This window comes from Bufo bufo, chromosome 10, assembly GCF_905171765.1.
Source record: "Bufo bufo chromosome 10, aBufBuf1.1, whole genome shotgun sequence".
NCBI lineage: Eukaryota > Metazoa > Chordata > Amphibia > Anura > Bufonidae > Bufo > Bufo bufo.
Window position 1 is genome coordinate 105027094 of NC_053398.1, and position 60948 is coordinate 105088041.

The following is a 60948-nucleotide window of genomic DNA, read 5'->3' on the forward strand; positions in this document are numbered from 1 at the left end:
AAATTACAACTATAAAAAAAGAAGATTATAGCACTATATTAGCTAAATTGCTCTATATTCATTTTTTTTCGAATATTCGCTATATTGCTATATATTCTTGTTTTAGAATATTACGAATATTCGAAAAAACGAAGTTATAGCGATATAGCGAATATTCTAAAAAAAAAAAACGAATATAGAGCAATTTAGCTAATATAGTGCTATAATCTTCTTTGTCTAATAGTTGTAAGTTGAAAAATTCGTATATTACACGATCATTACCTTGCCGATTTTTCGGGTGAAAAAAAGTAGAATATAACGAATATTCGACGAATATTCGACAAAATATTCGAGAAATATCGCAAATCCGAATATGACCCCTGCCGCTCATCGCTAGTTGTCATCAGCTTTCCTGGACTGAAGAAGAAAGGGTATATACTCCTAGATAACTAGGCAGAGTTAGAATTCAGAAATCATAGAAAACTGTGTGACATACTGTAGCTATGGAAAGTCAGTTTGTGCTTTGCTTACACAGGTTTACCAAAAGAAAGCTTAAAGGGTTTCTGTCACCCCGCAAAACTCATTTTTTTTTTTTTGGATAGTTAGATTCCTCCTAGTGCGATATAGCAGAATATAATGCTCTTACTTACTTTCATGCGGCCGATTCTTTATAAAACGAACTTTTATAATATGTAAATGAGGGCTCTACCAGCAAGTAGGGCGTCTACTTGCTGGTAGCTGCTGCAGAAATCCACCCCCTCGCCGTGTTGATTGACAGGGCCAGCCGTGATCTCCTCCTCCGGCCGGCCCTGTCAGTAATTCAAAAATCGCGCGCCTCGCGTCATTCGGCGCAGGCGCTCTGAGATGAGGAGGCTCGTATCCTCAGCACTCCCTCAGTGCGCCTGCGCCAATGACGTCTTCTCTTTCGGTGATGTCATCGGCGCAGGCGCACTGAGGGAGTGCTGAGGATACTAGCCTCCTCATCTCAGAGCGCCTGCGCCGAATGACGCGAGGCGCGCGATTTTTGAATTACTGACAGGGCCGGCCGGAGGAGGAGCTCACGGCTGGCCCTGTCAATCAACACGGCGAGGGGGCGGATTTCTGCAGCAGCTACCAGCAAGTAGACGCCCTACTTGCTGGTAGAGCCCTCATTTACATATTATAAAAGTTCGTTTTATAAAGAATCGGCCGCATGAAAGTAAGTAAGAGCATTATATTCTGCTATATCGCACTAGGAGGAATCTAACTATCCAAAAAAAAAAAAATGAGTTTTGCGGGGTGACAGAAACCCTTTAAAGGGGTTGTCCAGGACTTTTAAAAACCTGACAGAAGAAAAGGGATGTGATTAAATTACTATAAATATTAATCAATATCTGATCAGTGGAAGTACAACTCCCGCACCCCCACGATCAGCTGTTTGAAGGGGCTGCAGTGGTCAGACAAACACTGCGGTCTCTTAGTACTATACCAAGCACAGCGCCACATATTACATAGTGGCTTTGCTTGGTATTGCAGTTGAGCTGCACAAAAGCAAGCCATGTGACTGATGGACATTACATCACAGACTCTTCAAACAGCTAATTGGCGGTGCCAGAATTGGGGCCTCCACCGATTGGATATTGATAAGTGACCTATAGGTCATCAATATTTAAATCCTGGAAAACCACTTTTGTAGTGCCCTAGAGCAAGGGCATTTTGGACTATGGACATTTGTGGACATTTTGCCCCTATTTCAACTCTGCAAAGCTATCAACTTACTACTTTATTGCACTGCACTGTGATTTATGCTGTTGTGTGCACTTATACTGTTTTATATTGTTGAACTGCATTTACATATTTATTGTAATATATTCTTTCTGTCCATTCGCTCTGTTATTACACTGTATTTGCTCTGCACTGTGGAAAGGTTTAAGGGAACTCTCACTCTAGCGTTTTTCTTTTCCGGCACTGAGTTCCGTCAAAAGGGCTCAATGCCGGAAAAGAACTGATCAGGCCTATCCCCATGCATTCTGAATGGAGAGTAATCCGTTCAGGATGTCTTCAGTTCAGTCATTTTGACTGATCAGGCAAAAGATAAAACCGCAGCATGCTACGGTTTTATCTCCGGTGAAAAAAACTGAAGACTTGCCTGAATGCCGGATCCGGCATTAGTGCCGGATCCAGCATTCAAAATACCAGCAGACCGAAAAATAGGTGAAAAAAATAAATGCCGGATGTTTTGCCGGATGACACCGAAAAGACGGATCCGGCATTTTGATGCATTTTTAAGACTGATCAGGCATACGTTTTGCCGGATCCTGCAGGCAGTTCCGGTGACGGAACTGCCTGCAGGATCGGTCTGCCGCAAGCGTGAAAGTAGCCTAAGGCTCAGCCAGCTAATACTGAAAGACTGGGATTTTTCAGCCTGTGCACTGAGAAGCTAATCTTCCATTGCTGTCCTAAGTGACTATACAGAGCTAAGTTTTGGAGGGGAAAAAAAACAGACAAAGCGAACTTTTGACTGGTTTAGCTCTTTCAAACAGTTGTTTGCGACTGGAAACTGCTTAGTCATTCCCTTTGACTTATACTGAGGTACAATACAAATCTATGGCAGCCATGAACAGCAATATATTTTTTCTGTCAGGCTGTGCTTCTGCAGCTTCACCCATCCCACTAGAAGGTTCTAGATCATTTAGAAACTGTATAAAAGTAGAGCAGTCAGAGCCTCTTGACATCTGCAGATAGGGAACCAGTGTTTAGAAAGTAGGATTGCTCTACTTTTATACAGATTGCATAAGAGACCAAATGTGACAGGGTATGATTAAGCGGGGCAGGAGACTGGCTGTGGGTGACACAGGGTATGATTAAGGGGGGCAGGGGACTGGCTCTGGGTGACACTGGGTATGATTGTACTTGTTTGCACTTAAATTATCTGGAATAAAAAAAACTGTTACAAAGATTGTTTTCATCTTTGTGTATGTTTAGGTGAACGGGGGGCACGGGGGCCACAAGATTAGCTCGCACAGGGCGCCTGAACACCTAAGGCCAGCCCTGCCTAGGCCACCAGCCTTTGACCAGGACACTAGCTTTCAGTGAGAGAAAGAGACAGCTAGTTCAGACCTTTCCTCAGTATGAGACCTTCTTCTGGACGGGAGGAGACTGGAGAAACCAGCTCAGTTCCTTGCCTGTATTGTTTTGCGTTGAGTTCCTTCAGTAAAGGGTAACTGCAGACCCTGACTCTCTGTACTTATTTTCCCATTGGGGTGCCCCACACCTTACCAGAAAGTAGCAACACATGTAACACCTCAATGGTGTCTTTGGGAACCCAGTGGAGCACTGCACTTTAATGAGTTTAGATCTATTGTTCATGCTAAACAAATAACCCAAAGGAACACACACAATGATCTGTCTTGAAATGAAGAAAATATTTGCATAGTAAGAAGATACACATAGTGTAAAACCTGCCACAGTTCTAAGAAGTTGTATTAATTATAGAAGGAAATGAACACATATGGATGATCTTGAGGTTTTGCGTAGAATGTATCACGTGACCCAAACACAGATGACCACTGCAAACATGACTATGACGATTAACAGGTATAGTATGAAGACCAGCCTGTCCACAATCATGGCCGCAATGCACCAATCTGACTTGGTATCAGTCGTATCTCGAGATAGGGTAAGCTCTTTATGGATTTGTAGAATTTCAAAGAGCAGCCTTTTTAGCAATTTTACTTCCAGTGAATCTTTTTCCTTTTGGAGAACCTTCTTCTCCAGGAGGTCAGGAACATTCTCATCCTTCTTTCCATCACTAGTGGCATCTAAGGGGAAAGTTACAATTGGTAAAGAGTTGGGAACTGTAAACACTATAGTCATCTCATGAACCTGTACTCACCATGTTCTTTACCTTTGATAGAAACCATATCTGTTTTGGGGCTCTTTACTTTAAAAAACAGAACACGTGCTAAACGTCTCATGATCCACATTTGTATCCAGGCTGGAGCGCTTGGTTGAGATTCAGACAACATTAACATGTAGGAGGTAGCAACAGAGCCAATCGTACTAAACACCATGACCGCAAGACAAACGCAGCAGAATATTCCTGTATGTGAAACACAGGAAGGCACCAAATGAAAAGATTAAAGAAGACCCAACACTGCTGCTGACGTCTGTTTTAGAAAATAATAGTAGATAGTAGTATTGTAGATTAAATGACAGTTCCTGAGCATGTTCTTAGTCTTTATGTTGTGCCATTTCACTATTAGTCCTACTAGAAACGCTTGAATAAATGTAGATCTGGGTTTTACCAGAACTTCTACACTGTGGAGGGACACATCCACAACTGGTTACAGAATAATAGAGAAATGACACACCACAGACTTATATGAAAAGTTGCTCCGGAATTATTACGTGGGGAAAGCAAGTAGTTTCTACAACAGGAGAAATGACAGGTTATCTTTAAAGAGAGAACACTGGGCGTCATTAAAGAAAAAACACAAAGACTGGATAATAGAAAGAAGGCATCTGATCCTCCCCACCAGGTCCTTCACAAACTAAGCCTCGGTTTGCTCAGTCTGGGAAACACGGCCCATGTATCAGCTGCATCTCCCGTGATTTATGATACATTTAGTTCATATCGGATCACGGATCTTTTGTACTGTACTCACATCAATATATTAGGCAGTCAGTTAGGATCAGGAAAGCCATGGTTAGTCCAGGAGATGCGATAGACACACAGATCATGTTTCCCGGACCGAGCACAGTCAATTAAATCAGACCTTAAAGGTGATAGCCAACCCCCAAAAAAAACCAAATGCCCGGGCCCCTCATACAGATTGTATATACCTCACTCCCTGGCACTCGCATCGCTTTTGATGCCCGCATGGCCGCCACTGCATCTCTCCGTCGCGCGGATCAAAACATCCGGCTACAGGTGTGTGTGTGGAGGGTTTTCAGCCAATAGCAGGCCGCGACAGGAACGAGCGTCCCTACCAACGCGTGTGACGCTAGGGAGGCTTGTTCCCATTATGGCCTGCTATTGGCTGGGTCCCCCTCTCCATTGCTGGATGTTTTGATCCGCGCGATGGGGAGATGCAGCGGCAGCCGTGCGGGCATCAGAAACAACGGGAAGCAAGGTAAGTACAACCTGTGTTTGGGGCTCGGGCATTTGGGAGGGTATTTTTGGGCTTGGATAACCCCTTTAATTATACTTTGAATACAATAAATTCCCGTATATCAGGCCATCTTAAAATAGATATCTATATTAAATGGGAAATTACAGGAATTGGCCACATGTGTTCAGACTTCCCAGACTTTTCCTTCACTGGACACTGAAAGAAACTTGTAATGGTTATCTATCAGACGTCAAGAGAACTTGGTAACTGCTGTATGTTAAAGGGGTTATCACGTAAAAATATTACAATGCAATGAATAGAGCATTTCAAATTAAGTATTATTGGTAGCGCTACTCGCTGTTACTCCTGTGGCCATGATTCTGGTCCACCCACTCCTACATTCAGTAGTGGACCGACATGCGCAGTAACTTGTGCATAACTCCCAACTGTCCCAGTTCCAGCGGGACAGTCACAGATTTCGGCTGTATGTATTTACTGATCTCTACTGTTCCTACGTCTTTAGGACAAAGAGCCATTTGATTGGAATAGTGAAGCAGGGAGCTGTCTGCTGGTCCATGGAGAATGTGCAGGCCTAGGAATCAGCCTGTGCCCTCCTAAACAGTCCAGCAGGCACGTTGTGCGACAACATCATGCTTGCTGGGGAACGCTTTATGTGCTCCAATAATCGGGGAACGCCTAGGTGAGTATTTACAGTTTTTTGATTTTATTTCTTTAATGGAGGTGGCACTACTGAAACTACCCTGTGGGCACTACATGTACAAACCGGATTCAAAAAAAGTTGGGACACTAAACAAATTGTGAATAAAAACTGAATGCAATGATGTGGAGATGGCAAATGTCAATATTTTATTTGTAATAGAACGTAGATGACAGATCAAATGTTTAATCTGAGTAAATGTATCATTTTAAAGGAAAAATAGGTTGATTCCAATTTTCACGATGTCAACAAATCCCCAAAAAGTTGGGACAAGTAGCAATAAGAGGTTGGAAAAAGTAAATTTGAGCATAACGAAGAGCTGGAAGACCAATTAACACTAATTAGGTCAATTGGCAACATGATTGGATATAAAAAGAGTTTCTCAGAGTGGCAGTGTCTCTCAGAAGCCAAGATGGGTAGAGGATCACCAATTCCCACAATGTTGTGCAGAAAGATAGTGGAGCAATATCAGAAAGGTGTTACCCAGCGAAAAATTGCAAAGACTTTGCATCTATCATCATCAACTGTGCATAACAGCATCCGAAGATTCAGAGAATCTGGAACAATCTCTGTGTGTAAGGGTCAAGGCCGTAAAACCATACTGGATGCCCGTGATCTCCGGGCCCTTAAACGACACTGCACCACAAACAGGAATGCTACTGTAAAGGAAATCACAGAATGGGCTCAGGAATACTTCCAGAAACCATTGTCAGTGAACACAATCCACCGTGCCATCCGCCGTTGCCAGCTGAAACTCTACAGTGCAAAGAAGAAGCCATTTCTAAGCAAGATCCATAAGCTCAGGCGTTTTCACTGGGCCAGGGATCATTTAAAATGGAGTGTGGCAAAATGGAAGACTGTTCTGTGGTCAGACGAGTCACGATTCGAAGTTCTTTTTGGAAATCTGGGACGCCATGTCATCCGGACAAAAGAGGACAAGGACAACCCAAGTTGTTATCAACGCTCAGTTCAGAAGCCTGCATCTCTGATGGTATGGGGTTGCATGAGTGCGTGTGGCATGGGCAGCTTGCATGTCTGGAAAGGCACCATCAATGCAGAAAAATATATTCAGGTTCTAGAACAACATATGCTCCCATCCAGACGTCATCTCTTTCAGGGAAGACCCTGCATTTTTCAACAAGATAATGCCAGACCACATTCTGCATCAATCACAACATCATGGCTGCGAAGGAGAAGGATCCGGGTACTGAAATGGCCAGTCTGCAGTCCAGATCTTTCACCTATAGAGAACATTTGGCGCATCATAAAGAGGAAGGTGCAACAAAGAAGGCCCAAGACGATTGAACAGTTAGAGGCCTGTATTAGACAAGAATGGGAGAGCATTCCTATTTCTAAACTTGAGAAACTGGTCTCCTCGGTCCCCAGACGTCTGTTGAGTGTTGTAAGAAGAAGGGGATATGCCACACAGTGGTGAAAATGGCCTTGTCCCAACTTTTTGGGGATTTGTTGACACCATGAAATTCTGATTCAACATATTTTTCCCTTAAAATGGTACATTTTCTCAGTTTAAACTTGTGTTCCGTGATTTATGTTCTATTCTGAATAAAATATTAGAAGTTGGCACCTCCACATCATTGCATTCAGTTTTTATTCACGATTTGTATAGTGTCCCAACTTTTTTGGAATCCGGTTTGTATGTATAACTACTATGAGGGAGCACAATGTGGACATAACTACTGTGTTAGCATAACTGCTGGGAGGGGACACAGTATCGACATACCTACTGTGAGGGTGTACAATATGGGCATATCTACTGTGTGGTGACACAGTGTGGGTATAACTACTGTGAGGGGGCACAATTCTGGCAAAACTACTATGATGGGGCACAATGTGGGCAAGCTACTGTGAGAGGGCATAGTGTGGACATTACTGTGAGGGGGCACTGTGTAGGCATAACTAATGTATGGAGGCACAACGTAGGCATAACTACTGTGAATGGGGCACAATATAGATACAACTTCTGTGTGGAGGCACTAAGGGGACTGAGTGGGATTAGGCTTGTATAGATATGCACTGGGCAAAGTTAGAGGTGTGGCTTAGTACTTTTAAAATTTGGCATTGGCACACTATGCATCCTGCTGCTATTGTACCTCTTTGGGATCTTCAAAAGTTAGGAGGTATGTTGTTTACATTTTGCCCCTATTGCTACTATGCAAAGCCATTGCACTTTGAAGGGTAAATTTGCCTGTGATTTATACTGTTGTGTGAACTTACATTTCATATTGTTGAACGGCATTTATGTGTTTATTGTAATATGTCCTGTTGATTTGCATTGTTATTACACTATAGCTGGACTGCACTGTGGAAATAGTTCATGTATAGCCAGCTAATATTGAGAGACTATGGACTTTTCAGCCGGTGCACTGAGAAGCTAGTGCAGCGTCCCACGTACTGTATGTGTGTAAAAGGGACACTTTAAACATATGCCTATTTAGTTAATGTATTTGCAATGTATGATATTTCCTATTTATCAGGCTGGCATTGTCATTGCATCTATTCGCCCCTTGGTGGTGCTGTCATTACTTAGACAGAACAGAAAGGAAGTAGTCAGTCAGTGTGTGAGAGTCAGAGAGAGAAGAAGGAAGTTAATGGAGGAGAGAAACAGACTTTATCCACGATATAGCTGCAAAATCTGGGTGATTAAAGGCCATAATTATCCTATTTCCCTAGAAGCCTTCGGGGATATAGTGAACCTTAATACTTCAGGAGAGCATCCTGAAAATAATGTTGCAGAGAGTTTGCCTTCCATGAGGGAGAAACGCCCTTGTTGGATAGCTCAAGATAAGTAGAAAACAGTGTATTTTTAGTACCTTAGTGCTATCGAAAGTGGACTTAAAGTAAATCTAATTATTCTTTGCCTGTAAAGCTAAAGTACTAGAGAACTCGCTAACTGACAATTGCCTAAACCTGATAAAAGGAATACTACCGAACCTATTTCTGAGTCATCACTCATGCCATGCAAATGAACTGTATCTGGACTGACTACTTGAAGACAATTGATTCAGTAAACATTCAACTGTTTATTACAACTGACTCCTCATCCTTTCTACTACTCTAAACATTTGCACCTAACGGTGCTGGCATCACGAACAACAACACAGGGGCCCAGCCGCAAAAGCACCTTACACCCATTACCATCAAGGGCATCTCAACTTCGATCTGGCTGGTGTTCCCTGCAATAGAGAGTGCCCCGGAGGATTTAGTGCCGTCTTCCCCTTCACTGCACGCTGGCCCAGGGAGGCTCTGCTAACCGTGAGTACAAACTACTACTACTCCCATCGGCCCACCGTCATCTCACGTGTTGCCCCTGCGGTCCGGTCCGCTGCACTAGTAATTCTCCATTGCTGTCATAAGGGACTATACAGTGCTACATTTCGGAGGGAAAAAAAACAGACACAGCGAACTTCTAACCATCTAATTTAGCTCTTTTAGATGGTTGTTTACATCTGTAAACTGCTTAGTCATGCCCATTGACTTGTACTGAGACAAGTCTATGGCAGCCATGAACTGCAACATTGTTTCTGTTAGGCTGTGATTCTCCAGCTTCACCCCTCCCACTAGAAGATTCTAGATCAGTTAGAAACTGTATAAAAGTAGAGCAGTCAGAGTCCCTAGGGATCTGCAGATAGGGGCCAGTGTTTGAGAGACTCTGCCAGACTACACACATGACCAGAAGTAGATGCTGAGATGGGGATACGATTGAGCCACAGACCCTGTGCCACCAGCCTTTTGGCCAAGGTATCAGCCTTCTGAGAGAAAGAGGGAAAACTAGCTTGGGCCTTTCCTCAGCACAGAAACTTTTTCGGCCAGGGAGGAGACTAGAGAAGCCAGCTGTATTGTTGCCCGTATTGTTTTGTGCTTGAGTTTCTCCAGTAAAGAAGCATACTTTTGACAGTAAACATTGACTTTATGGAATTACTTCCCACTGAGCTGCACCACACCTTACCATCTCCTCCAGAAAGCAGCAGCACATGGTGACACTTCAGTGGTGACCGGGGGATCCAGTGTAGCATTGGGGCTTCCTCAAACTTGGTCACTGCACTTATGGCTCCTTTTCGCCTCTCACTGTTCATTTCCATGGTTACGACCACCCTGCAATTCATTAGCGGTGGTCGCGCTTACACGCTATAGGAAAAAATACCGGCCTCTTTGGTGCCGGTGCTTTTTTATAGTATGGAAGCATGGCCACACTGATGGATTGTAGGGTGGTGGTAACCATGGAAACAAGCAGTGTATAATGTGATGGAAAAATTAATCCAGCCAGCGAAGGATGCAATATGGACAATCACAATACATTAGTAAGTGCCTTGTATTAACTTTCTCTACATAATAAATGCTATTTGTTGAAGTGATAAAACCCCTTTAAGTATTTTGATTTCGGACATGTTTGGCATATTGGGCAGCACAGTGGCTCAGTGGTTAGCACTGTTGCCTTGCAGAGCTGTGGTCCTGGGTTTGAATCTGACCAAGGTCAACATCTGCATAGAGTTTGTATGTTCTAGCCGTGTTTGCGTTCGTTTCCTCCCACACTCCAAAGACATACTGATAGTTAGGTTGGGAGCCCCATTGGGGACAGCTTGATGCTAATGTGTGTAAAGCGCTGCAGAATATGTCAGTGCTATATAAGGGAGTATAATAAATATATATTGTCAGGACCCACCTCTGGGGCCCACTCCTATCTCATGAACATGGCCAGTCAATGTGCTCTTTGGAAAATTGTAACCTCTTCAGCACATGTCTTTTTTTCAACAATGGGACTTTGTGGGGGGCTTCTTGCAGATAGCTTGGCTTCACATAGGCGTCTTCTAATTGTAACAGTACTCACAGGTAACTTTAGACCTTCTTTGATCTTCCTGGAGCTGATTGTTGGCTAAGTGACAGTCCTTGCCATTTTGGCTATTCTTCTATCCATTTGAATGGTAGTTTTTCGCTTTCTCCCACGTCTTTCAGGTTTTGGTTGCCATTTTAAAGCATTTGCGATCATTTTAGCTGAGTAGCCTATAATTTTCTGCACTTCTTTATATGTTTTCCCCTCTCCAATCAACTTTTTATTCAAGGTACGCTGTTCTTCTGAACAATGTCTGGAACGACCCATTATCCTCAGAATTTCAGAGAGAAATACACTGTAACAGCATGTACAACATTTGTTGCCTTCCTTCCTTAAATAAGGGCAACAAATGCCACCTGTTTTTCAAAGAATGAATGACCTCACTAATTGAACTCCACACTGCTATTATTTTGAACATGCCCCTTTCAATGTGATTGAATTACAGAGAATCAGCAGCATGCATGGCATGACTGTTGGATTTCTATTACTCTACTACACCTTCTAGTAAATTATTTGCCATGTAGAAATATAATTTCTACCAAAAACAGTGATTGATCAGGTTAGTGATGTCTGACTGCTATTATATTGAACACAACTGTACATGTAGGAATATAGAAATGAACTTACCTAAAACAGCGGGAGTGTCTGAACTGGGGAGCATGTCATTCAGAATCAACAGAAGCACAGAGAAGCCCAGCACCACTGTAATTTTAAACCCAAGTCTCTCTCCAGTTCCAATATGTATGAACATACTAACAATATCCATAATGACCAAGAAGCAAGCTGGGATGATGAGGTTTATAACGTAGACCACAGAGGATCGCTTTATGTTAATCTGAAGAATAAAATATGAGAACACAAATAAATAAATAAAAAACATACATGGACCACTGTGTAGTACCCCAGACCTGGGGGTTCTACCATTGTATATAGTTTGTATTGTTATGTATTTATTTTATATGTTATGGCCCTATCTACCAGTAAGAAATGGTTGGCAAAGGTTGGCAAGGAACAGGGTCTAACCACCCTGTTCCTCCCCCTTGGTAGGAGTGGACTGTTCCTGCTTCCTACCAGGAGGGGGAGTTCCTGAACAGCCATAAGAAGGAGAGGAAGCACAATGCAGAGCTCATGCTTCTAAAGAGGTTCTCCAGTGAAAATTAACTTGATCAAGTACTAAAGTGAATCTTTGAGAACACAGAAGGCAGCGTGAATAGCTACGACCAGCATTTAAAGACCCTGCTGCAAGGTGAGGGACTATGGCTAAGACACCCATCACCCAGACTACTTTCTAAGGGCTCGGACACATAGCATTCAAATGCAAAACTATAGCAATCTCAGATTTCTGCTGCAGTTTTAATGGTGGATTTTTACCATGGAAAAATCCTCTATGTGACCGTAACGCTAAGCGTAATTTCATAATTGAGGCCCAAATTTACTAATCCTAAAGATGCCATAAGCTTAGACAGGATGTCTAGACCTGCACCAGATTTATCACAGGGGCTCAGGCTGGATGATAATCTAATGCAGGGATAGGCACTTTCCTTCGACTCTATACCAACTTAGTTGGCTTACTTTAAGACAGACTGTTGGGCCAAAATGATGGCGCAATTTTAGCTCACAATGGCGCCCCTTAGGCCTGCCCACTTTCCCATGAAGCTCTACTCTCATTTCACTAAGCCCTTTCCCCTTGTCAAGCATGTTGGAAAAAAGTGTAGAAACCCTATATGTGCCATATTGTGCCAATTTGTGTGAAAGAAGCTTAAAAGGGTTTTTCCTATCATAGAGACATGTAAATATTACTCAAATATCTACAGTATATGTATAGCATGTACCACTAGACATGGGATTGAGGGCAGCTATAAGGTGTACAGAGGTAGCACTTATAAAATGAATCTTTTTTTTAAAGGCTATGTACACCTTTGGAGGCAATTTTTATTTATGATTGTATTTTACTCATTTTTGGCTAAAAATCATATTTCGATTGCCCTTTATTAAAAATATTGAGCCATTTTGTCACAAAGGGTTAACTGTTTTTCTAACTGTGTGACTGATACTTTCACTTTGTGCCAATCATCTAAATAGCCCTTATCTCTAAACTACGAAGAGATTATAAACACTTATTTAAGCCACATTCTTATCAGTAAGGTAAGGATTTAGCTTTAACCCTTAGGCTACCAGCGCCGTACATGTACGGCACTGGTGTGATGTGTAAACATGACGCCCGCTCGCACGTGTAGCGGGCGGCATGGCCGGCAGATCTCTGATGTTTCATACAGCAGAGACCTACGGCTAATTACCGTGACCGGCAATAATGCCGATCGCAGTAATTAAATGCTTTAGATGCCGTGATCAAGTGAGATCACGGCACCTAAATGCGCAAAAATCCAGAAGCTTCCTACCTATGCCCCGTGTGTCCAATCCAGGCATAGGTAGTTGCGCTGAATACTGTAAGCCTTACTGAGTAGGCTAACAGTATTCAAACTGCAATTCCTATTTTGGCTACCAGATGGCAGGCCAGGATAAAAAATGAGCAAAAGAAAGCAAAATAAGCTAATAATAAATACCTGATAAACCAAAATTAAAAATTAAGATTTTTTTTAATAAGCTCATATATGAGGCACATAATGAACACAATTTTTTTTTTTAAATGTAAAAATATATATATAAAATTTATAAAAGTTTAAATCACCCCCCTTTCTGTATAATTAAAAAATAAATACCTAAATAACAATAAATATAAACATCATAGGTATCACCGCGACCAAAAATGCCCATACTATTAAAATAGAAAAAAAAAAATCCAATACGGCGAATGGCGTAACGGAAAAAAGGGTCAAAATGGCCGATTTGCCATTTTTTTCATTGCTTCTCTCATCCAAAATTTTTTAATAAAATGTGATAAAAAAGTCATGCATACTCCAAAATGGTATTAATTCAAAGTACAACTTGTTCTGCAAAGAATGAGCCCCTAAACAGCTCAGTAGACATAAGTATAAAAAAGTTATGGGGGTCAGAATATGGTGATATATATATATAAAAAAAAAAACATTTTTCTCAAAGTTTTAATTTATTTTTACACTATTTAGACATAAAGAACCTATACATATGGGGTATCGTTGTAATCATACTGACCCAAAGAATGAAGGGCATGGGTCAGTTTTGCCGTAAACAAAATGCTGTGGGAACAAAACCCGTAAAACGGTGGAGGGATTGCATTTTTTTTTCCAATTCCACCCCATTCGGAATTTTTTTAACACTTCCCACAACATTTTATGCCATATTTAATATATATTTAATAATTTTTAATAATTTAATAATTATTTAATAATTTTATAATGTCAGAAAGCAGAGATAAGGAGCCCATCTGCTCCCCAGACGACGGAAAAGACAAAAAATCCACAGGCTGCTACTACAGCATCTCAGCTATGTACAGTAAAAAGGATTCCTTATTTTTAATAAAGACCAATTAAAAAATGATTTTTAGCTCAAAATAAGTACAATGCAATAATAAAAAAAAAAATTGCCCCCAAAGGTGTACATAGCCTTTCAGTCTCACCTGGAAGATCACTTTGCTAAACTCTTGTCCTCCAGTCCAATATGTCGTGTTTGATACACTGATGTCCAACAGGCTCCAGTCTCCTTTACTGACAAATACCTTTCGTGTGTTTATGTTCACTTGAGATGAGTTGAGTTTCGGCAACATGATGATGTCTTTAACTGGAAGGGAATGTAACATGAAAATAAAATTAGATGCGGGAGTAAGGGAGGCGATTGCTACAATGGGAATCACAAAGACGAATTTTGAGGTCAGCCTTTGTTTGTAACGGTTTGTATTCAACTCTCAATTAATGGTGTTAATGGTGGAATTCCCCTCTCCCTATTAAGGGCCCATTCATGTGAACCCAGTGAGTTCAACGGGTCTGCGATTCACAAGATACAGCGAAAAATAGGACATGTCCTCTCTTTTACAGCGTGGAAGCATGGAACCTGAAGGCCACGGAAACAGGGGTGTAGCTAAAGGCTCATGGGCCCTGGTGCAAGAGTTTAGCTTTGGGCGCCCACCTTCCCTCAGTGCTTTGTGGCTGGGGCAGAAAAGCACATAGCCTTTATCTGAGGCAAAATTGGAAACAGCACCCCCCACCCCATGCCAAATTCTTGACCTAACACCTTCCCTCCAGTGGCGTCGCCGGGGGGGGGGGGGGCAGAGGGGGCCACGGCCCCCCCTACATCAAGCTGTGCCCCCCCATGTGCCCCCCCAACTAAAATGTCCCCCATTCATTTTGGTACTAGTTGGTCTGTGCTGCGCTGCTGCGCACTGCGTAGGCACTAGGCAGCCCTACCGGACATCTTCTTCACATCTGATGATCTGATCTGACTGAGTCTCGGACTCGGTGCCGTTGCGGTCTCACTCTCTAGTCTCCACCCACCGCCGCCGCGCCGCGTCCCCGGCCCCGCCCCCGGCCCCAGGACCTGACCAGTTGAGTCAGACTCAGTCAGACTCAGTGGCAGTGCTGTGCATAAATCAGCACGCCGCTAGTCGAGACTAGCTGATTCTGATTCATTCAACTACTGGCAGCAGCTGCCTAAAGGGCTTCTGTCACCCCACTAAAGTCATATATTTTTTTTTTTGGCAACTTAAATTCCTTATAATGCGATATATCAATATATAATGCTCTTACTCATTTTGGTTGGGCAGTTTCTTAAAAAAACAGACTTTTATAGTATGTAAATGAGCTCTCTACCAGCAAGTAGGGCGGCTACTTGCTGGTAGCAGCCTCATCCTCCTATCATAAAGACGCCCCCTCCTCATGTTGATTGACAGGGCCAGCGAACGTGCTCGTCCTCTGGCTGGCCCTGTCTGCGTTCAAAATCTGGCGCCTGCGCCGTACCTGTCTTCAGTCGGCATAGGCGCACTGATAGGAGGACGCTCGCTCGGCCGCTCCATCCTCAGTGCGCCTGCGCCTGGTGTAGATGTGACGTCATCGGCGCATTGAGGATGGAGCGGCCGAGCGAGCGTCCTCCTCTCAGTGCGCCTACGCCGACGCGGCTGCTAGGAGGATGCGGCTGCTACCAGCAAGTAACCGCCCTACTTGCTGGTAGAGAGCTCATTTACATATTATAAAAGTCCGTTTTTTGAAGAAACTGCCCAACCAAAATGAGTAAGAGCATTATATATTGATATATCGCATTATAGGGAACTTAAGTTGCAAAAAAAATAAAAATGACTTTAGTGGGGTGACAGAAGCCCTTTAAGCCAGCCAGGCCCAGACTAGAGACTGTGAGACAGACAGTGTGTGGCGTGGCGTGGCCCTACCCTACCGATACCGAACAGACTGGACTGAGACTGACTGAGCCTGACCTAGTGGTGATGGTGTAGCAGGTTAACTTAATAATAATAAGGTACAACTTACAAGTAGTGACTGAGTGGACTGACTAAGTCTCTTTCTATTCTAACTAGAGAGATTAGATCTGACTCTAAATGAGTCTGAGAGGAGAGCTGGCTGGCGGCTGCCCCTGAATCTTCCTGCTTTAAAAGTTAAAGGGGTTCTGCATTTTAATTTAACTGATGATCTATACTCTGGATAGATCATCAGCTTCTGATCGGTGGGGGTCCCGGGTCAGACACCCGGGACCCCCGCCGATCAGCTGCTTGAGAAAGCACCGGCGCTCCAGTAGCGTCGCGGCCTTCTCACTGTTTACCGCCGGCCCAGTGATGTCACGAGTTACGACTAGTATCAACTAGCGTGGGCGGGGCTAAGCTCCATTCAAGTGAACAGAGCTTAGCCGCGCTCAGGCTAGTTGATACTAGTCATGATGTCAGTCACTGGGCCGGCGGTAAACAGTGAGAAGGCCGCGGTGCTGCTCGAGCGCCAGTGCCTTCTCAAACAGCTGATTGGCGGGGGTACCGGGTGTCTGACCCCCGCCGATCAGAAGCTGATGATCTATCCAGAGGATAGATCATCAGTTAAATGAAAGTGCAGAACCCCTTTAAAGTTAATGTCAGTGCAGCCTGGATGATTACAGGGTTTACTACTTTACCGTTTAGAGAAATCATGTTCAAATGTGAGCGGTGGGGAGGGTGATCTGTGGTCTGTGGATGTCATGAGTCATTACACTGTTATAGGGGGGAGGGATCTGTGGATGATACTCTTAAAGTGTTATAGGGAGGGAATCAGGGGTCTGTGGATGTCATGACACTGTTACGGGGGGGGGGGGGGGGGGGGAATCTGTAGATGACACTGTTATAGGGAGGGGGATCTGTAGATGACACGGTTATGGGGGGGGGGGGGGGGAATCTGTACCACTCTGTGGATGACACTGTTAGGCTCCATTCAGACGTCCGTAACAGCGGCAATGTGCGGGTCCGCATTTTTTTTCGGGAACGGAATTGCGGACCCGGAAGTGTGGGTCTGCATTTCCGTATACGGCAGCACATCGTGCTGCCCTATAGAAATAAATGGGTCCGCAATTCCGTTACGCAAATTTCAGATGTGTGAACGGGGCCTTATAGGGAGAGGGATCCCGGTATGACACTGATATGGGGTGGATCTGTGGATGACACATAGCATAAGATGCTATAAACGGTATGTGTCATCCACAGATCCCCAGGCAGCTAGGACATGTTGAAATCTGAATGATTGGGGTTTTTCTTCCCCATTGCGGTTTTAGGTATTGGGTAAAGTATCGCAGCATTTCTAAGCATACTTGTGTAAATGTATCGTTGTTATAGCTGCCCCCCCCCCCCTACTTTTGTCCTGGCCCCCAGTGTGCCCCCCCCCCAAATTTGAAAACTAGAGACGCCACTGCTTCCCTCCAGCCAGAGGTTTCACTTTACCAGGATGCACTTTCTATAATAGTGGTGTCTTCTTAGGCAAAAGGGTCTTTGGTAAGGTAGAGACTGCTACCTCTGTACCCCTTATAACTATGCCCCTGCACAGAGAACTTCTCACCTCTCCTCACTACTTGCATTGCCTTTGCAATTAATTCATTCAACATACCAGAATGTAGATAGGAGCCAAAAGTCAAATTACAGGTCTGTTTGTCAAATGGAAACTTGAAGACATTTAGATCACAGGCACTAACAATTCGTATTGGCTTTGTATCCAAGATTAACCCATTGGAGTGGATAAGGAAGTAGGAAATCACTGGAGACTTATCCTCATTTTCAATCCTGTATAAGACAGAGCAACACATCATTATATACATTTCCCATTTCATCCTATATGGAAAGCAAAAGTCATATACTGGCACAATGTATGAGGGAGGGGTACAGTATGTGCTTACTTGTATACTGTATGTCTACAGAGATGAATGTAGATTGTGTTTCCGCATAGACCACTGACTTGCATAAGTCTAATTATATAAAAAGGGTAGTATGTGGAAACCATAGGATCCAAGGAAGCTGTCTTACATTTAGAAGTGTCGCTGGATACACCGAAGTTATGTAGAAGTCATATTCGAATTCGCGATATTTCGCGAATATTTTGTAGAATATTCGTCGAAACTTCTAAATTTTATTTTTTTTCTTGAAAAAATCGGAAAGGTAATGATTGTGTAATATGCAAATTTTCAGAATTCGAATTTTCATATTCAAATTTTTTATTGAGAATTTTTCAACTTACAACTATTAGACAAAGAAGATTATATCACTATATTAGCTAAATTGCTCTATATTCGATTTTTTCGAATATTCTCTATATGGCTATAACTTAGTTTTTTCGAATATTCGTAATATTCTAAAACAAGAATATATAGCAATATAGCGAATATTAAAAAAAACGAATATAGAGCAAAATTCGCAAACACTACTACTCCTAAAGTCAAGTATATTGCAGCCTTCTTATTGGCCCACAAGCTAGAAGCAGTGAGGGATCATGTGTACTGATAAAAAAAAAAAAATTGAAAAAAAAAATAAAAAATAAATTCGGAAAATAAATTTGAATATTCGAAATTACGAATATATATGACTATATTCGAAATATTCGCGAATTTTCGAAGTGCCTATATTCGCGATAAAAATTTGAAATTCGAATATTCGTGATCAACACTACTCTTCATAACTTCGCCGGAACCGCCGCCAGCTATGGGGCCAGTAATCTGTCCTGACATGTCTACTTTAGTAACTAGTTGCATCCCCCATAAAATCACAACTCCGGATTATCTATCCTTATATGACTTTGTGTTGTGCCATTTGTTTATGATTCCTTCTAGAAGTTATGAATTAATTTTCAGAAGTCTGCAATAAAGGTCCATCTGGGTGTTACTAGTTGGGGGTGTGCCCCTGCTGAGTCTGACACTATCCAGTCAGTGCTGCCAAGTGTCAGACTGTGCAGGGACACATCCCTAACTAATAACACCCATCTGGACCTTCACTACAAAATGCCAGCTACTCATTCATAACTTCTAACAGGAATAACATAGGAATGTACCGTATGCCACAGCTAAGAACAGATATTTCAGAATTGGTATTATATGGGGGATGCAAGTACTTACTAAAACAGACATGTCAGGAGTGAGGGCTCCTCGATATATGCCACTCCTTTGTTAAAGTTCACATCTACTATTTCTTATGTACAAAATTCTGCACCAGTCTCACAATATACTGTATCTGTATAGTAAAACACTGCTTCCCTGGATGGACACATGGCATAAGGCTAGCTGCATGCAGCCATAGCTAGGGGGGCCAGCTGCATATGGATTTGGAAATATAGTAGGAGGAATGCCTAGGAATGGCCGAGAGGCTTCTGGGAAAAAAGGGAAGACCTCCTGTACCTGCGGAAATGCTTGCAAATCTGAGCCGTATGGAGGACGCTTTCTCCCAGAAAGAAGGTCTCCATGCAGAGGTCACAATAACGCCTCAACAAGCATCATAGACACCTGTACAAGCAATTTTTCCCTTTACAAAAGGTGTAATGCGTATTTCTACACACGAGACTTTCTTTGGTCCGGAGTGCTGTATCAGCGCAGCCTGTGTACTCTATTCAGTCTCTGCTCTGCCACCAGCACCATTAACGGTCCATTCACACGTCCGCACAATGGATCCGCATCCGTTGCGCAAAATTGCATTCATTTCAATGGGGCCGCAAAAGATGCGGACAGCACACCGTGTGCTGTCCGCATCTGCACTTCCATTCAGCGGCCCCGCAAAAAAATAGAGCATGTCCTATTCTTGTCCGCAGCCACGGACAAGAATAGGCATTTCTATCACAGTGCAAAATGCGGAACGCACATGGCTGGTGTCCGTGTTTTGTGGATCCGCAATTTGCGGACCGGAAAACAGTTGTGGACGTGTGAATGGACCCTTATCCTGGCACAGGCAGCAGGAACTGAACAGGCCTCATAAGCTGCACTGATACAGCACTTCAGATCACTGATCTCCTGCTGTTCCTGCTGTTAAAGGGGTTGTCTCGTCTTTATATTGATGACCCATCGTCAGGATAGTTCATCAGTATCTGATCAGCAGGGGTCCAACACCCGGCACCCCTGACGATCAGCTGTTTAAAAAGGAGGCGATGCTCTCTACGAGCGCTACTTACTCTTCATTAGGGCTCATTCACACGACCGTGGTTTTAGTCCGCTCTTGAGCCACATTTTTTGCGGCTCGGGTGCGGACCCATTCACTTCAATCCGTTGCTCCGTTCAGTGGTCCCGCAAAAATTATGCGTCATGTCCTAGTCTCGTCCATTTTGCGGACAAGAATAGGCATTTCTATAATGGGCCTCCTGTTCTTTTCCGCATATTTCAGAAGGCACACGGGGGCGGCATCTGTGTTTTGCGGATACGCAATTTGCGGACTGCAAAACACAGCACGGTCGTGTGAATGAGCACTTACACTGCTCCTCGTCCTGAAGTGCAGTGTAATGACAAGTACTTGCTCTATTCAAGTGAATGTCATTACACTATGCCGCTGCTCCATAGAAGATGATGGGTAGTGTAGAGACTATGAAGCGGCACTCACATGGAGCACCGCCTCCGTGTCAAACAGCTAATCAGCGGGGGTGCCGGGTGTCGGACCCCTACCGATCAGATATTGATGACCTATCCTGACGATAGGTCATCAATATAAACGGCAGGACAACCATTTAGCTCTGATGCCAGCCGCTTAACTCCCTAGGCATCTAGGCTGTGAGAGGGAGCGGGCTCCTTCTGACACTATCGACCATGGCAGCCGAGGCCCTAACAAAGGCCACCAGCACTGACATGACTGTATGTCTATTAGACTGGGCCGCAGACACAGCCTAATAGACAGCCTGACACTGGTAGGCCTCTTGCACACGACTGTATGTCTTTTTCAGTATTTTGCGGTCCGCAAAAAACGGATCTGCAAAAAATATGGATGACATCCATGTGCATTCCGTTTTTTTCGGAACGGAACATCTGGCCCCTAATAGAACAGTACTATCCTTGTCCGTTATGCGGACAATAATAGGACATGTTCTATCTTTGAACGGAAATACGGAAAAGGAAGGCATACGGAGTACCTTCGTTTTTTTTTTGCAGATCCATTAAAACGAATGGTTCTGTATATGGTCCGTATATGGAACGCAAAAAACGGAATGTAAGCGAATGTGTGCAAGAGGCCGTACATTGATAGGCTATAATACATTGGTATACAGTATATGTATCCCAAACCATTGTCACTAAAAAGTACAATTCACCCCTCAAAAAATAAGCCCTCATACTGCTACATGGACATAAAAAAAAAAAAGTTAAGGCCGGGAAAAAACCCAAAAAAGCCATCCAGTGTCTTATTTCGCACTCTTCCTTGACTGAAAATACTCCTCAAATGCTAAGAGGAATATTTTTGCCTTTCTGGAAAACATTTAGTGCGACCTCTTACTCCATGAACTATATGTGATGCCAGGATGCTGCACCATAAAACTCAGCCCTGGCGCCAAACATGCATGGAGCGGGCGGGTGTGACAGAAAGGGATTCCCATCAGTCAGAGTCTGTCCTCCAAATAGACCATGGGCGTATTTTTTCTGAAAAACCTTTGACGCTTTGAAGGTATTGATAAAAATAACTGTCATACACTTACATTTCATAGATGTATAGGTCTGGTTGCCAAAACTTTTCACCAGGAATCACCATGTTCTTAATTTTGCAAAAGTCTTCTGGTTCCCACTTTATGAATTCATTTTCCCATTCCTGAATTGAAATGCTTGTCAATAACAGAAATCATAGTTCTAAGCACACAGAAAGTTTTATAATCACAAGAACAAAAAAATTAAAAGGCTTTTCTATTGGATATCTGCAGCGTGTCCAGGAAGGGAGAGGAGTGTAGGATAAGAGTGGTGGTAGCAATGAACGGAAGTAGTAGTTATTCATAGTGGCGGTCCTCACACTTTAGCTTCCTGGGGCCATGTGGTGATGGGAGGAATGTACCCTTTCCTTCCCCAGGGATCACCCTGGATTTAGGTGGAGTCTCCTGTCTGGTGCTGGTTTGGGGTGCCCTTGGAGTTGGTGGAGTATTGCAGCGTGCAAGGGCGGACTCACGGTGGAGAGGTAGCATGTAGTCATGCAAGTGTTGGTGCATGCAAGCATGCGGCTGGTTTTAGTAGGTAACGGATGAAAAGCTTTACTGGCAACTTCAGTAGTTCATAACCAACATTTGAGGTGGTAAAATCGGGGCATATAAGCCCCTTCCCGGAAATGCCCCAAACACACCTAGAAACACCCACTTGTGGGCAGGGTTTGCGTTAGCCACATACATTTTTGGCCCGGGGCAGCACAAATTTACCGGGATTGTCACTGACTGGCAGCTATGCATGTTACAGAGGCAGCTTTCTCAAAGGCTGTGTATAGGGGGTGCAGCTGGTATACAGATCCCCTCTGAGTCCCAAAACTTTTTGGCCAAAGAAGTGCAATTTCTTTCTCTAAATAACTCTGTTTCTCTGCCTACAATGTTCTCAGTAGCTCTGCAATACCCTCTGCAGGATCACTGAAGTAACAGTCTGTCTCTTAAAGAGTCACTGTACGTTAACACAATTTCATTTCTAAATCATTTCATTTAAAAAATATTTCTGCATCCACCTGAAAAAGCTGTCAAGTCATGACCACTAGGGGTCTCACTTCCACCTAAGTTGCATTCCACTGCCTGTTGTCAGGCAGGATTCATCCCTTGTAGCAGAGACTAAGAAAATGGCTGAGAGGAAGTGGGGGCATGTCAGAGCTACCCTAGTTCCTGAGCCTGATAAAACAACTGCTTCTACACGGAGTAGGAGCTTCCTGCTTTTCTATAAGTGTGATTTATCCCTCCTTATCGGTTCTGTGAATCCCCTAGAAAAAGATAAACATAATCGGAAGTAAGGGATGTGAGGTCACCGCATACAGTATTGGCAGAAGGGAGACAGACACTGCTTCTGAGAGAAATTCATCTAGCTGTGCAGCTGAAACATGGAATAATATGGCTAAAAGAGGCTTTATGATTGTACAAAGAACAAAGCTATTATGCAAACTTTTTTATTTAATTTAATTTTTTAATTCAGGTACACTTTAAGTGTGGAAGGGTACCCAAAACTTCTAATCCCACCAAATTGCAGTGAAGTCCATAGCCATAAATGGCACAGTTTGTAGAAATATATGATCTGCAAAATGTTTTAGCTCTAGGTAAGGGACAGTCACCTAGCAATAGCTATTAGGGTTCTCTTTTGCCGTCGTGATAAGAAGCGAGATCTTGCAGGGGAAGTCTTATGAAAGTAAATACTTCCCCCTGGATTTTTTCCAAGAAAGACATGATGGCTAATCCCTTCTCCTGAATCAAAGATCATAGATAGCATTAAAACTAGATTTGAGAGGTTTCAACAGTTTAATAACTGGAACCAGATAGGGCTGTAATAAATTTTGGCTCAGAAAGCAAGAAAGCACAATAATAGTTGTGGGTTTTTTATTTAACATATTTTTAAAGAAATGTTTTCTTGAGCTGATAACACTGACTGAGGTCATGTAATCAGAATGGCCCTATGTATCTGGTACATAGTTATCCTCTACTTCCAAGGTTCTGTTTGAGGTTGACCCTGTTTGTAGTTCCTTTGTGACCTAAACAAACATATACTGTATATATTCAAATAAGCATGCCCTGCTACCAACAAAAAAACCTAAGTGGGTAGGGTATTGGGTGGCTGTCCCTTTCCTAGAACAAAAACTTTTTGCATATCAGTCCTGCCTGAGGCTACTTTCACACTTACGTTTAACTTTTCCGGTAATGAGATCCGGCAGTTCAGTTCAGCAAGCCGTGGTTCTCTTTCCGTCATGGGATGCAGAGCAAAATGAACACAATAGAAAACGGATCCGTCCCCCATTGACTTTCAATGGTGTTTATGCCGGATCTGTCATGGCTATTTTAAAGATAATACAACCAGATCCGTTCATAATGGATGCAGCCGGTTGTATTATCAGTAACGGAAGCGTTTTTTGCTGATCTCTGCCAGATCAGGCAAAAATGCAAGTGTGAAGGAAGCTTGAGTAAGGTCATCAATGTCAGACTGGGGTGCCTAGGACCCACCCGTGGAAATCATTCTAGGGGCCCACTCTACAGCTACCAAAAATAAATATTACTTGTTCATTTTTCGGGCTCAAGCTAATTAATATTTGCAGTTTAGCACACAATACTGTGTGCAAAACAGAACGGTATTGTGCACTGCTCTATATCAGATTGTTCTCATTAAGCAGCTCATTGTAGTTGATAACCGAATCTGTTAAGGTCCCTTTACACAGAGTGACAGAGCAGGAGATTGTTGAGAAGGAAGCGTTCCTTCCCGACAATTGCCTGCTCTTTAACGGAGGAGAACACTGTATTTACATGCAGTGATCTCCATTGTATGGGGAGCAGTGATCCCATGTCATTGTTCTTCCCCATACTGACTACTTGTTTGCCGGCAGCAGATCATGATTATTTACACAGCACAATCTACTAACAGTAAATGTTATTTTTTATGTGCGCACAAACGATCAAATTACAGTACCTGATGAATGAGCGTTTCGTTTGTTCATCAGGTAATCAGCCTACACGGCATTCACCGCAGCCAGTACTTCCAAGAGCTACTAAAGCGAGCAACACGGTAACCTATGTCACAGTGAACTACACTGTGACAATATGTCTATTTTTATTTATTTTTTTAACATAAAAAAGCATTTTTAAATCATGTTTCCATTTCTGACAGCCATATTTTTTTTATTTTTATGCCAATCATCTTGTGTAGGGGATCCTTTTTTGCAGGAAAGTTGACATATTTATTGTTGCATTTTTTGGGTGTATATAATTTTTTGATCATTAAATATTACACTTTTTTGGGGGCAAGGGGACCAAAAAATGTCTGCTTTGTTTTTTATGGCATTCACCTGAGGGGATAGGTCATGTTGTATTTTTATAGAGCAGGTAGTTACAGACGCAGCAATACCTAATGCAGCGTCCCACATATGTATGTAAAAGGGATACTTTAAACATCTGCCTATTTAGTTAAAGCGAACCTTTCACCAGGATTTCACCTAATAAACTATTACCAGTACCTTATAGATTATGCTCATTCTGTTTAAATGCATTCTTGTCCCGCTTTCCTGGGATGTACAGTACAGACCAAAAGTTTGGACACACCTTCTCATTCAAAGAGTTTTCTTTATTTTCATGACTATGAAGGCATCAAAACTATGAATTAACACATGTGGAATTATATACATAACAAACAAGTGTGAAACAACTGAAAATATGTCATATTCTAGGTTCTTCAAAGTAGCCACCTTTTGCTTTGATTACTGCTTTGCACACTCTTGGCATTCTCTTGATGAGCTTCAAGAGGTAGTCCCCTGAAATGGTCTTCCAACAGTCTTGAAGGAGTTCCCAGAGGTGCTTAGCACTTGTTGGCCCTTTTGCCTTCACTCTGCGGTCCAGCTCACCCCAAACCATCTCGATTGGGTTCAGGTCCGGTGACTGTGGAGGCCAGGTCATCTGGGCAGCACCCCATCACTCTCCTTCATGGTCAAATAGCCCTTACTTTCAAGGTTTTCCCAATTTTTCGGCTGACTGACTGACCTTCATTTCTTAAAGTAATGATGGCCACTCGTTTTTCTTTACTTAGCTGCTTTTTTCTTGCCATAATACAAATTCTAACAGTTTATTCAGTAGGACTATCAGCTGTGTATCCACCTGACTTCTCCTCAACGCAACTGATGGTCCCAACCCCATTTATAAGGCAAGAAATTCCACTTATTAAACCTGACAGGGCACACCTGTGAAGTGAAAACCATTTCAGGGGACTACCTCTTGAAGCTCATCAAGAGAATGCCAAGAGTGTGCAAATCAGTAATCAAAGCAAAAGGTGGCTACTTTGAAGAACCTAGAATATGACATATTTTCAGTTGTTTCACACTTGTTTGTTATGTATATAATTCCACATGTGTTAATTCATAGTTTTGATGCCTTCAGTGTGAATCTACAATTTTCATAGTCATGAAAATAAAGAAAACTCTTTGAATGAGAAGGTGTGTCCAAACTTTTGGTCTATACTGTATATTGATGAAAAAAACGACTTATAAAGTCCTTGTCTCCAGCTCCTGCAGTCACGGTGGAAGTCAAGGGGGTAGCCCTTCCCTCACTCCGGGCTGTACCTCCCCTTCCCTAACCCCTCCTCTAACTATTGTAACTGACACCCGGCTCAGTCGCCGGGACCGCGCTTGTACTGGCGGCGCATGCGCCATTGGTCTCAGTAGCAGCGCGATCCCGTCTATCGCGCGGACTGAAGCGCGATCCTGTAAGTGAATTGCGCATGCGCCGTCCGTCCCCGATGCCTCCCTGTCTTCTGTTCTTCAGGTGCGCGCCTGAATAGAAGACAGGGAGGCATCGGGGACGGACGGCGCATGCGCAATTCACTTACAGGATCGCGCTTCAGTCTGCGCGATAGACGGGATCGCGCTGCTACTGAGACCAACGGCGCATGCGCCGCCAGTACAAGCGCGGTCCCGGCGACTGAGCCGGGTGTCAGTTTCACTAGTTAGAGGAGGGATTAGGGCAGGGGAGGTACAGCCCGGAGTGAGGGAAGGGCTACCCCCTTGACTTCCACCGTGACTGCAGGAGCTGGAGACAAGGACTTTATAAGTCGTTTTTTTCATCAATATACATCCCAGGAAAGCGGGACAAGAATGCATTTAAACAGAATGAGCATAATCTATAAGGTACTGGTAATAGTTTATTAGGTGAAATCCTGGTGAAAGGTTCGCTTTAATGCATTTGCAATGTATGGTATTTCCTATTTATCAGGCTGGCATTGTCATTACATCTATTCACCTCTAGGTGGTGCTGTCATTACTTGGACAGAACAGAAAGGAAGTAGTTAGTCAGTGTGTGAGAGTCAGAGAGAGAAGGAAGTTAATGAAGGAGAGAAAGAGGCTTTATCCACGATGTAGCTGCAATATCTTTCCTCCGGGACCTGATCAATCCTGGAGAGGACAAACTAAGAGTAGTTACAGCAGCTTAGCACTGGACAGTAAGTCTACGTCTAAATATAAAGTAAGCCTAGTGTAGGTTAGAGCTGCGTCTGGCATATGGACTTCACAAGCACAAGTGACCAAGAGTAACTTTCCAAGTTCCTGGACACGACTGAATGATTAAAGGCCATAATTATCCTATTTTCAGAAGCCTTCCGGGATATAGTGAATCTGAATACTTCAGGAGAGCATCCTCCAAATAATGTCGCAGAGAGTTTGCCTGCCACGAGGGAGAAACACCCTTATTGAATTAAAGTAAATCTAATTATTCTTCGCCTGTAAAGCTAAAGTGCAAACGAACTGTAGCTGTACTGACTACCTGAAGACAATTGATTCAGTGAACGTTCAACTATTTATTACAACTGACTCCTCATCCTTTCTACTACTCTCAACATTTGCACCTAGCGGTGCTGGCATCACAAACACAGGGGCCCAGCCGCAAAAGCACCTTACACCTATTACCATCAAGGACACTTCAACTTCCATCTGGCTGCTGTTCCCTGCAATAGAGAGTGCCGCGGAGGATTTGGTGCTGTCTTCCTCTTCACTTCCAGGGAGGCTCTGGTAACTGTGAGTACAACTACTACTCCCATTCGGCACACCACCGTAACACTCACTGTCCCCTGTGGCCAGGTCGCTGCACTTATATGTCTATTTCTTATTTCTGTTAAAGGGGTTGTGTCATCTCAGACAATGGTGTGTCCAAACCATATATCCTAGCGATATGCCCCCATTGTTACCATTTTCTGAAAGCCGTATTTTTTTTATGTTTTGGGCGATTGTCTTATGTAGGAGTTTGTTTATTGCAGGATGAGGTGACCGTTTGATTGGTACCATTTTAGAGTACATACAATTTTCATATTGCTTGGCATTAAACTTTTTGTGAGGCAAGTTGACCAAAAAAATGGCTGTTTTGGCACTCTGGGGTGTTACATAAGTAAGGTTACCTAATAAAGCCCTTGGCCAAAATATTTCCAATTAATCTGCGAATTGAGTCTGCTATTTATTTTGAAGTTTGATTATGGAATTGTTCTATATTCAGGGCAGCTCTACTAATAGCCGTTTTGAAGAGGTAATGTAGATGACATTAATTTCTTCCAGTTTTTTGAGGATGATACCTCACATAATAGCAGACCTGCTGCATCTGTTACTTTAAATTGTGCGTTTTAAAGTGGTTTTCCAAGAGTTTATTTTATTTTTTTTACTAAGTAATGAACTGTCCTCTGGATAGATCATCAGTATCTGATCGGTGGGGGTCTGACACCCTGGACCCTTGCTGATCATCTGTTTGAGAAAACAGTGGTATCACAAAGCACAGTGCTGTACATTGTATAGCAGCCGTGCCTGGTATCACAGCTCAGCTCTATTCACTTCAATGGCCATGTGACCAATGAACGCAATGTCAAATAGCCTTGGCAAAGCTGCGAGAAGGCCGTGATGCTACTGCAAGCACTGGTGCCTTCTCAAACAGCTGATCGGTGTTGGACTCCCACAGATCAGATACTGATGAGCTATTCTGAGGACTTATTAAAATATTTTCGGATCTTCCCTTTTTCACTGTTTTTGAGACTTTTCTAAAAGGGAGTGTGGCATAGGCGTGAAGCAAGAAATCTATGGCAGCCCTGAGTTATCGTAGATTTCTGGTTAGGCGCACAGACTGCAGGAAGAGGAGTGCTCCTCGTCATAAATTAGGCGCATCCTCCAGCAGAGAAGAGGATATTAAGACAGGCTCAGAAATCGCCAGTCTTTATAAATCTCCCCCAAATAGTTTAGACGGAGGGGTTTTCCCGACCAAACCGAGTCTCAACATTTTTAACTCACTCCATTTTTACCTTTTTTGAGGAAGCCGTGGAGCGGCTCCAGTGTATTTCAGAATGAGACTAGCAGTATTCATGTTGAAATATGTCCTAAGAGGCAAACTCCTCATTGCCCCTATGTGAAAACTTGCTCAAACCAGCTTTATTTGTAAGAGCAGGTGTCTACTCCATTGTGCTCTTTTATATACATATTTCTCCTCAATGGTTGTCTCAGAATTCTGTTATAATTGATGAAATTCTGGAACTCTCCTTGTTGTGAATTATAACTTCATAATATACATTTTAACCCTTTAAGCAGTGGACCATTGGTAGCCCAAGAAACTTTCTACTCATCCAGCCTTGGCCTCAAATTGGCCAAACCTGTTCACGTGGGCAGAGCTGGCCAATCCAAGGGCATCTGGAATTGTCTTGGGCTACCAAATGCGCATGTGCAAAAGGCAGTCTGAGAAGCTGTCCCGCTAGCAGTATCTTGGCACTTCAGTCGCTGGCTGGGAATTTGTTACCCCTTGCAGAAGTTTCTTCCTCAGGTTTCCTTGTCTCTAAGTTTAGTAGAGAGGAGCCGCTACATAGTGAAATACTGAAGACCTGGACTGTAAGATGCAGGGTTTGGGGTGAAGAGCCTTGGTAATAGGAGGAAAAGCTGCCTGGAATTGCATCACCCTACAAGGATTTATCCTGGAACCATCAACCAGTTACTGACAGGAGTCCGGAGATGCAGATGATGTCACCAGTGTTGGTGAAGATTGCTCATGGTGAGCACCATTTCTTTGTGTTTTTGAGGTTTGCCCAGTACTGCTGCTCATCAATCCTCACCAACAATGAAAAGCAGTACTGAGCAATCATCTCCAACACGGAAACAGCAAGCTAACATTGGGCAGGTGGTTTTAATGATATGACTGATTGGTGTATGACAAAGTAATTAGCATAAGATATGATGGGTGAAAGGTTAACTCTTTACTTACCATACTGAACCAGATATAGGTTACTAAAGATTGAAGACTTGTGTCCTGAAACAAGAAAAGAATACTTAATTACATAAATAGCCAACAGTAAGTACTGTAGCATTTATGGTGTTAGCATGAAGCAAAATGTACATCAGGGTCCCCCAAATGATCATATGGAATGCTGGGGCTACGGAACAGACATACGAATGTGGATAGCACACGCTGTGCTGTTTGCATTTTTTGCGGACCCATTGAAATGAATGGGTCCTATCTAATCCGCAAAAAAAAATGGAACGGACACGAAAACAAAATACGTTCGTGTGAATGTAGCCTCATGCTGAGGAAAAACCTGAGCTAGCTGCCCCTCTAAGGGTACTTTTACACTTGCGTTTTTCTTTTCCGGCATAGAGTAAGGCATTTTATTTTACATAGGAATGTATTAGTGCCGAATCCAGCATTCAAAATACCGGACAGCCGGATCCGTTCTTGCAATGCATTTGTAAGATGGATCAGGATCCTGATCAGTCTTAAAATGCATCCAGCTGGCATACGTTTTGCAGGATCTGGCAGGCAGTTTCGGCGACGGAACTGCTTGCTGGATCACTCTGCTGCAGGTGTGAAAGTAGCCTAAGAAGGCTGGTACTCTGGACAAAGGTTACATAGTAACATAGTTTGTAAGGCTGAAAAAAGACATCCGTCTATCCATTTCAGCCTACTATCCTGCAAATTGATCCAAAGGAAGGCAAAAAACAAACAAACTGTGAGGTTGGTGGCCCAGCGTCTTCCGACTGGCTCCTTGGCTACAGGGCTGATATCCTAGGGTGTGCGGCTCAGCATCCCCATCTCAGCTTTCTCTTCTGGTCACTTGTGCAGTCTGGAAGAGTCTTTCCTTCTAAACACTGGTCCTTATCTGCATCTGCCAGATTCTCTCCTACTAAACACTGGTCCCTAGCTGCAGACAACAGTTTGTTTTTAATCAGAACTAGAACCTTCTAGTGAGAAGAGTGGTGTGGAAAAACACAGCCTAAACACAAACATTGTTAAAACACATTGCCCTACTTCTCCTGAGTACGGCAATACCACATGTGTGACACTTTTTTGCAGCCTAGGTGCGCAAAGGGGCCCAAATTCCAATGAGTACCTTTACGATTTCACAGGGCATTTTTTACGCATTTGGATTCCAAACTACTTCTCACGCTTTAGGTCCCCTAAAATGCCAGGGCAGTATAAATACCCCACAAGTGACCCCATTTTGGAAAGAAGACACCCCAAGGTATTTCGTGAGGGGCATGGCGAGTTCATGTAAAATTTAATTTTTTGTCACAAGTTAGTGGAATATGAGACTTTGTAAGAAAAAAAATAAAATAAATAATTCTCCGCTAACTTGTGCCAAAAAAAGAAAAATTCTAGGAACTCGCCATGCCCCTCACGGAATAGCTTGGGGTGTCTTCTTTCTAAAATGGGTTCACTTGTGGGGTATTTATACAGCCCTGGCATTTTAGGGGCCCTAAAGCGTGAGAAGTAGTTTAGAATCCAAATGCTTAAAAAATGCCCTGTGAAATCCTAAAGATACTCATTGGAATTTGGGCCCCTTTGTGCACCTAGGCTGCAAAAAAGTGTCACACATGTGGTATCACCGTACTCAGGAGAAGTAGGGCAATGTGTTTCGGGGTGTATTTTTACATATACCCATACTGTGTGTGAGAAATATCTCTGTAAAATGACAACTTTGTATAAAACAAATTGGAGAATTTGTCTTTTACAGAGATATTTATCTCACCCAGCATGGGTATATGTAAAAATACACCCGAAAACACATTGCCCTACTTCTTCTGAGTACGGCAATACCACATGTGTGACACTTTTTTGCAGCCTGGGTGCACAAAGGGGCCCAAATTCCAATGAGTACTTTTAGGATTTCACAGGGCATTTTTACGCATTTGGATTCCAAACTAATTCTCACACTTTAGGGCCCTTAAAATGCCAGGGCAGTATAAATACCCCACAAGTGACCCTATTTTAGAAAGAAGACACCCCAAGGTATTCCGTGAGGGGTATGGTGAGTTCATGTAAAATTTTATTTTTTGTCACAAGTTAGTGGAATATGAGACTTTATATATACACAAACTGAAAAGACTAGCATGGTATTAGCAGGAGGTGCTCAAACCCACATGCAGTCGTGCATATATATAGGGGAGCAAATCCTGCACTTGTGGCCCGTTGCTAATGGCGATCCCCAGCAAAAATGCATACGGTGGAGGATGCCCGCAGCGAACCACAAGTACCACAATAGACATCCCACAGAAGGTAGCAATTGTGTGGATGTCATAATCAATATAACAAAATATGACACTTTGTAAGAAAAAAAAATTTAAAATTCCATTTCCGCTAACTTGTGACAAAAAAGAAAAACTTCCATGAACTCACTATGCCCATCAGCGAATAGCTTAGGGTGTCTACTTTCCGAAATGGGGTCATTTGTGGGGTGTTTCTACTGTCTGGGCATTGTAGAACCTCAGGAAACATGACAGGTGCTCAGAAAGTCAAAGTGCGTAAATTAATTTTTTTGCACCATAGTTTGTAAACACTATAACTTTTACCCAAACCAATAAATATTCACTTATTGCATTTTTTTTATCAAAGACATGTAGAACAATAAATTTTGAGAAAAAATTATATAGAAATGTAGTTTTATTTTTAAAAAATTACAACAGAAAGTGAAAAATGTCATTTTTTTGAAATAATTTCGGTCAATTTTGATTAATTTCAAAAAAAGTAAAAATGTCAGCAGCAATGAAATACCATTAAATGAAAGCTCTATTAGTGAGAAGAAAAGGAGGTAAAATTCATTTGGGTGGTAAGTTGTATGACCGAGCAATAAACCGTGAAAGTAGTGTAGTGCAGAAGTGTAAAAAGTGGTCTGGTCATTAAGGGGGGTTTAAAGGGGTTCTGCACTTTGTTTTAACTGATGATCTATCCTCTGGATAGATCATCAGCTTCTGATCGGCGGGGGTCCGACACCCGGGACCCCCGCCTATCAGCTGTTTGAGAAGGCAGCGGCGATCCAGTAGCGCCACGGCCTTCTCACTGTTTACCGACGGCCGAGTGACGTCACGACTTGTATCAACTAGCGTGGGCGCGGCTAAGCTCCAGTCAAGTGAACAGAGCTTAGCCCGCCCAGGCTAGTTGATACAGTGAGAAGGCCGCGGCGCTACTGGAGCGCCGCTGCCTTCTCAAACAGCTGATCGGCAGGGGTCCCATGTGTCAGACCCCCGCCGATCAGAAGCCGATCTATCCAGAGGATAGATCATCAGTTAAAACAAAGTGCAGAACCCCTTTAAGTGAAAGAAAGAAAGTTTTAATAAAAAAAATGTAAGCTACCCTCCACCTCATTCACTTTACCTGACTTCTGTGTTGGAAAAAGTGGAACAGGTGCATCACAAATATAACGCCTAGAGATCAGCAAACCAGTTTATAACAAACCAGGTTCGTTTTCAGGTTCGGCATAGAACCATTTTACTGAGGATGTCGTGGGGAAAAGCACTAGGGAGGAAAAAGAAGGATGCTCACATGACCCTAAGAGGAAGTGGGGGAGGGGAGGGCTTGCCTTTATTGGCGCACAGGCCAAGAGACAGCCTGTATGATCCAATCAGTGCTGCGGCAGGCAGGAAGGTGCACTTTCAGAATTAGTAGCGTGCAAAAATATCTGTGAGCGATAGCGTGAAATAAAAAGCCATGTTGTTTAATCTCCACACAGTTCAAGGTTTTAAAACCAGCATATACAGTACAGACCAAAAGTTTGGACACACCTTCTCATTCAAAGAGTTTTCTTTATTTTCATGACTATGAAAATTGTAGATTCACACTGAAGGCATTAAAACTATGAATTAACACATGTGGAATTATATACATAACAAACAAGTGTGAAACAACTGAAAATATGTAATATTCTAGGTTCTTCAAAGTAGCCACCTTTTGCTTTGATTACTGCTTTGCACACTCTTGGCATTCTCTTGATGAGCTTCAAGAGGTAGTCCCCTGAAATGGTTTTCACTTCACAGGTGTGCCCTGTCAGGTTTAATAAGTGGGATTTCTTGCCTTATAAATGGGGTTGGGACCATCAGTGGCGTTGAGGGGAAGTCAGGTGGATACACAGCTGATAGTCCTACTGAATAGACTGTTAGAATTTGTATTATGATAATAAAAAAGCAGCTAAGTAAAGAAAAACGAGTAGCCATCATTACTTTAAGAAATAAAGGTCAGTCAGTCAGCCGAAAAATTGGGAAAACGTTTAAAGTAAGGGCTATTTGACCATGAAGGAGAGTGATGGGGTGCTGCGCCAGATGACCTGGCCTCCACAGTCACCGGACCTGAACCCAATCGAGATGGTTTGGGGTGAGCTGGACCGCAGAGTGAAGGCAAAAGGGCCAACAAGTGCTAAGCATCTCTGGGAACTCCTTCAAGACTGTTGGAAGACCATTTCAGGGGACTACCTCTTGAAGCTCATCAAGAGAATGCCAAGAGTGTGCAAAGCAGTAATCAAAGCAAAAGGTGTCTACTTTGAAGAACCTAGAATATGACATATTTTCAGTTGTTTCACACTTGTTTGTTATGTATATAATTCCACATGTGTTAATTCATAGTTTTGATGTCTTCATAGTCATGAAAATAAAGAAAACTGTTTGAATGAGAAGGTGTGTCCAAACTTTTGGTCTGTACTGTACGTGTCTTAAAATGTGCAGGGTAGCAGACAGAAGAACTAGTACTAGTAGGCTGCAGTTGTCCTTGGTTTTGGAAAGGCAGAACACGTTGAGAAGAAGGGGATGAGATTGTGGATTGGATGGCTCACTAATCCTCTCAGTCGCAGCCGGATGACGTGGAGGTGACTTTGAGTCTGACACCTTGTCATGAAGCCAGGGGTTATGGCATTCCTCCTGCTCCTCCTCCTTGCAGGCCAAGTGGAGTCCTCTCTGTGCTCACTGCCCCTTCCTAGTGGGGTACCTTCCCTTTTTTCTAAGAAGTGGCAAGAAAACCCCAACCCACACTATGGCAGACAGTCAACAGTGTCTCCTTAATAACGACTTGTGTGAGAGCAGTCAGCTTTTGGCCTGCCCTGAGTAAGGGATTCAAGAGGAGGCCGGAGATTCCATGCATAGCCGTGTTGGAGGGAGTAATAGTAGCATCTATAGCCAAGACTCTTGGCATTGGGGCAGTGGCAGTTGGGGCAAATGCAGAGCAGGGGAGGGGGGCATGGAGGGCGAGGACTCAGATGACGATTGTGTGCTAGACAGGACCTGGGAGCCAGAATGGGGTGCTGAAGAGGAGGCAACAACAGTGGAGACGGGTGGTGGAGGTGTAACACCCCAGAGTTGTGTTACTACACTCCTCTATCCCGCTACTAATCTTCTAAGCGCCTCTTATAATGTCATCTGATATAATTTACATTATGTCCTCCAGAAATATACATATAAAACTATGTTAAATGCAATGGTTCATGTAATTATCCTGGTTAACAGTGGGTGGCAGCATCATTGGCAGAGATAGTCTTAATGTTATGGCATTTCAGAGTGGAACTTTCCTGTTCTATTCTGCCCCCTCCTTCTGGAGAGAGGTGGGCGAGTCCCTCTTCCTGCAGCAAGGGAGGGAAAAAACAGAGCCAGATACAGTTTACCCCCTGTTGGGGAAAGGAGGGTTTTGAGTAGTACTCCCTCCTTAGGGAAGAAAGCAGGGGCACGTCTCCGCAAGAGACGTGGCCATATACCCAGTCTGAGCACCTTCAGCTGTGCTGGATGAAGAGAGCAGAAACTACAGCCAAACTCCAGAGTTCCAGGAAGAAAGTATCCCCTGAGAATCCATCTCTGAGATAAGTCCAGAGTCCTAGGAGAAGCCTATTCCTCCTCAGCTAGTCTGTCCTCACACAGCAGAAGTTGCAGATAAGTCCAGAAGCTAATCCTGCCACAGTTACAGAGCTACCAAGCAGACGTTTATCCTGCAAGCTCCATATTTAAAGCAGAAGTACTCATTCCTGCCAATCATTGCTAAAACCTGCTGAGACCAAGAGACCAAAGCGGTATACTGTTTGGATGCAAGTTATTTCAAGTAAAGCAACGTTTGAACTTCATCTAAAGGTCTGGACATCATTTACTCTTCAAAGTTCCTTTATTACTCCTACTGTCACTACACTTTATTGGAAGTGAGCCCGGAGTCCGGCTGTACCCAGGCCGTACCCAGGTAGGAGACACCGTGACACAACTACCATAAAACTACAGAGACATTATAGGCCATTACACCACTCTGGTATTCCTAATCTGGGACGTGCGTTATAACACCTTGGAAGGGCCCTGGAATAGGACCCTGCACACGCTGCAATTGGCGTCACGACAAATACAGAATCTTATCCACCTGTACCTGGCCATTGCAGCGGCAGCAATAAAGAGCAGGGGCGACATACCTCCCAAAGAACACCAGGGCCACATCTGCTTCAGGGTCTGGTGATGACGGTGACACTCTGGGTGAGTTAGGCCCAAAACGTGCCAGCGCTAAGCCAAGCTGAACTGCCTGTAGCTCTGTGCGAATTACTCTTGTATGGCATTTTTTTCTCCACAAGGCACATGAAAACACAGCCGTGTGTAAGATGTGCTGGATTAAAATAAGCCATGGCTGTTCCAACACAATCATAGGTACCAGAGGTCTATTGCAGGACATGATGCGGCATCACTGGTTCTTTTGGGAATATACAACTGGCTAGCATTCCCAATCAGATCAAGTCTGTCCTTCTCCTGGTCCTCTTTGTGGCAGCCAACCTGCACCCCCAAGCGATACAGTACTTTTATCATCATCACCTACTTCTCCTGCTAAGATTCCTCCTTTTCCTTTGCTCAATCGTGAGACATCTATAACCATGACATTTGACCATGAAAAAACTTTTATCCACGAGAACCTGGCCTTGTTGCTGGTGGTGAAGTTGCTGCCATCCCGTTGTAGTAGTGCCTTGTACTTTCACATCGCAGAAAAGGCGAGCCACTCCTTGCGATTCTCGGTGTGAGGCAACCTGCACTCCATAGTGGACACCTGCAGTAGGAACAGCAACTGTCTCACTGGGTCAATCATTTTTGCGGCAGCTTAGAGGCAGCACCCCAGCAATATGGCCAGGTCCTGTTAAAGCCATAAAGTTCTGACACTCTGCAATTCAGCAGACCAGCAGAGTCACCCTTCCTCCCACCACCACAAGCAGCAGATCCTGCAGTCAGTTCAGTCTCCTCAACATGATGGAGCAGTTTTTCCATGTTCCACACCAGGCTCAGGCCAATCAGCAAACCGAAAGCTCCCACCTCAAATCCAGGTTCAGGCCTACCTACAGTCGTGGCCAAAAGTTTTGAGAATTACATAAATATTGGAAATTGGAAAAGTTGCTGCTTAAGTTTTTATAATAGCAATTTGCATATACTCCAGAATGTTATGAAGAGTGATCAGATGAATTGCATAGTCCTTCTTTGCCATGAAAATTAACTTAATCCAAAAAAAAACTTTCCACTGCATTTCATTGCTGTCATTAAAGGACCTGCTGAGATCATTTCAGTAATCGTCTTGTTAACTCAGGTGAAAATGTTGACGAGCACAAGGCTGGAGATTATTATGTCAGGCTGATTGGGTTAAAATGGCAGACTTGACATGTTAAAAGGAGGGTGATGCTTGAAATCATTGTTCTTCCATTGTTAACCATGGTGACCTGCAAAGAAACGCGTGCAGCCATCATTGCGTTGCATAAAAATAGCTTCACAGGCAAGGATATTGTGGCTACTAAGATTGCACCTCAATCAACAATTTATAGGATCATCAAGAACTTCAAGGAAAGAGGTTAAATTCTTGTTAAGAAGGCTTCAGGGCGTCCAAGAAAGTCCAGCAAGCGCCAGGATTGTCTCCTAAAGAGGATTCAGCTGCGGGATTGGAGTGCCACCAGTGCAGAGCTTGCTCAGGAATGGCAGCAGGCAGGTGTGAGCGCATCTGCACGCCCAGTGAGGCAAAGACATTTGGAAGATGGCCTGGTGTCAAGAAGGGCAGCAAAGAAGCCACTTCTCTCCAAAAAAAAACATCAGGGACAGATTGATCTTCTGCAGAAAGTATGGTGAATGGACTGCTGAGGACTGGGGCAAAGTCATATTCTCCGATGAAGCCTCTTTCCGATTGTTTGGGGCATCTGGAAAAAGGCTTGTCCGGAGAAGAAAAGGTGAGCGCTACCATCAGTCCTGTGTTATGCCAACAGTAAAGCATCCTGAGACCATTCATGTGTGGGGTTTCTTCTCATCCAAGGGAGTGGGCTCACTCACAATTTTGCCCAAAAACACAGCCATGAATAAAGAATGGTACAAAAACACCCTCCAACAGCAACTTCTTCCAACAATCCAACAACAGTTTGGTGAAGAACAATGCATTTTCCAGCACGATGGAGCACCGTGCCATAAGGCAAAAGTGATAACTAAGTGGCTCGGGGACCAAAACGTTGACATTTTGGGTCCATGGCCTGGAAACTCCCCAGATCTTAATCCCATTGAGAACTTGTGGTCAATCCTCAAGAGGCGGGTGGACAAACAAAAACCCACTAATTCTGACAAACTCCAAGAAGTGATTATGAAAGAATGGGTTGCTATCAGTCAGGAATTGCTCCAAAAGTTGATTGAGAGCATGCCCAGTCGAATTGCAGAGGTCCTGAAAAAGAAGGGCCAACACTGCAAATACTGACTCTTTGCATAAATGTCATGTAATTGTCGATAAAAGCCTTTGAAACGTATGAAGTGCGTGTAATTTTATTTCACTACATCACAGAAACAACTGAAACAAAGATCTAAAAGCAGTTTAGCAGCAAACTTTGTGAAAACTAATATTTGTGTCATCCTCAAAACTTTTGGCCACGACTGTACACTCTGGCATGTCTCCGACACATACCTTGTTCCCTGACGCCATGAATTTCTGGACAGGCAGACTGGAATAATGGCCTGAACGGGCACAGAATGCTCTCTTTCTTGCCCAGCCCCCATTGTCATCTTGGAGAAAGTTTTCAGCGCTGCAAGAGGTGTGGTGACACCCAAATGGACCAAATTGTCTTCAGCCAGTGCCCAAAACATCTCTTTTGTCAAAAGGAACCAAGCCTGGATTGGGGAGGATTTTCACTTTCCTCTGGCTGAGGCCAATGAATAGATATGGCTTTGCTGACGGTGCCTCATCTTGCCACTCTTGCTGTCTGCCTGCTGTCCTGCCTACCATCATGTTCTGAAAGGCTACTGCTGCCTCCATCCTGCCACTGCCTCCATCATTTCACTGCTGCGGCTTGCCTACCATCATGTTCTGTTTGGCTGCTGCTGCCACCCACATTTTACTATCACCTTTTTGCCACTGCTGCTGCCTAACTACCATCATCTTCCGTAAGGCTGCTGCTGTCTCCATCATGCTGCTGCCTGCCTGCCAACATGTGCGATATGGCTGCTGCTTGCTGCTAATCCCCTACTGCCACCACTATTAATTCAATGTATCTGCCACTACTACCACTACAACCACTACTACCACTACTACTATTAGTACTACTACCCATAGACATCTGACCTACTGCCTTGTATGATCCATGCTATGCTGTTCTGCTGCCACTACGATTGCGGCCACTTGCCTCTTATTACCCTACCCTTTCCACATCCACAACGTACTGCTGCTGCTCCCAGTTAAAAGGGATAATTTTTTAGGCTTGCTCATAACAAGCCAATTTTTTTTATCCCATAGCACCATGTGTATGTAACCACCATCTGACACCGATAAGGGAAGGTTTACGGTTATCATTGATTTTAATCGAAACTGTAAAGAATTTCTTTCCACTGACCTCCCTCGAGTAGTGACTGATGGAAAATGCAGTGAATCTATGTCTGGAACAGGAGAAGCAGTTCCATGTCGGGCCCCTAATCTCCACAGGGCCTTATAGCAGTCGTGTGGTCTGCCTCTATGGTAGATACACCACTACACACAATGGATGGAGATGGTTATTTCAGCTCTGTTACCATTGAAGTGTGAACTACACACAGTGGATGGGAGCTGTAGTTATGGCACTGACACTACTGCAGTCATCTGAGCATCGGGGTTGCAGGGGATCAGATATTGATGCCCTATCCCGGGGATAGGGCATCAATATAAAAGGACTGGAAAACCCGGGAACAAAGGGAAGTCTAAATATATAAAAAATACTAATATGGCATCTTACCAAGCTGACAACAGTATACAAACTCAGGTCAATATACACTGTGGTAGGTCTTCTCCAGTCCTGTACTGGACGAACTTCAGGTCCTGGAATATTGTCATTATTGGACAGGTTTTTAGCTAAATTGAAGAAACTACAGTTCAGTTCATCACCACCGCATGTACCTAGGAGAAGAACAGACCAGTTAAGGAAAGATAATTACTGCTGTCAGATTCTTAATGGAAGAGTATGGCAGCTGTTTGTCAGGTAATATTGCATTCTGAATGTCTGAAAATGAGAGGGTGTGGCTGTATGAGACATCCATGTTGTCATATGACGTCCAAAGATTGCTATGGGCACATACTATACTGTTGTGTGTCTCTGATTTTGTACAGCGGCAAAGTTTTCTCCAACAAATGTGCTTCTAGGAAAGAGTATGGTGCCTCACAGAATCACCATACAAGGGGCGCATGGAGTTCCTGCATGATACTCCACTCCCTTGAACTCATTGAGAAGAAAATTGAGAAAAAAAAAAAAAAAGAAACCTAAAGTCCTGTTCAGATTTCTGTGCAATCTTTACGATATGTTGAAATCATAACAATAACTGCTCAGTGTAAAAACACAAAATGACATACTAATCATTCATACTTACCGTAAAATCATTATAATTCATGAAGTTGTTAAAATTAAATGTTAATTGTCTGACTTTTCTAATTTTAAGCCTCATGCACACGTCCGTGGAACACCAACCGTGTGATACCGGCCTGGATTTCTTCTGAGTGCGGGAGCGCACGGCGTCATTGGTTGCTATGACGCCGTGCGCTTCCTGCTGCCGCCGCTGTACAGTAATACACTGGTATGATCTATACCAGTGTAGTATCGTCATACCAATGACGCCGTGCGCTCCTGCACTCAGAAGAAATCCAGGCCGGTATCACACGGTCCGTGTTCCACGGACGTGTGCATGAGGCTTAAAGGGGTTTTTCAGGAGTAGACTATTGATGACCTATCCTCAGGATAGGTCAATAGGTAATCAGTTTCTTATTGGTGGGGGTCCAACTCCTGGCTTCTTAACCGATCAGCTGTTTGAAGAGACTGCAATGCTTCGCTCACAGCATATCAAGCATATCTTATAAACATTGTATAGCAGCTGTTCTTGGTATTGCAGCCCAGGCCCATTCACTTGAACAGTACTTAGCGGCACATAGGTCATGTGACCAATGAACGTGATGTCATTGGCCTAGAAAGAGGCCACAACACTTAATAGAGCACCACAGCCTCTTTAAGCAGGTGATTAGCCCAAGTGCCGAAATTCGTACACTCACCGATCTGATATTGAAGTCCTATCCTAAGGATCATCCATCATTTTTCTACTCCCAGAAAACCCCTTTTTAATCATGTACCCCAAATATAGCAGATTCATACCTGCTTCATGCCACTCCGGTGCTCCTTTTGCTCCATCTTCCGATCCCTGCACTGTTTACATCCGGTGGCAAATGGATAAGGTCACACGCGCCACTCCAGCCAATGAAACACTTGACATGCTGCTTACGCTCACATCACCACTGGAGCCAGTCATTGGCTGAAGCAGTGCATGTGACCTTTCCCATGCGCCACCGGATGTAAACAGTGCAGAGACCAAGAGTTGGAGAAAGCGGAGACAGTGTGGAGGACTGGAGTGATGTGAAGCAGGTAAGTATAAATCTTCTATTTCAGGAGGCAGGCTGCAGGCACTTGATTAAAAATCAATGTTACTGAAAAATCCCTTGAAATGATTAGTTCTATGATTCCTAACTGCCTGTAAGGTCAATCACAGCAGTGACCCACCTCCACCAGTGATTGGCTGAACATTTATTTCCTGTGTGATAGACTGACCAGGAAGTTCTGGGTACTGTAGTCCCCCCATTCCAGTTATTACTTTAGTTGCCCTTCTCTGAACTCTCTCCAGCTCTGCTATGTCTGCCTTGTTCACAGGAGCCCAGAACTGTACACAGTACTTCATGTGTGGTCTGACTGATGAGTTGTAAAGTGGCAGGACGATGTTCTCATCACGGGCATCTATGCCCCTTTTGATGCATTATCTTATTGGCCTTGGCAGCAGCTGCCTGACACTGGTTTCTACAGCTTAGTTTGCTGTCCACTTAACATCCTAAGTCCTATTCCATGTCAGTGTTACCCAGTGTTTTACCATTAGTATGTACTGGTGACTTGCATCATTCCTTTCCATGTGCATAACCTTACATTTGTCAGTGTTAAACCTCATCTACCTCTTTTCTGCCCAAGCCTCCAATCTATCCAGATCCATTTATAGCAGTATACTGTCCTCTGTAGTATATATATATATATATATATATATATACAGTACAGACCAAAAGTTTGGACACACCTTCTCATTCAAAGAGTTTTCTTTATTTTCATGACTATGAAAATTGTAGATTCACACTGAAGGCATCAAAACTATGAATTAACACATGTGGAATTATATACATAACAAACAAGTGTGAAACAACTGAAAATATGTCATATTATAGGTTCTTCAAAGTAGCCACCTTTTGCTTTGATTACTGCTTTGCACACTCTTGGCATTCTCTTGATGAGCTTCAAGAGGTAGTCCCCTGAAATGGTTTTCACTTCACAGGTGTGCCCTGTCAGGTTTAATAAGTGGGATTTCTTGCCCTATAAATGGGTTTGGGACCATCAGTTGCGTTGAGGAGAAGTCAGGTGGATACACAGCTGATAGTCCTACTGAATAGACTGTTAGAATTTGTATTATGGCAAGAAAAAAACAGCTAAGTAAAGAAAAACGAGTGGCCATCATTACTTTAAGAAATGAAGGTCAGTCAGTCAGCCGAAAAATTGGAAAAACTTTGAAAGTAAGGGCTATTTGACCATGAAGGAGAGTGATGGGGTGCTGCGCCAGATGACCTGGCCTCCACAGTCACCGGACCTGAACCCAATCGAGATGGTTTGGGGTGAGCTGGACCGCAGAGTGAAGGCAAAAGGGCCAACAAGTGCTAAGCATCTCTGGGAACTCCTTCAAGACTGTTGGAAGACCATTTCAGGGGACTACCTCTTATAGCTCATCAAGAGAATGCCAAGAGTGTGCAAAGCAGTAATCAAAGCAAAAGGGGGCTACTTTGAAGAACCTAGAATGACATATTTTCAGTTGCTTCACACTTGTTTGTTATGTATATAATTCCACATGTGTTAATTCATAGTTTTGATGCCTTCATAGTCATGAAAATAAAGAAAAAATTTTGAATGAGAAGGGGTGTCCAAACTTTTGGTCTGTACTGTATATATACAGTATACTGTCCTCTTCTGTGTTAATTATTTTACACAGTTTAGTGTCATTTGCAAAAATTTATATTTTACCGTTCAAGCCATCTACAAGATCATTAATAAATATATTGAAAATATATATTGTATTTATTGTAATAAATATATTGAAAAGAATAGGTACTGACCCCTGAGGTACCCCACTAGTGACAGTGACCCAATCTAAGTGTGTACCGTTAATAACCACCCTCTGTTTTCTATCCCTCAGCCAGTTACTTACCCACATCCAGACGTTTTCTCCCAGTCCGAGCATTCTCATTTTCTATACTAAGCTTTTATGTGGTACAGTGTCAAATGCTTTGGAGAAGTCCAGATATACAACATCCATTGATTCGCCACTGTCAAGTCTAGAACTTACCTCCTTATAGAAACTGATTAAATTAGTTTGACATGACCGATCCCTCATAAAGCCCTTTTTTTTATAGTAGACAGAGAACTCCAGCACATTCCACGTGATATGCAGATTGTTGTTATTTATTAAGAAGACTGGTGTACAAGTACAACCTGCATATCATGTGGAATGTGCTGGAGTTCTTTGTATACTGATCAATGAGGTGGTAACCCAACTCCCAGCACACAATAAGAATGGGTTCACACTAGCGTTAGGGATTCCGTTATGGCTTTGCCTTATAATGGAAAATAACGGAATCCATAAGACGGAAGGACGGATCCATTCTTCTGGCCATAGACTTGTATTATGATGGAATGCAAAACGGAAATCTTTAAAAGGCATTCTGTTTGCTTTCTGTCCTAATAGAAGTCTATGGGAATCAAAACTGATCCGTCTGGGTCCCGTTATGCAAGACGGAAAACAAAGTCCTGTCGACGGGACTTTGTTTTCCGTCTTGCATAACCGGAACCAGACAGATCCGTTATGCTTTCCCATAAACTTCTATTAGAACGGAAAGCAAACGGAATGCCGTTTAAAGGCTTCTGTTTTGCATTTTGTAGGCATTCCATTATTTTCCGTTATAACCATGTTATAACGGAAAGCCATAACTGAATCCCCAACGCTAGTGTGAACCCAACCTAAGCGGATTGCCACTAAGTTTTTATAAAAATCCCTTTCCTTTATAGTTACAAAAAAAGGGGGTTAGTCAGCACCTCCCAGTGCGCAGGTGCACGCTGCCATGGCAAAGACCTAGAGGAAAAAAGACAATGCAGCAGCACCCTGCAAATCAGATAAAGTACAATAATGCCAAAAATTATAGTGCTAATGATACGCTTATTTATAAAGTGAGATGCTTGGCCAATGCATTTTGTATAAAACCATCTGAGCCCGTCTGCCGTACGTCAAGGCGATCTCTGTTAGACGGGTCCTAGCACTAAATACTACCTGTTATGCGCCATAATGGCCTCCATAAAGTTCAGGGAGGGTTGGATCCACATGCATGCTGGATCCACTCTGCGCCCTGGGAGGTGCTGACTAACCCCCTTTTTTTGCAGATTTACAATGCTGGAGATGTGGCACTCCTGATTAGCCTGTCTGCCCCATAGGCTGATTTTAATTATTTTCAGTATAAAGCTGTAGCCTGCTCTCACTACATTCATTGGAAGCTGTCCGGCACAAGGAAAGGTATAGAGTGGGCTCGGCATGCATGTTAGTACCTGCATCCCTTGTAATGGAGGCCATTATGGCACCAAAAATGTTAAAAAGCAGAGTGGATCCAGCATGCATGTGGATCCAACACTCCCTGAACTTTATGGCGGCCATTATGGCGCATAACAGGTAGTATTTAGTGTTAGGACCCGTCTAACAGAGATCGCCTTGACGTTCGGCAGACAGGCTCAGATGGTTTTGTACAAAATGCATTGGCCAAGCATCTCACTTTATAAATAAGCGTAGCATTAGCACTATAATTTTTGGCATTATTGTACTTTATCTGAGGGTGCTGCTGCTGCATTTTTTTCTCTTTCCTTTATAGTTAGTCACCAATAGTGACCTATAGTCAAACAGACCAAGTAGGCAATGTATGGCATACTACTGTTGCATATTTTGAGGATTTACATTCAGTGTATACCATATATTGTGAAAGGTACGGCCACACAGTCAGGTTTCCAGATTATGTTTTGGAAGTCAAAATCTGGTGTGGAACATAAAAGGAGAGAACGTATTAAGGACAAAACTCCTGGTTTTGGCTTCCAAAACTGCATCAGTAAACTTGATTGTGTGCCTGTACCCTAAGGATATCTGTACAGAGTGCAGATTTGTATGCAGAAAATCTGCATGAAAAACACAATAAAAACCTCACATAAATCTACACTATTGGATTTTTTCTGTATTTTAACAACCCAATTGAAGTCAATGGGGAAACCACACCACATCAGCCACGAAGCTACACAAACAAGTGCCATTGTGCAGATTTTAAAAGCCCCATCGCAGGTCAATTTCCTTGTGTACAAAATATGCACCATGTACATTAGATTTGGCAAATCTCATTCACCTTTCTAGAACTGTATTATACTGGGGATTTTCTGAATTAAAAAAAATCCAAGCAAAAACTCTGAATATTTAGCCTTCAAGCACCAACCTCCAGGACTGCAGCTGTAGAATATGTACAGTGAAAACTCCCAAAACCCCAAATTGCATTGAAAGTTGGTCTTCTAGAGTGCTGGTCGTCTTTTGGAGAGGTTTCTGTGTACAGAAACAACTGCATACGTATATTCAGTATATTTAGGCAGTGATGTACAGCTTACTAACAATAAAAACACACTACTCTATTAACATACAATTTCTAATTTTAACTACCAAAAAAATTAACACTCCCTGTGAATTTTAAATGCTTTTCCCTAAAAATTGGATGTAAGTCATATCACAGCTCAACATAAAATCACTGAAGGAGAGTCATTGGCACTGCCAGGCCTCTATAGAGTGCAGTCTTAGTGGAGAATCCAGAATATAGATAGGTGCTCTACACTTGCATAGTATCCAAAATCCAAAGAAAACATAAAATGTTGTGATTCTGTGTATTATATCAAACTAGAAAAAAGGGTAATAAATTGCCCTTGCCCCTATAATATGCAGTGATGCGAGACCTGACTAACAAGCTCTACATGTCCAATAATTAATATTAAGTGACTTACTCCATTGGATGACTGAGATCAGGAGGAAAATATTGCGTGGAGTCATTTCATGGAGAGTGGAGCTTCTGGTGCTTCTTACAAATATTACAAAATTCTGGCAGGGAGGTGTGCTAGCGTGCTTAACGAATAGTCTGGTGTAAGTAAAATAAGTGGACAAACCTGTTTAACAAAATTATGTCAGGTTGAAAATTGATGCTTTGTACAACTTGTCTGATGTCACACTCTGACTGTCATTCTCCTGGGGGTCTATACTTTTAAAGGGGCTGTCCGGGTTGTTTTTCTAAATATGTAAATACAGTAAGCTGTATATAGAATCTAATGCACTCTTTGAACCTCTCTCACAAGCCTTAGGCCTCATGCACACGACCGTTGTTTTATTCCGCGTCCGTTGCGCCGTTTTTCGTGATTTTCTGCGGAACCATTGATTTTCAATGGGTCTGTTGAAAACTCGGCTAATGCTCCGTTTGCCATCTGCATCCGCGAACAACCAAACCGAACAACCTTTATATTTTTTATATTTTTATACCTATTTTACCGTGGATACTTTATTTTCACTAATCACACAGGAATTGTGGCGATTATACTTTTGAAACACTATCTATGATATGGTTTTTCACAGTTCGATATAATTTAAGGAGCACATAGCAACTATTTATGCACAAGGTTTATATATTGATTGTATCACATAACATATGTCAGTTTAATTGTATACTCCGAATGGAATATACCAGCAAGCAAGAAACTAGGAGTTAGAGGCTATATGTTTTTATTTGATCTACAGTGTATTGACATTTTAATATATACATATATATTGTATTGACTATATTAATCCCATTGAGTAAACTAACAATTTATACATCCTACCAGATGGTGAGTGCCTGTTTTTACTTTTATTTTTGAATGCTCTGCATATGCTCAATTGAATCTGGACCATTAGAGCATTAGTCTGTTCTTTCAGAGAATCATATCATTGGTTATGATTAGAGATGATATAGTGTGCCCTGGAGAGGAAAGCAGGGGAGAGCATAAGAGTAATAGTAATGGTCACTGTAGTCGTTATGCTTCTTTGGGTCATGAAGTGATGGGAAGGGCGCACCTTTCTTCCCTTCAGGCCTCATGCACACGACCGTTTTTTTTTGCAGTCCGCAAAAACGGGTCCCGTTTTTCCGTGATCCGTGACCGTTTTTTCGTCCGTGGGTCTTCCTTGATTTTTGGAGGATCCACGGACATGAAAAAAAAGTCGTTTTGGTGTCCGCCTGGCCATGCGGAGCCAAACAGATCCGTCCTGACTTACAATGCAAGTCAATGTCGACGGATCCGTTTGACGTTGACACAATATGGTGCAATTGCAAACGGATCCGTCCCCCATTGACTTTCAATGTAAAGTCAGGAGTGAATATACCATAGGATCGGAGTTTTCTCCAATCCGATGGTATATTTTAACTTGAAGCGTCCCCATCACCATGGGAATGCCTCTATGTTAGAATATACCATCGGATTTGAGTTACATAGTGAAACTCAGATCCGACAGTATATTCTAACACAGAGGCGTTCCCATAGTGATGGGGACGCTTCTAGTTAGAATATACTACGAACTGTGTGCATGACTGCCCCCTGCTGCCTGGCAGCACCCGATCTTTTACAGGGGGCTGTGATCAGCACAATTAACCCTTCAGGTGCCGCACCTGAAGGGGTTAATTGTGCGTATCATAGCCCCCTGTAAGAGATCAGGGGCTGCCAGGTAGCAGGGGGCAGACCCCCCTCCCTCCCCAGTTTGAATATCATTGGTGGCCAGTGTGCGGCCCCCCCTCCCTCCCTCTATTGTAATATCATTGGTGGCACAGTGTGCGGCCTCCCCCGGCCCCCCTCCCTCCCTCTATTGTAATATCATTGGTGGCCAGTGTGCGGCCTCCCCCGGCCCCCCCCCTCTATTGTAATATCATTGGTGGCCAGTGTGCGGCCTCCCCTCTCCCCCCCCCCCGCCCGATCATTGGTGGCAGCGGAGAGTTCCGATCGGAGTCCCAGTTTAATCGCTGGGGCTCCGATCGGTAACCATGGCAACCAGGACGCTACTGTAGGCCTGGTTGCCATGGTTACTTAGCAATATTACAATATTAGAAGCATCATACTTACCTGTTGTGCTGTCTGTGACCGGCCGGGAGCTCCTCCTACTGGTAAGTGACAGGTCTGTGCGGCGCATTGCTTAATGATCTGTCACTTACCAGTAGGAGGAGCTCCCGGCTGGTCACAGACAGCGCAGCAGGTAAGTATGATGCTTCTAATATTGTAATATTGCTAAGTAACCATGGCAACCAGGCCTGCAGTAGCGTCCTAGTTGCCATGGTTACCGATCGGAGCCCCAGCGATTAAACTGGGACTCCGATCGGAACTCTCCGCTGCCACCAATGATCGGGGGGGGGGAGAGGGGAGGCCGCACACTGGCCACCAATGATATTAATACAATAGAGGGGGGGCCGGGGGGGCCGCACACTGGCCACCAATGATAATACAATAGAGGGAGGGAGGGGGGGGCCGCACACTGGCCACCAATGATATTACAATAGAGGGAGGGGGGGGGGGCGGGGGAGGCCGCACACTGGCCACCAATGATATTCAAACTGGGAGGGAAGGGGGTCTGCCCCCTGCTGCCTGGCAGCCCCTGATCTCTTATAGGGGGCTATGATATGCACAATTAACCCCTCAGGTGCAGCACGGATCCGTCTGTATGAAAGTAACCTACAGCCACGTATCTTGGACGCGGATGCCAATCTTGTGTGCATCCGTGTTCTTTCACGGACCCATTGACTTGAATGGGTCCGTGAACCGTTGTCCGTCCAAAAAATAGGACAGGTCTTATTTTTTTGACGGACAGGAAACACGGATCACGGATGCGAAAGTCAATGGGTCCGCGAAAAAAATGGAAAACGGCACAACGGTCACGGATGCACACAACGGTCGTGTGCATGAGGCCTCAGAGTGTAATAATGTAAGCATGATTTACCAATGTACAGGGTGGGCCATTTATATGGATACACCTTAATAAAATGGGAATGGTTGGTGATATTAACTTCCTGTTTGTGGCACATTAGTATATGGGAGGGGGGAAACTTTTCAAGATAGGTGGTGACCATGGCGGCCATTTTGAAGTCGGCCATTTTGAATCCAACTTTAGTTTTTTCAATAGGAAGAGGGTCATGTGACACATCAAACTTATTGGGAATTTCACAAGAAAAACAATGGTGTGCTTGGTTTTAACGTAACTTTATTCTTTCATGAGTTATTTACAAGTTTCTGACCACTTATAAAATGTGTTCAATGTGCTGCACATTGTGTTGGATTGTCAATGCAACCCTCTTCTCCCACTCTTCACACACTGATAGCAACACCGCAGGAGAAATGCTAGCACAGGATTCCAGTATCCGTAGTTTCAGGTGCTGCACATCTCGTATCTTCACAGCATAGACAATTGCCTTCAGATGACCCCAAAGATAAAAGTCTAAGGGGGTCAGATCGGGAGACCTTGGGGGCCATTCAACTGGCCCACGACGACCAATCCACTTTCCAGGAAACTGTTCATCTAGGAATGCTCTGACCTGACACCCATAATGTGGTGGTGCACCATCTTGCTGGAAAAACTCAGGGAACGTGCCAGCTTCAGTGCATAAAGAGGAAAACACATCATCATGTAGCAATTTCGCATATCCAGTGACCCCTTTAGACTTTTATCTTTGGAACCATCTGAAGGCAATTGTCTATGCTGTGAAGATACGAGATGTGCAGCACCTGAAACTACGGATACTGGAAGCCTGTGCTAGAATTTCTCCTGCGGGAGCATTGCACAGACCAAAGGGATACTCGTAGTGTCCATCACAAGTGTTGAAATCAGTCTTCCACTCATAGCCCTTTTGAATGCGGAGAAGGTTGTATTAATTTTGTGAAGACTTTAGCTCCCCAGATCCTATCAAAGAGTTCAGAGATTAGCGGAAAACTGTATCGATTCTTCAATGTGACCTTATTCAGACCTCGATAGTCGATACAGGGCCATAGGGATCCTTTTTTTTCTGCACAAAGAAGAACCCATCTGGTGAAGTAGATTTCCAGATAAACCCCCTCACGAGATTCTCCTTGATGAAATCAGACATTGCTTGGGTCTCGGGAAGTGAGAGTGGGTAGACTTGACCATGTAGAGGAGTGGCACCAGGCAGAAGGTCAATCGGACAATCATATGGACGATGAGGAGGCAGGGCCTCTTTCTTACTGAAGACATCCGAAAAACTGCCATACTGCTGCGGAAGTCCAGGCACGTCTACAGGTACAGTAGACCTTGAAGCAGGTCGGACCTCTGATAAGCAGGTGGACTGGCAGGATGATCCTCAATGCAGAATCTGACCGGAGTGCCAGTCCAGAACTGGAGTGTGCTGACGCAGCCAGGGAAGACCAAGGATAACTAGATTCACAGACGCTGGCGGCACATGGAAGGAGATAATCTCAGAATGCAGAACCCCTATTTGCAACTTAAGGGGCATAGTAACAGAAAGCACAGGTTTGGGAAGTGGCAGTCCATTTACGGAAGCCACTGACAGAGGCCTTTCTAGACGGATGGTAGGAAGCCGGTACTGATGGACCAGAGCTTGCTGAATGAAGTTACAGGCTGACCCAGAGTCCAAGAATGCAGGCGCAGACAGTGTGACTCCCTTGTTAGAGAGAGTCAACGCAACTGAAAGTTTCGGAGAGGACTTATCCTTGTTTGGGACCACCTCTCCAACTGAACCTAGACATTGGCGTTTCCCAGCTTCTGTGGACAATTACGCACAAGGTGGGCCTTGCCTCCACAATACAGACACAGGTTCTCTGCTTTGCAGCATAAACATTCCTGGTCAGACAATCAAAGGCGCTCTATTTGCATGGGTTCTTCAGATGGGATGAACACTAGAGGAAGAACCGGCCTCTGGAAGGATGGAGCCAATCGGAGTGGTCTGGTGCCTGTGACCTCCCGAGAACGTTCACTGAAACTCATATCTATCCTTGTGGCCAAGGTGATCAGGTCATTGAGAGTAGACAGACAGTCTCGGTCAGCTAATTCATCCTTAATCCGGTCACAAAGGCTCTCCCAGAACACCCCCAGTTGAGCCTCATTGTTACATGCAAGTTCGGCAGCCAGGGTACGAAACTGGATGGCGTACTGACCCATAGACGAGAAATCCTGTCGTAGACGCAGCAGAGCTGATGCATCAGAGGACGTGCGGCCAGGCTCTTCAAAGGCCAGCCGGAAGGTAGCCAGGAAAGACTGCAGATTAGTGGTTTCTGGACCTCCATGTTCCCAAATAGGATTTGCCCAAGCAAGGGCCTCATCAGACAGCAGAGACACAATGAAGGCAACCTTGGACCACTTAGTGGGAAACTTCTGCCCATGCAACTCAAAGTGGATCAGGCACTGGTTCAGGAATCCACGACAGGTTTTTGGATCTCCACCATAGCGGGATGGCGGATGGAGTAGCACACCAGCGGCACACAAATCCGCATCATGACATCCTGACATTCTCTTTGACGCCTCACTTCATGGAACAATTCCTGATTGACAGGCTTGGGGTGACCAGCGGGGTCCATGGCCTCACTGTGCCACGTGTCCTACCTCCTCTAAAGGCGTTGTCTAAGTGATCCCCTCGTTCTTCACAGTACCCCTGAGCGTGGGGATAGACTTTCCTGAGGGGAACACCAGGTCGCTACCTCTTGAGGAGGATAGGCACACGAGGCAGCTGGTCCAGGCAGACCATAAGGTACCAGAGGTGCAGGCGTTGTCGGCTGGCTGACTTGTAACCAGGAGCAGGACCGAAGGATGAGGCAGAGACGAAGTCAGACAGACAAAAGGTCAGGGCAGGCGGCACAGGTACAGGTCAGCCAATCTGGGCAGGCAACAGGAGAATCAAGGCAAGCAGGCAGGGATCTGACAGGTAGCAGAGTCCAGGAATACAGGTACGAGTCAGGAAACAAGCGGAAATCAGGAGACTTAGCAGGACACAAAGACCTTGACGCTGAGGCATCTGGGAAGGGGGCTGAGCCACTTATATATGCGCAGGAGGTCTAGGATTGGTCAGTGAGGTCACATGACCTAACCCATAAAGCCCAGGAAGAGACGGGCGCCGACCCTTAAGGAAGTGCTGCAGGAAAGAAGCAGCAAGCATGCTGTGGCCAGGGATGAGAGGAAACTGTGGAGAGGATCCCAGAACAACAGTACCTACACAGACAGAGCCCAGGACTACAGCAGTGAATGGGAAGCACCGGCCGCAGATCACTGTTGAACACGGCGCCCGGGACCGCAGCGGTAAGCATGGAAACAGCAGCGCATAGCAGCCGCTATTACACTCTATGTGCTTGTGGCAGCATGTTCTTCTGCTTTTTCCACCTCATAAAAATATACACTTTCTCTGCCTCTTTCTATTTTTCTTTAAACATAACCTCTACATGCTTCAATCCACAGTTCTACTTGCTTCTGCATTCTGTAAAATATAAGAGTGAAACTGGATTGCACATCCTCAATACTATGCTTTTATCTAGTAACTGCTTCTCAGCATAATTAACATCGCTTCTCAGTGCAATTTATAGTATGCCTACCCCTATGCTGCATACTGTACATGAGGCATTGGTATACAATTTGATCAAAAAGCATAGGCCCACTCACCACGACCAGGTTGCCTCCTGGCACTGGGCCCCACCAACCCGCCAGCACAGCACCAGATCCGACAGTATATTCTAACACAGAGGCGTTCCCATAGTGATGTGGACGCTTCAAGTTAGAATATACTAAGAACTGTGTACATGACTGCCCCCTGCTGCCTGGCAGCACCCGATCTCTTACAGGGGGCTGTGATCCGCACAATTAACCCCTCAGGTGCCGCACCTGAGGGGTTAATTGTGCGTATCATAGCCCCCTGTAAGAGATCAGGTGCTGCCAGGCAGGAGGGGGCAGACCCCCCTCCCCATTTTTAAATTCATTGGTGGCCAGTGCGGCCCCCCTCCCTCCCCTGTATTTAACTCATTGGTGGCCAGTGCGGCCCCCTCCCTCTCCTGTATTTAATTCATTGGTGGCCAGTGCGGCCTCCCCTCCCCCCCTAATTAAAATCCCCCCCACCCCCCATCATTGGTGGCAGCGGAGAGTTCCGATCGGAGTCCCAGTTTAATCGCTGGGACTCCGATCGGTAAGCATGGCAACCAGGATGCTACTGCAGTCCTGGCTGTCATGGTTACCTAGCAATTTTAGAAGCATTATACTTACCTGCGATGTCTGTGACCGGCCGGGCGCTCCTCCTACTGGTAAGTGAAAGGTCTGTGCTATAAGCAATGCGCCGCACAGACCTTTCACTTACCAGTAGGAGGAGCGCCCGGCCGGTAACAGACATCGCAGGTAAGTATAATGCTTCTAAAATTGCTAAGTAACCATGACATACAGGACTGCAGTAGCGTCCTGGTTTCCATGGTTACCGATCGGAGCCCCAGCGATTAAACTGGGACTCCGATCGGAACTCTCCGCTGCCACCAATGATGGGGGGTAAGGGGGGGGGAGGCCGCACTGGCCACCAATGAGTTAAATACAGGGGAGGGAGGGGGGGCCGCACTGGCCACCAATGAGTTAAATACAGGGGAGGGAGGGAGGGGGGCCGCACTGGCCACCAATGAGTTAAATACAGGGGAGGGAGGGGGGCCACACTGGCCACCAATGTTTTTAAAACTAGGGAGGGAGGGGGGTCTGCCCCCTCCTGCCTGGCAGAACATGATCTCTTACAGGGGGCTATGATACGCACAATTAACCACTCAGGTGCGGCACCTGAGGGGTTAATTGTGCGGATCAAAGCCCCTGTAAGAGATCGGGTGCTGCCAGGCAGCAGGGGGCAGTCATGTACACAGTTCTTAGTATATTCTAACTTGAAGCGTCCCCATCACCATGGGAACGCCTCTGTGTTAGAATATACTGTCGGATCTGAGTTTTCACGAAATAACTCAAATCCGATGGTATATTTTAACATAGAGGCGTTCCCATGGTGATGGGGACGCTTCAAGTTAAAATATACCATCGGATTGGAGAAAACTCTGATCAGATGGTATAATAGGGACTCCTCACTTTACATTGAAAGTCAATGGGGGACGGTCCATTTGCAATTGCACCATATTGTGTCAATGTCAAACGGATCCGTCCCCATTGACTTGCATTGTAAGTCAGGACGGATCCGTTTGGCTCCGCACGGCCAGGCGGACACCAAAACGACTTTTTTTTTTACTTTCCTTCATGTCCGTGGATCCTCCAAAAATCAAGGAAGACCCACGGAGGAAAAAACGGACACGGATCACGGAACTTCGGAACCCGTTTTTGCGGACCGCAAAAAAAAACGGTTGTGTGCATGAGGCCTAAGGCTGAGGTTTCCTCAGTTCTGGGTCAGCTCTCCTGGTGTGTGTTGTCTTATCCTGCTCCTAGTTTGTACTCACACTCCCATGCTGCTGACCCATGGGATCCGTGTCTGTCTGTGCTCTGTGGGTTTCCTATTTGTTCATTGCTGTCCTCTTTCCTGTGTTTCTGTTATCTGTTCTGCCAGTTATGTTTGAGTCACCTTGTGTGTATTCATATGTTTCTGTTCAGCAAGCCCTTGCTGCAGCGTGCCTTGCTGCAGAGTGCTATGGGCAATGCCACGCAGTATACCACTGGTGGAACTAGTCCTTCTCTGCTCATTGCCACTCCTGTTCCCTTGCGTGAACTCCTGCTTGTGTTTTTAGTTGCCTGCTTGTATTTACCTGTTTGTTATGTTTGCCTATGTACCGTCGGTACCTTCTGGTACCTGTTGTCCGTTTGCTTCTGTTGTCACTGTCTAGTTCACGCTCCAGAGTGGACCCTGGCAACTCCCTGCGGCAAAGCCTAACCCTACCATCTGGGGCCCTAATGAATACCAGGAGTTGCTTAGTCACGCCCCTCTGGAGTATTACTAGACAGTGGCGCGGTGGGGGTTTTCCTCCCACTGTGCGGACGGTACATAGAGCTCTCAATTTCCCTGTGTTTCCCTCCTTGGATTCTGTTTGTGCAATAAACTCTGTTGTGACTGTACCGTATTGCTGTATGTTTTTGCTTGACGACGCGGAGGTCTCTCCTGGGACCTCCAACTCGTGACAATTGGGTCAACCCATACCACGTCACCCCCCCTTGACATTAATTTTAATTTGAGCAATTGGTCTTTGTGCAATGGGCGCCACCCCCCCAGGGCCCTCTCTATCGCGAGTGCCAGGTATAGGAATGCTGAGTGGTGTAGTGCGGCCTAAATGTCTCTTTATGTGTGTCACCGTACTCCTATATGGAAACGGCTGGACCCCAGGCTTTGGCTCCGAAGCAAAAAAAAGGGGGAATAGTTGAGGGATTTGTAGAATGAATGGAGTCCAGACTTTTATTAACGTTGAAACAGCTTTACTGTGCATAAACTTGCATCAGGGAACAACCTTCCGACTTTATCTTGGCTATTAGCAGATTTTGGCTTAACTTCTGGCAGGCGAACACAATCTGTACTCCTTCAGCTCTGCTATGTTGGCTGGATTAAATAGAAACTTTTCCTTTCTGCTGTACTTTGCTCTCTGTAGTCTGACTCTGTCTTTATCTTTATCTGTACCTTTTTGCTTATCTTTGTCTTTATCTTATCCAGGGAATCTTTCCTCCTGGCTCTGAAACTTGTAGCATGGGCCCTTAGGCCCAGCAGAGCAGACAGTGCTCTGCTGGCCGACAAACAGCCTTCCCCTTGCAGGGTTTTCTCTCAACTCACAACCTCTCCTCAAGGAGGAAAAGCTCAGACTCACTTTCACTAACACTGAACTCTTCCCTCTCTAGAGAGGGCTGGAATGGAAAGACAAGTTTTATTTTATGTAAACTAGCTCTGCCATAGGTGCCGCCATCTGCTGGCAGGCACATTACACTTTAACAGTTGCAAATCAGGAAACGCATGTACACATTATGCAGGACATAGTCATAGATGCATAAGATGACACAGGATCACCCAATGGAGATAGTGGGGGGGGGGGGGTGCAAAAAGAACCAAGCCTCCCTTGGCTTGTGCTTAGGGTACACATAAATACCAATATATGCTCTTCGGGTACCTTGAACCAATACAAAGTGCTATATAGGAACGGACTTACGTAGACTGACATAAAAGACGGCTACCACTGGAACCTGACTGAGTAGGGTGTCTTGCAACGGTTCTCCCTCTCACAGCGAACCAACTAAATACTTGTACTCCCTTAAAGTACGCACAATGCACTAAGCGCTCAACACTCCAGCGACAACCTGGCCAAAGTCACCACTCTAGAGCATGGGGGGTGTCATGTATTGTAGTCCTTCCACATTATTTGATACGCCCCCGTAGATAGAAGAGTGGCTTTATCCTGCATTGCCTTCTTAGCACCAAGGTCTTATAATGCTTTACGCTTCGTCACCTTGATGATCACACAAGTAGCTACACAAATTTTCCTTAACTCGGCATGTGAGGCCTTGGGACTTATTTAACCTTAGCTCACCACAAGGCTCTCAAACATATACACATAGGAGGATGAGGATAACTCTCTAATCTCTCCATACACATAATAGCAGCGGGTTACCCTTGACGATCGTAGACCTGCTTGTGACTTTACCACTTGGTTTCTCTGGTGTAGCAATAGGCTATTTACCGTCCTCAGAGGCAGTCCATAATGAGCAACTGCGATGTTAGATCTGCTTGGAACATACAGTGGATATAAAAAGTCTATACACCACTGTTAAAATGTCAAGTTTCTGTGCTGTAAAAAAATGAGACAAAGATAAATTATTTCAGAACTTTTTCCACCTTTAATGTGACCTATAAACTGTACCACTCAATTGAAAAACAAACTGAAATCTTTTAGGTGGAGGGAAGAAAACAAAAAAAAATGTATAATGTGGTTGCATAAGTGTGCACACCTTCTTATATATGTAGCTGTGTTCAGAATTAAGCAATTACATTCAACATCATGTTAAATAGGAGTCAGCATATATCTGCCATCATTTTAAAGTGCCTCTGATTAACCCCAAATAAAGTTCAGCTGCTCTAGTTGGTTTATCCTGAAATTATCTTAGTCGCATCCCACAGAAAAGCCATGGTCCACAGAGAGCTTCCAAAGCATCAGAGGGATCTCATTGTTAAAAGGAATCAGTCAGGAGAAGGGTACAAAAGAATTTCCAAGGCATTAGATATACCATGGAACACAGAGAAGACAGTCCTCATCAAGTGGAGAAAATATGGCACAACAGTGACATTACCAAGAACTGGACGTCCCTCCATAATTGATAAAAAAAGACGAGAAGAAAACTGGTCTAGGAGGCTACCAAGAGGACTACAGCAACATTAAAGGAGCTGCAGGAATATCTGGCAAGTACTGGCTGTGTGGTACATGTGACAACAATCTCCCGTATTCTTCATATGTCTGGGCTATGGGGTAGAGTGGCAAGACGAAAGCCTTTTCTTATGAAGAAAAACATCCAAGCCAGGCTACATTTTGCAAAAACACATCTGAAGTCTCCCAAAAGCATGTGGGAAAAGGTGTTATGGTCTGATGAAACCAAGGTTGAACTTTTTGGCCATAATTCCAAAAGATATGTTTGGCGCAAAAACAACACTGCACATCACCAAAAGAACACCATAGCCACAGTGAAGCATGGTGGTGGCAGCATCATTCTTTGCGGCTGTTTTTCTTCAGCTGGAACTGGGGCCTTAGTTAAGCTAGAGGGAATTATGAACAGTTTCAAATACCAGTCAATATTGGCACAAAACCTTCAGGCTTCTGCTAGAAAGCTGAACATGAAGAGGAACTTCATCTTTCAGCATGACAACGACCCAAAGCATACATCCAAATCAACAAAGTAATAGCTTCACCAGAAGAAGATTAAAGTTTTGGAATGGCCCAGCCAGAGCCCAGACCTGAATCCGATTGAAAATCTGTGGGGAGATCTGAAGAGGGCTGTGCACAGGAGATGCCCTCGCAATCTGACAGATTTGGAGTGTTTTTGCAAAGAAGAGTCAAAATGTGCCATGCTAATAGACTCATACCCCAAAAGACTGAGTGCTGTAATAAAAGCAAAAGGTGCTTCAACAAAGTATTAGTTTAAGGGTGTGCACACTTATGCAACCATATTATTTTATTTTTAGATTTTTTCTTCGCTCTGCCTAAAAGATTTCCGTTTGTTTTTCAATTGATTTGTACAGTTTATAGGTCACATTAAAGGTGGAAAAAGTTCTGAAATGATTTATCTTTGTCTAATTTTTTTACATCACAAAAACCTGACATTTTAACGGGTGTGTAGACTTTTTATATCCACTGTATATTAACATACTCAGAGGCAGTCCATATTAACTAAGCAATACATAAGGTGCTAAATATCTGGTGACCTGAAAACTGTAGAAATCATGATCCATACAATAGTGCATAAGAGGTCACATTATGGCACCTGAATACACACAATGGGTAATATACTTGAACGTTGCTGAAAATTTAAAAAGATTAGTGCAAATCAATAAGGCACATTTTTTAATGCAACAAAACAAATAAACAGTGCAAATATTCAGTGCAATAAGGAAATCACATTAGAGTCCATTTTTCTTCAATGCTAAAAGGTAAAGTGCACCAAACTGTAACTTTAAGTCCAACAACAGTCCTTTGTAATCCACGGGAATTGTAATGTCATTATTTGTAATCCAAATGAGCAAAGTCATTTGTAATCCACATAAGGCACAAAGTCATTTGTAATCCAAATGGGTAAAAAAGTAGCAGCACAGGTCATGAGAGCCGTTTGGACAAGGGTCTGTCAACCTGAAAAAGGGGGAAAAAGGAATTTTGGCACTGACCAGTGCAACTTGGATGTAGTAGATGATGGGGGGAGTCCTTACTCACATGACCATCCGGGTGAGGGATAAACTAGGGCAACCTAAAAACAGAAAACACATAAAACATGCCAACAGGCCCTCACCCTTCAGACGCAGTCCACAGGGTGGCTCTCTAAAGTCAGTAGTTTCTTTTCAATTGGACATTTTCAGAAGGTCCAGCTCTTTAGAGGAGGGATTTCAGATCCTCCTCGCTGCTGGAGCTGCTGCTGAATTGGATGAGAGGTTTGTCCTCCCTCTGGTATTTCATCCTTGCTTCTACAGTGGTGCTTTGGCGACACCTACTGTCGCTTCTAGGTAAGGTCCCGGTGGTGGTGCTCTTCATAGCCGCCGTGACTTTTTGCTTGATTGGAGCGGATGCTCCTGCCATACTGAGATGGTTCAGAACCTCCGGCTGTAGGAGGGGGTCAGTAGATAGGGCTCCTCCTTATATGGCCTGAAGGATAACTCCGGATGGATCTTCTTCACCTGCTGGTATAGGGCTGGAGGCACTGGCCTATATCTCTCTTTAATTGGAGGATGAGTGCCAGTGGGAATAGTGTGCTTTATTAGATTCGTTTGACCATAGTCCAAGGGGTGTTTGCTGAAGACTTGGTGGTGTTCCTTGGCTAAGTCCAGCACACCTTTGATCTGTTCTGCAGAGGTGGTGGCATCTCCAATATGTAGTTCAGCCCACCAGCACTGCGCAGGCAGGTCTTCGGCTGCGTCCGCTGTTTGTAGAGATTGTTGTGCAGCAACAGTAGGGGGATCCAGGACATCCTGCAGACGGACATGATGTAGACTCGCCACTGGATAGTACTTTTTTAATTCTACAGCTTCATCACTTAGATTGACCAAGCGTATGGGTACATTTCCGCACGACACAGTGATAAAGTTCCTAGCGACTAGGACAAGGGGATGATCTTGTAGCTGCAGGGGTTCCACGAGGGCTAGGTAATCCTGACCTCGGACACTGATGAAAGCCCTGCACCATATCAGGGTTTCTGCTCCTGGCTGGAGTCTAATAGGCTGAGCATCCTTGATGCGGACACTGCAGATTTCAACCTGTCGGTTGCTGAATTTTTGTTGGGCAGCCAGCACCTGGATAGTCTGGTTTATGATGCGTTGAGTCACACAGGGTGCGGTCAGTAGGCTTTTGTTCAAGGCTTCCAGAACTTCAGTGTAACAGTTGCCAAGTACAATTATCCCCAGGACCACAGGGCAACGGTCATCTTCCGGGACCTGAAAAACGACTACCCCTTGGTGTAGGAGTTCGGTATCTTCGATCTGTAGGGTAGGTTCCCAATAGCCTAATATCGGAATTGGTTGGTAAAAAGTATTTTCCCTACCCGATTCAGCGCAGGGCACAGGAGAGCATCGGAGGATTTCATGCCCCGATGATCATATCAGGGGGGCTGCATGAATGAAAATGGCGGTATGTTGGGGTTCAGCTCTGAACCCAGACAACCCCTTTAACACAGAGCCCAGATGAGAGCCCAAATAGACTTCCACACCAGAATCAAAAATTGATACAGA

At 44.1% G+C, this 60948-nt stretch overlaps 1 protein-coding gene across 1 annotated transcript; it reads right to left on the reverse strand.

Moving 5' to 3' along the window:
* Positions 1-3376: 3376 nt before the first annotated feature.
* On the reverse strand, positions 3377-59803 carry LOC120980070 (5-hydroxytryptamine receptor 3A-like). The gene is made up of 9 exons (XM_040408938.1): positions 59719-59803; positions 40121-40281; positions 29899-29943; positions 21679-21788; positions 17638-17810; positions 14196-14356; positions 11267-11474; positions 3866-4060; positions 3377-3779 (listed from the first exon to the last, which is right to left on the reverse strand). The coding sequence occupies exons 1-9, from the start codon at positions 59801-59803 to the stop codon at positions 3502-3504; spliced, it is 1416 nt and encodes a 471-aa protein (XP_040264872.1). The 3' UTR covers positions 3377-3501.
* Between the last annotated feature and the right edge of the window lie 1145 nt (positions 59804-60948).

Coding starts and splice junctions, on each gene's coding strand:
- LOC120980070 (XM_040408938.1), bottom strand. CDS start 59,803: ATGGCAGGAGCATCCGCTCCAATCAAGCAAAAAGTCACGGCGGCTATG. Junction 14,357..17,637: donor TGGCTCCTATCTACATTCTG/GTATGTTGAATG, acceptor ATTCCCTTCCAG/TTAAAGACATCATCATGTTG. Junction 11,475..14,195: donor TTAGCAAAGTGATCTTCCAG/GTGAGACTGAAA, acceptor TTTATTCTTCAG/ATTAACATAAAGCGATCCTC.